At 37.1% G+C, this 53,017-nt stretch overlaps 1 protein-coding gene across 10 annotated transcripts; it reads right to left on the bottom strand.

Annotated features, from left to right (window-relative positions):
• Positions 1 to 12,826: 12,826 nt before the first annotated feature.
• On the bottom strand, positions 12,827 to 33,177 carry LOC106068725 (solute carrier family 52, riboflavin transporter, member 3-B-like). 10 transcript variants are annotated; one of them, XM_056035927.1, is made up of 6 exons: positions 33,005 to 33,177; positions 28,980 to 29,382; positions 21,038 to 21,164; positions 19,827 to 20,034; positions 17,340 to 18,482; positions 12,827 to 14,679 (listed from the first exon to the last, which is right to left on the bottom strand). In XM_056035927.1, the coding sequence occupies exons 3-6, from the start codon at positions 21,043 to 21,045 to the stop codon at positions 14,482 to 14,484; spliced, it is 1,557 nt and encodes a 518-aa protein (XP_055891902.1). In that variant the 5' UTR covers positions 21,046 to 21,164; positions 28,980 to 29,382; positions 33,005 to 33,177; the 3' UTR covers positions 12,827 to 14,481. The 10 variants fall into 10 exon arrangements, with proteins under 10 accessions (XP_055891902.1, XP_055891899.1, XP_055891907.1 ...); XM_056035924.1 differs by lacking the exon at positions 21,038 to 21,164; XM_056035932.1 differs by lacking the exon at positions 28,980 to 29,382 and having other exon boundaries at positions 19,827 to 20,131; positions 21,020 to 21,164.
• Positions 33,178 to 53,017: the final 19,840 nt, after the last annotated feature.

Genomic DNA, 53,017 nt, shown 5'->3' with positions numbered 1-53,017 from the left:
GGGTTCGGGCCGACACCCAAAAGCGTTTTCTTGCATTTTTCACTGCAGAAACGCATTATCCTGACATCTACAGCTCATTATTTATCAGTGGGGTTCGGGGCGAAGCCCCGACTCCAAAAGCGTTTTCTTGCATTTTTCTCGGCTGAAACGCATTCTCCTGACACCTACAGCTCATTACTAATTAGTGGGGTTCGAGGCGAAGCCGCGACGCCAAAAGCGTTTTCTTGCATTTTCACGGCTGAAACGCATTCTCCTGACATCTACAGCTCATGATTAATAAGTGGGGTTCTGGGCGAAGCCCCGACTCCAAAAGCGTTTTTTTTCATTATTCACTGCAAAAACGCATTCTCCTGACATCTACAGCTTATTATTTATCAGTGGGGTTCGGGGCGAAGCCCCGACGCCAAAAGCGTTTTCTTGCATTTTTCACGCTGAAACGCATTCTTCTGACATCTACAGCTCATTACTAATTAGTGGGGTTCGGGGCGAAGCCTCGACGCTAAAAGCGTTTTCTTGCATTCTTCACTGCAGTAACGCATTCTCCTGACCTACAGTTCATTATTTATTCTATTATAAAGGACCCTTTGAAAAATGTGGGAAAATATTCTAATATGAATTTATAGTCCCTTAATACATTGCAAATACAACAGATTTGTTCTTTGAAAAGATAAGATACCCCGCATATTTAGATTAAGGCTTTGAGGATCGCCGCCGAAAAAAAAAATTCGATTAATAATATTCAATAAAACTGAAGTATAAATTGTGGGTTATAGTCCTAAATTTATTTAACTAGAAAAATTTGAGATAGAGTAAAGGTTGGGAAAAGTCGACTAGGAAAAGATTATCTGGCTTTTGAACTCATCTCAACCGTGACTGTTATATTGAAAAATTTCGTTTGAATTTTAACTTTTCCAAAGCAAAGTCTTTCTTAAAATAGTTATGATAAATTCATGTGAAATTACACAAACTCTGTCTGGAAAGGGGAAGGGCGGTAAAATGAAAACGATTAATCCTCGCTCCTTTTTATAATTTCTGCTAATGATTGCATTTTGCATTAAAGAATAGGGGTTGGGCGACTCGATATAAGAATTTACTTTATAGCATATATAAATTATATTGGTACTTCATTTTTTTAAATTTTGTAATTTCTTACTATAATACAAAAAGAAAAAGTATTGGTTTGTCGGATGGGGGGAAGGGGATTGCATGTATCGCACTTCCACCTGTTTATATTATAAAGATATTCGACTAATTTTGTTCACATACTATGATTTCTCTATAAAAGTAGGACCGCCCCCCCCCACTCAAAGGGTTTAGATGGGAAGGGCAGTAGAGGTATTCGCTCCTCCCCTTCCAATCGGCCAACAGGTGAACGACATAATATAAAGACCGGTTAAAATACCCATAACAAGTTTTAATCATATATATATTTAATTGATTCTGTTAGCAAGCTGTGATTTCTACAAATAAATAGGACCGCCCCCCCCCCCACTCGAAAGTTTATGGTGGGGGGGGGGGCGGATTGATGCCATCACCCCTTCCCGACCATACCAAATCAGCCAAAATACTAGAAAGGGGGGGGGGCGAAATAATCTAAAAATAGGTTAAAATATAAATAATTACTATATATTATTAACATAAGTAATAAATTCGTATACAAATTGTGTGAATTCTTTACCTAAATTCGTCCGCGGCAGAGTGGGGGGGGGGGGGCGATCGCCCCTACCGCCACCCCCCCCCCCGATCCGCCAGTGTTTGTGAGACTGTTGCATGATAACTTATGACCAAAATGGATAGATACATTCTAAAAGATCTAGATCTATGTTTTTTCATAGATGTTTATTATTTAATATATTAATGTTATTTAATAGGCCTGAAGAAGAAAAAGTCCAGATTATTCTATCTATTTAAGTCTTTTCTAAACTTGAGAATGGGGAGTCTTTTTCCGCTCCTTACCAGGTAATGTCCATCTTGGAACTAAGCCCTAGTAAAACGGGAGACCAGTAATTAACTCTTATCTTTCTACAAGTGAAGTAAGTCAACAATTAATTAATGAAATCTGCTATTAATAAATTATTACAAGATATGTAGTCTCTGGATTTATTCACAATTTATTCGAGACTTTGCTGCCATCAAATGTTTTTTTTTCAACGCCAGTTGAAGGATAAAGGCAATTTTTGTAAATGTTCTTTCTTGTTACCTGATCGCATCTTTTCACTTTATGAAATCGATTAATTTGTTAACAAACACAAGAAAGAGAGAGAGAGAGAGGGAGAGAGAGAGAGAGAGAGAGAGTTGTTTAATCAAAGGTAGTTAACCAAGAAAAAAGTTTACAAAACAATACGTAACATTAACTCCCCTACAATGAATTAGGCCAACAATTTTTTACGGCCTTCGAAAGTGGAAAAGCCGTTATTAATTTTTAGATGTGACCACCTAGTATGCTCATGTAAAAATCTGGTGCAACGGCTACTTTTTTTGTGAAAACAAACCGATCAATTTTGAAAATTAAATATTGTGAATGGTCGTTGACTTGTAGCACCAAACTGCTAGTAGACAACTAAACCACTGTTGACGTATTATATCTTAACTTGTAAAACTTGAAAAAAATTTTTTTTTTAAACAGAACGAAATATCAATTTTATTGCAATATAGACATATTTTAATTTGAGATTAAATAAATAAATGTAGTAGACTAAGAAATAATATAGAAATCGTATTTTGAACAAAGTCTAACTCACTAAAAACACGTCTTTTCACTCTGGCAATCTGAAACAATTTACTGTACCTAAGACAGCTGATGACAATGCCATTTATATTGCATTATTCACACGGCATAGCTAACCTCTTCCCACCGTCACCATAGAAACACATACACACACTCCATAACGTATATGCAAGTAGTTTTTTTTTTGTTTCTTTTTAAATAAAAGACTTCAGGGGAGGTAAGTCTTAATAAAAGGTTACTCATCAAAAGAGCTCCATTTCGAATTGCAAAGTAAGCACAAATATTTCTATTATGTATTTTTTTAAAATTGCTTTTGTAAAGGCAACACTGAGACTTTCTCCAAGATACCCCCCCCCCGCCCCCACCTGTCCACACACACCATAGTGCAATGACTGAGCATGCTATAAGCATGAACGTTTTAAAAGAATGTAAATGTACCGAATTTTAAATTATGCAACTACATCTAGTACAGGGGTCTCAAACTCATTTCAGCATGTGGGCCATAGTGGAAAGTAACAACCATTTAGCGGGCCGCACCACAAAAAGAGAATGTTTTTTCATTAAATGCTAAAGTTTTTATAATTATTAATTACATTTAGTGTAGTTTATTACATGCACAGGCAGTTTAGTTTACTAAAATAAGTTGACGTTGTCTCTGTCACTTATTAAAAAGCAGAAACTGTAGTTCCCCCCCCCCCCCCAAAAAAAAAAATAATTTCTAGACCTACTGCAAAAGGCTCGTCACTCATGTTTCAGTCCACTCAGCTGAGAGCGTTTGGCAGAGACCTTACCATCGACGTTAGGCCTGAAGTCGCGTGTTGTGGCAAGCCGCAAGGTTGCTCTCAGATGCTTATCAGTCAGTCTTGATCGTAATGCTGTTTTGTTGATCATTCTGGAAAAAAAAAGTTCGCAAAAGTACGTACTCCCAAACATCGCTAGAATTCTTACAGCTGCGCAGAATAAGTTTGTAAACTTCTCTCTGGGAAGAAACTGGTAGAAATCTGGAACACCAACACCAGCGAATTTTTGCTTCAGAACAGTGTCACACTGCAGGTCCAGTAGTTCCATCTGGACTTCCTCTGGAACGTTTTTCACTTCAACTGCGAACGGAGTGGCAACAAGGAAAAACTGGCTAGAGAGCAGTGAATTGCTGAAAGCGGTGTTCAAAATCTTCCAGTAGTCCGGAGAGAATGTCTACGTAGTCTTTCAGGTGCTGTGGTTCAACCGTAATGCTCTGTAGAAAAGAGAAATGAGCCAGGTATCCATCTGTCAGCTGAGTGGCCCACAAAGTCAGCTTGCATCTGAATGATTTGATGCGGTCAAACATCACGGTAATAAGCTGCTTTGTGCCCTGTAGTAGTGAATTGAGTGCATTGAGATGTTGTGTGATGTCAGTAAGAAAAGCAAGATCCGACAAAACATTGGGTCACTGAGCTGAGGTATGTCTCCGTCTTTCATTGCCATGAACAAAGCTATTTCCCGTCTCAGTTCAAAAAATCTCTGTAGCACTTTTCCACGACTCAACCATCTGTCTTCCGTATGATAAAGCAACTCTCCGTATTCCGTTTCTAAATAAGCTAGAAATGACACAAACTGTCTGTGGTTGAGACACCGTGCACGTATGAAGTTCACCGTCTTCACGACAACATCCATCACGTTCTTCATTTGTAGACTTTTGCCACAGAGTGCTTTTTGGTGCAGAAAGCAGTGTATGGCTGCAAAAGATCCCAAGCTGAGCTGATACCGTTTCTCTACCATTAATCCAACAACACCAACCTTCTCTAAACACATTGCTGGTGCACCGTCCGTAGCCACTGAAACAAGTTTTTTTCCCACGGTAGCCCACACACCTGTCAATACAAGCTTCCAGTTCTTGAAACACGTCGCGTCCATTCGTCGTTCCTTTCATGGGTAGTAAGTCCAATAGCTCTTCAACAATGTTCAAGTTTTCGTCGACCCCACGAATGAATACGGCACAGTATGCGGTGTCTGTTACACCAGTAGACTCGTCCAGTGCAATGGACAATGCTACAAAGTTTTTTGCAGCGGCAATCAGTTGATGTTGAACATTTGTCGCTGACTCGGTGATCCTGCTTGCAGACAAACTTATGCCTTCGAAGAGTTTCTTTTTCTCTGGGCAGATAATTTCAAGTCACTGGTTTTCCTGGCTAGCTCAGGCAACCCATTCCATGCTCTAATAGCACTAGGGAAGAAGGAGTATTTGTACAAATTTGTCCTAGCATATGGGACGAGGAATGTGCCTTTATCTTTGTGTCTTTCAGAGTATTTTATTAAATTTTGTTTTTGTATTTGAAGATTATGGTTCAGTGTTTTATGTATGATTGCCAAGTCACTGGTTTTCCTGGCTAGCTCAGGCAACCCATTCCATGCTCTAATAGCACTAGGGAAGAAGGAGTATTTGTACAAATTTGTCCTAGCATATGGGACGAGGAATGTGCCTTTATCTTTGTGTCTTTCAGAGTATTTTATTAAATTTTGTTTTTGTATTTGAAGATTATGGTTCAGTGTTTTATGTATGATTGCTACTTTACTTTTGAGCCTTCTGTCCTGAAGGCTTTCTAAATTTAGTGATTTTACTAAAGGTGTTACTCTAGTCAAATGTGAATATTCGTTTGTTATGAATCTCACTGCTCTATTTTGTGTCTGTTCCAGTTTCTTAATGTTTTCTTGAGTTGAGGGGTCCCAAACGGAGGATGCATATTCTATTATTGGCCTAACCAAGGTTAAGTAACATTTTAGTTTTATGTTCTTATTTGATTTATAGAAATTTCTTTTAATAAATCCTAATGCTTTGTTTGATTTTTTTGTAGTTTCATCAATATGTGGATTCCATGATAGTTTTTCATTTATTATAACACCTAGGTATTTTGCGTTTTTAGTCTGTGATACTGGTTTGCCATGAATAAGATAAGTGGAATTAATTTGTTTTAGTTTTTTTGTTACTCTTAACAACTGACATTTTTCTGGGTGGAAAGACATGCTCCAATTTGATTCCCATTTCTGTAATTCATCTAATTCTCTTTGTAAAATATCTGTGTCTTGTGTTGTTTTTATTGTTCTATATATTATGCAATCGTCTGCAAATAATCTGACTTTTGTTCCTGAACTAATGCAATTTGGTAAATCATTTATGTAAATTAAAAATAGTAGTGGACCCAAGACTGTACCTTGAGGTACACCTGAGTTTACTGTTATCGGTGTTGATTTAGAGCCATTTATTATTACAGTTTGTTCTCTCCCTATCAGAAAGTCTTTAATCCACTGATGCAGTGGACCATTAATGCCCAAATATTTTAATTTTTTAAGCAAACTATGGTGGTGAACTTTGTCAAAAGCCTTAGAAAAATCTAGTAAGATAGCATCTATTTGTTCACTATTATCTAAACCTTTTGAAAAATCATCAATTAGTCCTATTAGTTGTGTTTCACATGATCTATATTTCCTAAAGCCATGTTGGTATGGTGTGAGGACATTATGTTTGTCTAAGTGGTTTATGATGTTGCTACATATTATGTGTTCTAGGATTTTACATGTGATGCTGGTAAGTGATACTGGTCTGTAGTTCCCTGGGTCAGATTTTTCTCCTTTTTTAAATAGGGGGGTGACATTAGCTTCTTTCCAGTCCTTTGGTACTCTGCCCTGGTTAAGTGAAGCCTGAAAGAGTATTTTGAACACTGGGGCTAGCTCATTACTTAGTTCTTTGAGTAATCTAGCTGGAATACCATCAGGTCCAGAAGCTTTATTTGGTTTGGTGTTGGCTAATAGTTTTTGAATTCCATTTTCTTGTACTACTATATCTTCTATGTTGTCTACTTGGTTCAAATTCAGTAATATGTCTTTGTCTCCTGGGGTTGAGAATGCTGATGCAAAGTATTTGTTTAGAATGTTTGCTTTAGTTTCATTATCATTATGTATTATGTTATGTTCATCTTTTAATGGCGCTATGCCTGTTGTTTCCATTTTCTTAGACTTAATGTATGACCATAGGTTTTTGTTTTTATCTTTAGATATTACATTGTTTATGTATTCACTCTGCAACTGTCTGCTTACTTTTTGGGTTAAGTGTTTAATTTTTATATACTTTTTGTAAACTCTTTCTGCATTAGTTTCTTTAAATTTTCTATAGAGGTTTTCCTTCTGTTTACAAAGCTTCTTTAGTCTATTATTAAACCAGCATTTATTTATTTTGTTTGATGTGTATTTAGTTGGTATATGATTTTCTATTATGCTTTTAAGATGGTTTTTAATGAAATTCCAGAGGTCATCGACTGGTTGGTTAATGTCTTTTTCTAATAAGAATGTTTGTTGAAAGTTTAGTGCAGCTTGGTGTAGTTGTGTTAGGTTACATTTATTCCAGAGTAAGATTTTTCTTTTGGGTTTTGTATTGGCTACTGCTTTTATCTGACTGTGTATTTTTATGATCTCATGGTCTGATAGACCAGGGATAATTTCATAATCAACTACTAATCCAGGTCTGTTGGTTAAGAAGAGATCTAATGTGTTGTTTAATCTAGTTGGCTTTTTAATGATTTGATCTAAACTTAGGTTGTGTAAAGTTTCTATGAAAAGCTCATTTATGTCCTTAAGGTTTTGGTGTTTATCTATGGTTAGTGTTTTCCAATTTATATCAGGTAGGTTGAAATCACCCATAATCCAAAAAACTGCATTTTTATTTGTCTCTTTAAGTGTAGTAATCTGATTACATAGTTCCTGCATGTATTCTAAACTAGAATTTGGTGGTCTGTAAATGCTGCCTATTATTAGGGATGTTGAGGTGGTATTAATTTTACAAAATGTTGATTCTACATTTTTTGAGTTAGGTAAGGTAATTTCTTCTGCTATAAGAGTGTTTTTTATTGCTAAAAGAACTCCTCCATGATTATCAGCCCTATCTTTTCTCGCTAACAACAAAGCTTGCCTTCACAGAATCTTCGCTTGCAGTGGGCGGACACCTCATTTACTGATTTGTGCAGTTGCAAATCATTTCACGGCTTATATGTGGTCATTGTAAATTTTATCTATTTTTTTTTTGAATTCGCGGACGTGGCCGCGGGCCACACAAAATTGTTTCGCGGGCCACATGGTCCACGTGTTTGAGACCCCTGATCTAGTAGAAGTGAAAAGATTTTTTAAATTGTATATTTCATAAGGTTCAGACTTCACTATACAATAGTTCGTCCAGTGGCGTGTCTTCCGTTTACACTTAGACTTAGGTCCTCCCGCGCCTTTCGGCGCATTGGGCGGCAAGCTGTCAATGTCTGAAGCCACCTCCCACCTGGTGTCCACTGTTCTGAGGTCCTCCATGAAGGTGTATCGCCAAGTAATACAAGGACGTCCCTGTTTACGCTTTCCTCGTTTTGGCTTCCATCTTATCGCAACTCTTGGTGTGCGTAATTCATTTTGTAGAACATGTCCCGCAAACCTCATGCGACGTTCAGTCACAACCTCACTAAGTGTTCGACTCCCTGTTCGGCATAGGATTTCCTTGTTTGAGACCCGATCTGTGTTTACACAGTCCCCAAAAAAGTCTCAAATAATCTGCATTTTTTGCCTCCCTGTTAAGACGAAAAGCAGACCAAACGTCCAAGAGGCTTCTTATCGATAATATGCCATGTGTTTTAAGTGAAAAACAATACCAAAATGATTCTTTGAAATTTTATTAGTCAACCAAAACATGGCTTGAATATTCCTTGTCCATGGGAGGATCAGGTGGGGGCCGCTTCTGAATTTGTGTGATAACACAAACTCTTAGTAATCTAGTCTTTTTTTTTATAATTACAGAGCTTGATATCGATGATAAAAGGATTTTTTAAATCTTACAAAGTTTTACACAAATTTCTTGTCATAAACTTTACGTTGGCTTGCAAGTATCTGTCATTAGAGAACCTGAGCTGATTAGTTGGATGTCTTAACAGAGAACCTGAGCTGATTAGTTGGATGTCTTAACAGAGAATCTGAGCTGATTAGTTGGATGTCTTAACAGAGAATCTGAGCTGATTAGTTGGATGTCTTTTAAAAAAAATAATGGTAGTCTTAAATTCTGAAGATTGAGAATTAGTGCAGTATTTCATATGACTTCATGAACCCCATTTCGAGCTGCTCATATTTGAACACACCTAGTGCAGACGTTGTCCGCCGGGCGGCTAGTTCAGTTTTCGTCTTTTTGCGCCTGTTTTCGACTAGGGCTTTTCTTTGAGCCTCAAGTGTGTCCCGCTACCTTTCGTGAAAGCTGTTCAACTGTGTCCCGCTACCTTTCGTGAAAGCTGTTCAACTGTGTCTTTCAAAGGCCAGCTGCTTTCCTCAACGCCAATAGCATAAATATAATATGTAGGTATAGTTGATAAAAAATTAGAACAAAGCTTAAGACTGGCGTACAAAACAGCACAGCGGGGTGTAAATGACTTTCTATTGTCCTGTGATACAGTTCTAACACAGACGATGTTGCTTATTTGTACAATTTCAATTCTAAAATGTAGTCTACATACCTACGAGTTTCTGTGTATGTGTGTGTGTTTGTAGTCTCATGCATCGGATGTATACATGTACGGCGGTACGTGACATCACATGTGTACGACCCCTGAGATTAGAGGCTAGTGCTGGACAGAAAAACGAAAGGATTCTTTACGCTCATTGCGAGGGTGACAATAAACCAATTAGAGACTATAAGACGTTCTATATTTGTTACACTCGACAATCTACAATGTAACGCTTTATCACACACGAAACAATCTTCAACATCTTTAGAGAAGCGGTTCTCAACTTTTTGTTCGATGAAAATGGTATTGTTTTTTATTGAACCTCCATCAAGACCGGGTTTAGAGGTGCGCAATGAGGTCACGGACTTGAGACTATAGGGGCCTCTTGATGTTCTGTATACACCAGTGTTCTTCTTCTGCCTGGAGAATGCAGCTCAAAATGAAAAAAAAAATGGGGGTTCTCTCTGTCTTGTAAATAACTTGGGGGGGTGGGGGAGATAAATCTAGTTGATTCAAAAGCTACATTATGAAAGTGGGAATACATAAAATGCCAAATCAATAAAAGATTGGTTTCGAGTGACATTGATTAAAAACATACGTTTCGGATGTATTATTTACAGAAACGGTAAAATACATTTTTAAAAAATCTCGTTTATATTTGGTGAACTAGTATATATTTTGAATCAATCATGTAATCATTTCAAATGACTTTAAATTTAACCATATACTTGCCATACCATAGGCCTACAGTTTGCTGTCAAAGAAATAAACCTTGTACTTTATTAGTGGACATTATCTTTGTAAGTGCTATCGGAGAGCACTATTAGAACTTTTCAAGTCAGTGTCTGTGGCATTTTACGTCTCGAGAGACGATCTTTTCCCTTTGCAACTTCTTGTGTAACTAAAGAGGCCAATCCTTGATACACAGCTTCGATCGCAGGTTGGGCATATATAATCACCAGGCGCCGTTGCATTTTCACCCTTCTTTCTGCTTCTGTTGTGTTTGACATCTGCCATCTGTGACCCTTCCTTTTTGCTCTCTCTCCATGTGGATCTGTCCAGTGCCACCTCTTCCCAGTTGCCAGTGTCGATTTTGAAGAGCTTCATATCGCGTTTGCATACATCCGTATAACGTAAAAGTGGGCGACCAGCGGCTCTCCTGCCTTCTATTAGATCGCCATACAGGATGTCCTGTGGAAGTCGACCTACTGGCATTCTACGAACGTGGCCAAGCCAGCCAAGGCGTCTGCTGCTGATAACAGAGCGGATGTCCTGGCACCCTGCTCTTTGTAGCACTTCCTCATTGGTTATCTTATCTTGCCACCTTATTTTAAAGATCCGCCTTAGGCATCGGAGGTGGAAGACATTCAGCTTTTTTTCCTGCCATGAGTAGGTTGACCATGTTTCACTTCCGTACAGCAAGGTGCTCAACACACAGGTCCGGTAGACTAGGGCTTTAGTACTGCTAGTCCCAGACTCTTTTCTGCAACCGTGACATGGTGGCCATTGCCTTGGCTATCCTGTTGTTTATGTCTTTATCCAGCAGAGTGTTGTTGGATATGATGGAGCCAAGGTAACAAAAGTGATCAACAATTTCTAGTGGTTGGCCATTAATGCTTACTTGAGGTGCAGTGTTTGTGTTTTGGACAAGTATCTTAGTCTTGCTTTGACTGATGTTTAAGCCGAACTTCTGGCAAGCAGCAGATAGTTTGTCAACCAGGGACTGTAGCTGAATATCAGAATCAGCCACAATAGCTGCATCATCAGCATACAGGAGTTCCCTGACGAGTAGCTTCCTAACCTTGGTTTTTGCCCGCAGCCTTGATACATTAAATAGTTTTCCAGAGGATCTTGTATGGAGAAACACACCTTCGTTTATGTCGTTGTACGCATAATGAAGTAGACAGGAGAAGAATATGCCAAACAGAGTAGGTGCGAGCACACATCCTTGCATGACACCACGTCAGTAGACAGGAGAAGAATATGCCAAACAGAGTAGGTGCGAGCACACATCCCTGCTTGACACCAAGTCAGTGTATGTATTTGTCATCTTATTGGTATTTTTGGTTGACCTTTATTTTGGATGGGACTTGTTGAGATACTGTACACTCTTGCGTAAGTTACTTTCCTGGTCTCGCGACTTGTATGCGCCTTCTATCTTGTGCGTTGACAGAATCCCATTCGAGCTTTGATAGATACGAGGTAAATGGATTGATTCGTGTGTTGTCAGCGTTAATGAAAATTTTCCAAAGTTCAACCTGACCCGAGAATGGAAAGTCGGAGACAGAACGAGTACATATTTTGATCAGACAGACAGACAGACAGAAAGACGGAGGGATTTGATATAAGCTCAATTACAAGAAAAACAGAAAAAAATACTTTAAAAAAAAAGCTTATACGAAGTGCAACTAGTTTGGATCAGCCATGTCATTAAATATGTAATAGATCTTGACCAACAACAATAAATCTGTGCGATTAGAAATATTTTTACCAATTGTTTTTGTTTAGCGCTATGTCATGCTTTTAGCTTTCTCACTACCCTAAGGTCCTATCACTTCTCTAGACCAGTTGGGAAAACGGGGTGAGGGGGGACGAAGGATGTCTAGGTGAATTTGACCGTAATCACTTTTGAAAAGCATTTATTAAAAACAGCGGGGGGGGGGGGGGGGTTCAAGTGTACGACCTGAATTCGAACTTATGGCTCGGTCCTCATCAAACCGACATACTAAACACTCTGCTAGTGAGGTGGTTAAGAAAACAAAAAATTGTATAGTTATCTATTGCTTTATTCAGACTTACTTTAAAGCGGTGACCTATAAAGAGGACTAATTCAGCTTATACCACTACTTCAGTCAAGTACAACTTCTTTCCCTTTTTCGAGATATCAAACAAAATAATTAATTATAAACAATAGTTTATTAAATAATTTGTTAATTTGTTTATTGATTCTTGTTTTGTCAGGTAAAAGAAATAATTGTGCGAAATTTCAGCTTGATCTGAAATTGGGTGTCGCAGAAATAACATCTATAAACTTTTTTTACCAGACAGACAGAGGGAGTTGATATAAGCTTTGTAAAAAAGAACCATAACTCGATTGTTCCCCATTATTGTCTTTATTTTTTTGTCTGAGGACTAAAGGGAGTTAATCTTGCTGAATAATTTCGATCTAAAAAAATGTTGGTAAAACCTGCAGAATAATTTACATCCTAACAAAGTTCTTGATCAAGTGAGCTGCTATTAATAACAAATTATTTGAAGAATCTTACTTGTTCCATTGATGGACAATAAATAGTGTTTGCGTGTATAAGTGGGGCGGGGGATATTAGAGGGGCAACCATCCCACTTTAAGACCTCGCCATTGTTTTGTCACCATCAGAGCATCATACACAAATGACTCAAACTACATTCGCCTATGGTTTAGCAATAAGAGGTATATTAAATAAGTTCGTTAATTTAATCCCGATTAGTTTTTCAGCATTTCAACTTCTTTTTAAATGCAGATATAATGACAAATTTCTGTGAGATTCTGTTAATAATGTATAACTAGCTAAGGCGTTACATCTAATAAAAAAAAAAAAGAAAAAGAGTCAACAAAAAAATGTAAATTGAACATATATTTATTTGACAATACCATCGCTTGTTAGATTTCCTTTCAGATGTCAACAACATAAATGCTTGAACTAGAGTAATTATGTGTTTACCTCAAACTTTTAGTTTGAATTAAATGTAGAAAAAAAAAGAATAAAACAACAGATCAATCACAAAAGGAAGAACAAAAAGACAAATACATAATCTTTGATAATGGAATTGAAGTGCTTACCACTACCGTCGTAAATGCGGACACTAACCACTACTGCCTCAATCCCTACCCCAGTCCAGTTCTTCAAGCGCCCAAACTTTTTAAACAAAAATGTCATATACATAATACACACACAGGGGCGTAGCTAGGAATTTTTCATCGTCTGGGGGGCCGGGGGCTTGACCTCTTTGAGGGCCCCTGCATTTTGCGTAATATTAAATTTTTTATTTAAAAAACACTCATTTGGGGGCCGCCCTCATTTGGGGGCCCGGGGGGATTTTCAAATTCTCCCCCCTTCTCCCCCATTCTAGCTACGTCAGTGTACACACAGAAAGCATGCTGACAGGGCGACCTTCAGAGATCCAAGTCAAGGAAGCTCTGAAGACAATGAAGAGCGTAGCAGTGCCAGGAGGATCAAAAAGTGGTGGTCTGCCCTTACACCTGTCTGCTGCAAATAGATCTTCCTCAACTGAGCAACGCAAAGTGTACAAGAAAAATGACTTTTTTTTCCTCCGCTAAAAAAAAATAATTTCCGATTCTTTCGCTTTATTTTCAATGTGAGTCCAGAGCTCATATTTATGTTCACATCCGCCAAAGTCAATCTTAACACGTGAGCAATTCATCTGCCTTACATACTACAGAAAATTAATTCTTCAGTTTTCTCAACAAAATGTTGATTTTTTTTTGAATGACGTCATAATGTATCCATTGCCACGGTGTGACCAAAAAGTGCGACCATAAATAAACGCCGGTACGTAGACAAATTAAGCAATCATCTTTCAGCGTGCGAACTTTTTTTCTATTGAATAAGAATCGTATTTATCTTTTTCTCTTGCTAAAGTTGCAATTAATCATACGTGAACCCGTGGGAGAATTTAATTCTCAAATACAAATGTCGTATACGCCTGATCAGTAATGCACAAATTCTGCCCACAGTGAAGCCTCGAAAAATCGGTTGGCAGTGATGTGGCCCGTTATACGCATGTCTGAGATTTCTGTGGACTCAACTGGCCTACATGTTAGATAAACAGATTACACTCTTAGAATTCAATAAGTGGTGTCAGAAGCATTGATCGTAATATTTGTACAAATTGTTTGATTCAAGTTTTCTACGTGACACTCAATGTAGACCTACACTGGACATTTTGATTATGTCGTAGTTTTATTTTATTTTATCTTGAAGGTTTTTATACTAAAATTTAAACAGGCACACGACAACTGCCACTTCATTTTGGCTTTTAGAATACAAATAAAGCCCCGTTTACATTCTCCTCCAGATTTGTAAATCGGCTTTAAGTGACATCAGCAAACAAATGGAACGACTGGAGTCGGGGAGGCGCCCACTGCTGCATCCTCTGATAACGTTTTATTTGACTGGCGGCTGATTTGCGTAATTTCTTTTCAATAAATAGTTCACAATATCTTCCTGGTAACAACAGACCAGAAGTGAACGTAGACTAGAGACATGGGTTTCCTACAGTCAAAATCTTGTATACATTCACGAGCAGAAAGGTGATGAAAGCCCCTGTCAGAGATCCTGCCTGGGAAGCTGCTCCGACCCACAACAGACCTCTTTTACCTTTGCTTCTTAGTACAGTTGCTATGGCAACTTTAGAATAAGTTAAAATAAATACCAGCAAGGTCCAGGAAAGAATCTGGAAAAAAGAAAAAGAAACATTTGTATTATATTTTATGTTAGAATATCATAGTGATGGTTAAAGGTGAGGGAATTAGCAATCGTAAATGACGGACTCAGTAATACACCCTTTAAATAATATTAATCATATTAAATGTCATAATCATTAGAGAAAGTTATGCAATGTATCTTTTTAAATTTTATTTTTTTTTTACATATATATATTTATATTTGTTTCATCATTTATTAGCTTGATCGAGAGGCTTAATACGCTTGAACTTGGCTTGGCTTGGCTACCTATGAAGGGGGCTCGAGGTTCGACACCCAACTCGAGCAGAGTTGTGTTTACTGAGCGCCTAAAGGCAGCACGGAAAACCTGCTCCCAGATACCCCCTCCCCCCACTGGTCCACAAATGAGATTGGACTATAGCGCTCTGAGCATGCTATAAGCATGAAAGTAGCGCTATATAAAAGCTATAATTTATTTATTGGAGATCTTCAGATAAACTAAACAATGTCAAGGACGATCAAATAAACGTCAATGTTGCCAACTAAATAATGAAGAGCTTCGAGACTTTGATTCTTCAGAGGTAAAAAGTGAAAACAAAAATTATTTCACTTTTAGCAAATCCTAAGCTTACCCACACCTTCTGTACTTGGTACACCAGAGACACCAACAAGATGGCTACTTATAGATTTGTCGTCATGTACGAATATTTCCAATAATAGTTGACACCTTAGACACACACACACACACATATTAAATATGTGGTTACATTGTTGACAGTTTGTTACACTGAAAACGTGCTTCTATGGCGTATAGGTATGATATACTATAACTTATCTGAAACAGTTGTGTTTCTAGTGTAAAGAGTAGAAGAAGTGTTCATCATTTATGTATTGCAAAAGGTAGATGATATTTGAGTGCACTCTCTAACAATGTCAACTTTAAAAGCTCTTTCACTTAGAGGGCTATAGTGATCTTTCAATATTACGTTTTTTCTTTAGGCCCCTACGTTATCCACCCTATATAAATATAATCGCCGCTCATTTCAACGCTACTGTAATATATTGCTTATATCATATTGTTACGAATGAACAGTGACAGTTAGAGGTCACTACGTGTGACCTCGGCGAGATGACACTGCAACAGGTGTTCTCTGGAATCGACATGTATAAACAGCGACAGGATGTGATGTTTCCTCCCATGTTGTTCCAGAGGATACTAGCAGTGTTTGTGCAACAATAGATAAGCGATTAGGGACTCTATTTAAACCAGAGAGTTGATGTGAAAAGAGTCAGTACAGTCGTCGATACTGTTGTCTACTGTGCGAGACAGTAGAAGAGAGTGGACTTGAGCCGTTACAGTCGATACAGTCGATGTAAGACGTATACGCTACATGTTACAGTGACGAATTGTTATAGTTATAATTCAATAAAGTTATATAAAGCTGAAAGTTGAGTCGTCAAGTTCTTTGCAGTGTTTCTTTTATTTGTGTGCCTAGTACATTTAGCCAGAAGATCAGAAATACGTAACAATATAAACCGGAGCATAACAATTTAATTTTTTCGTGTTTGAAAGTTAACAAATGATCGTGTCATCACGAAGACATTTAGATTGAAGTTTGGTGTCTGTCCGTTTAGTCGTTTTTCACAAAAGTTTTTGGTCTATATTTTACTTTTCCCTACTGTGTAAGTTTGAAACTTACAACTGAAATGAGGAGAAAAAATGGTGCATTAAACATATCAAGTAGCATATGGAGGCCTACTACAGCGATGCTTGTATATATTACATGATATGTTTCTTCTACCACACACGCAGAAATGGACAACTAAGCGCTTATCAGGTAAACACCTGCAAACCAATTCATGACGTCATTTGCTCAAGGTGTGTGCTTTGTTCAGTCTGAAGTTAGAAGCTTGTTTTCTCATACCAGGACCGGCCTTAGGCCAATTTGACCGACTGCTCCAAATTGGGCCCAGAGCCTGGCAGGGGAGCCGCAATTTACATTTAGCATATCACTATCAGTCATGGCTCTCGTCACAGGCTCTTAAAGATGTTGGACTTAAAGGGTTAACTTATTTAGTGTATCTTACGACTGACGTAACTTCCATTACTTTGGTATGGTCTATTGATTTTGAGCTGCTTCCTATGCATTTTGTATAATAATTGTTGAAATAATGATATTGTTAATAGTAATAGTTATTATTGTAAAAAAAGTCAGAAGAGGGGCCTCGCAAGCAGTGGCGTAACTAGGAATTGGCAAGCGTTTTGGGGCCCGGGGGATTGACCTCTTTGGTGCCCCTGCATTTTGCGTAATATTTAATATTAAATCTTTTAAAAACCCACTCATTTGGGGGCCCCCTTAACTGGGGATTTTTAAATTCTCCACCTCCCTCCCCCACCCTATCTACCCCTCTGCTCGCAAGGATCCATTAAATTGTACTCCGCAATTTGTAAGTAGGGCCCTGTCTCATACTTTATATATATATATATATATATATATATATATATATATATATATATATATATATATATATATATATATACACATATACATATCCTAACCTATTTACTTCTATGACAACAATGTGAGAGAAAAAGGAACTGTCACATTGCACTTATTTCAAATGAAGTAGTCCTACAATAGAGTTAAAGCACATTTGATTCTAACTTACACATATGATAGATCCTGAGAAATGGTCCACCAATGGAGGGGACGGGCTGGACACCGCAGTAAAGACAACGTAAGCAGATAGGACTGTGCCCAACACTGACGTCAAGATTGTTTTGGTCAATGAAGTCATTTCCAAGAAAATCAGAGCGATACAGGCCACGGGGTTAGCGATACTGGCCATGTTAATACTGAGGTGGTAGGCTTGGATACCGTACGGCAGACAAGCGTACGTCTGGATAGAAGGGAGGACTCCATTCGACAAGGCATTCAGCCAGACTGTAAGCAGTAGGAAGAGGGCGAATTTCGAACGAGTTATCTTCCCCTTTAGGGATTTTGAGTTTTTCAGAGCTTGCCTGGAATCACGTTTAGAAATGAGGTCTACTTGAGCTATATCATAATCATTGCTGTTAATAAATAAAGCGGTTTTAGACCTCAGTTCCACAGGTTTAGAGTCTTCTTCGAATACATGAATCTGTGAATCCTCAGTTTCTTCCTCGTCGTCACCTTGACCAACAGATTCTCTTTTACAGTACGACCAGTAGTTCAAAAGCACAAACGAAATAAGGCTGCAAATCATAAGTGTCATCAGAAACAAGAAAAATGCTCGCACTGAGAATCTCGCCTCTTCGTAGACTGGATATGTTGCAAAGGAAGATATCGTTGTCAAGTTTGTAAACTGATTTAATTTTGCAGTCGTGGTGCCTGTATGGTTTATTGAGTAGTTTGTAAAATAGAGGCTGGTATTCTCTTGTGTGACGGATGTGTTTCCACTCGGTGACGAGGGTACTTCAACACACTTCATGCTTCCTGCTCCTTGGCCTAATGCCACAAGACTGGGTATAAGTCCGCTAAATCCTTCGCCAATAAAATAGGCCGGCATGTACTGTGGCTTGAGCCTGGACATGAAGGGCAGGAAAGCCACGGACGACGTGCAGTCCACGAGCGCCAGACAGAACTGCAGAGCGAGAAGAGCCGTGCTATGCAGTTGTCCAGCTATGATGGACGTGGCGTCCCAGAGAAACGCCATCAGGAAACACGAAATGGCTCCCAGGGTGATGATCAGGTAGCTGACTGGCACTTCCAAGACACGATGCGGGTAGAGGGCGCTTGCTATGGTGTACACCAGTGGGGCGACATTTGCAATCTGTTAGACGTAAACATAAGAAGCGTATACTTAAAAGCAAACATTAGAAGAGCACTTGAAACATCTATTTAACACACAGTTTATTAAATATACACACAAGGACGACACATGATTTTGTGAACTTAGCAATAAATGACTTAGTGATCTATCCACCTTGAAGAGGGTAAACAGTAGCAGGTGACAGCAAGGGGGGATGTCAAGGGGAAAGAAATATGAGTTCAGGAAATCGGAAATATTGCAAATTATATTTTCCCTCACCCCTTCCCTTCCATAGAAAAAATGAAATCCTAATAATGACAACTTTTACTTTTTGATTGACTGGATACTTTCAAAGTGCCTATTTTGCATATTTCAACATTCTTTTACCATTCAAGATATGTATATCTATAACTATATATATATATATAGTTCGTCCATCGTGGTTCGATGATGACCACTTTTGTCATCCAGAGGGGCTAAGGGCTTTGCACTGGGGAGTTTGGTGCCTCCTCATGTGGCTGGTGAGACCTATGTGAGCCCGGAAAGTTCGGTTGCACACTGGGCAGGTTATTCCAGCTGGAGCTAGTGTCATTGGCCTTGCTTTTCTTCTCTGGCGCTTCACAAACGCAGGCGTTTTAGTAGATAAACAGATTAAAGAAACAAGTTTTAAGATAGTCCTATCTAGACTCATTATATCTAATTAAAAAATAAAAATTTATATTGGCTCTCTTTTGACTACTATTTAACCACTTTTCGTCGTATAAAACGTAATACTTCAATGCTATTCACTATTACAAAACAGAAACTAGAAATAGTTCTAGAATTATATATGTAATAGCTACAAAATTCATACGCAGGGGAAACACTTCGATCATCATAAAACACTGAACCAAATATTTACGAATATAAAAACAAAACCTAATAAACTACACAGAAAGACACAAAGATAAATTCACATTGCTTATTCCATGTGCTGAGACAGAAGCTCGTTCTTCCATGGTGCCGTTGGAACATGGAATGAATCAGCCAAAAAAAAAACAAAAGCGATTTAGAAGAGTTGAAGTCACTGACATGCATGACTAGATAATATTACAAATAAGTTCTTGTTTGCTCTCGTGTTCTGAACAATATTTAATTCTGAACAATATTTAATTCTAAACAATATTTAGTTCTAAACAATGTACGTATGAGTAAAAGAAAATAAAAGTTTACTGTCGCATGAATCTGAGACTTTCTTTTAAAGTGTGTCGTCAGTTACAAAAATCGAATCTTAATACTCTCAGAAACAGTTACGTGTTTCATGTGACGTGATTTTGTTTCTCTACTGAAACGCCTGCGTTTGTGAAGACTTTAAGAAATCCTTACCTGGATTATAACAGCCATATACGAGGGGAGGTCCCATCCCTCTGGCAAGTGTTGGACTAGTATCGGCAGCTCTACCCACAGTCCATTGATGTCCACCCAGGAGGAAACGCCGAAAAGTATCACAAGCAGGTAGACCAAAAGGCTGACATTACCACAGCGGCACAGATCCTGGCTCATCTTGATCAGTGTCCGAATCGCACCAGATAGTCTGCAAAGTTCAGGAACAGTTCATAGAGATGGTCAGAGATAGTGAATTTCGTGCGTCCGGTCAGTTTAGGTAATTAGCTTCACTTGGTTCGTTACAGCTGGCGTATTTGACAATTATTTACATTATGGCTAACTCGAATGTATAGATTATGAAAGATTGAGGCAGAGGAGAAGAAACAGAGAGAGAGAGACAGACAGACAGACAGAGAGAGAGAGAGAGAGAGAGAGAGAGAGAGAGAGAGAGAGAGAGAAGCATGTTTAATTATCTGTTGACAACTGTTTTGTTAATTGACAAGCTAAACAGTAAGTATGAAACGACACGCAGTAAGACTTCTGTTGACCACCTATACTCTCATTTTATGGACGTTTTGACAGATTCGAGTCAAGCTTTAAACTATGGCTAGGTGAAGGTCACCTCAAGAGTCACAGCCAGTTCACGTGACATCAAGATGTTTCTCAAGTGTACTTCTCAACTACAACAAGACAGACGTAGAATAAGGTCTTAGTGTCTTAGTGTTGTTTAATGCCAATGGACCTAAACCCAAAGTGTACTTCTCAACTACAACAAGACAGACGTAGAATAAGGTCTTAGTGTCTTAGTGTTGTTTAATGCCAATGGACCTAAACCCAAAGTGTACTTCTCAACTACAACAAGACAGACGTAGAATAAGGTCTTAGTCTCTTAGTGTTGTTTAATGCCAATGGACCTAAACCCAAAGTGTACTTCTCAACTACAACAAGACAGACGTAGAATAAGGTCTTAGTCTCTTAGTGTTGTTTAATGCCAATGGACCTAAACCCAAAGTGTACTTCTCAACTACAACAAGACAGACGTAGAATAAGGTCTTAGTCTCTTAGTGTTGTTTAATGCCAATGGACCTAAACCCAAAGTGTACTTCTCAACTACAACAAGACAGACGTAGAATAAGGTCTTAGTCTCTTAGTGTTGTTTAATGCCAATGGACCTAAACCCAAAGTGTACTCACTGACTACTGGATTGCTACCTGGTCATGCGGTGTGTTCGCTGGACTGTCGTTCGGTCGTCTCGATGGTCCCGGGTTCATACCCTGCCCGCTGCCATCCACGACGTCCTGCGGGAGTTTTGATCGAGGAAGTAGATTATCTTCAACTCTGAAAGAACATCCAAAACATGCAAAAATTTTACAAACAAACATTTAAAAACAAACAATCTAATAGCATTTGTATAATTTTCTAGGCAGTGCTTCCTGATTTTGAATGTCTTCAGACCTAAGAGCGAAATTTAAAAGATAAAAAGATTGTGGTACCTCTAAGTGTACAGGCGTTTGGGAATACATTATACATTACTTTTATCGCTGTTAAGTATTGTTTTAAGAATAACGGCTTAAGAGCGAAGGCCAAGTGAGGATGTCACGTGGCCAGGAAAAAGACCAGTTGGGTCCTGTAAAAAAAACCAAAGTTCAAAATCCCAATCTTTACCGGAATTCGAGACCCCTCGGTTTGGAAGACAGACTTCCTGCTCGTGAGGTTTGCTCGCTGGACTCGTTCGTACTTGTCGATGGTCCCGGAATCATACCCTGCCCGCTGCCGCCCCTTTCCCCGTCGTCCTGCAGGAGGTTTGGACTAGGAAGTAAATTACTTCAATCATGAAGGTACACCCGAAACATGGAAAACAGCAAACCAAAACAACATGTACTTGATCACTCCACCACTACGCCACCGCATTGTCTTCTACTAGATCACAAAAACTAAGTCTGAATTTGAGCAACTTTGATTCTGAACGTAATAACGAGGAAAGTAATGTACATAGTCTACTATCAAACTTCTGCACATTTAGAGGTCTCGCTGAAGCAATACCGCAAACTTCTTGTCTTTTTAGCGGCCCCCGTAAGGGGAAAAAGCCGCTATTAGGTTTGTGCAAAATGTCCGTCTGTCCGTCTGTCCGTCTGTCACACTCAGATCTCGAAAACTAGAAGAGATGAAAAATATTATTTCATCATTAAATGCGGCTTGAAAAGTTTAGGTGCAACGGCTACTTTTGGTTTTCTAAAAGCAAACCGTTTAATTTATAAAATTAATTATGCAAGCGATTTTTTCATAAAAATACACCAACTCTAAAACAATTACGTAAATGTAAGGGAGGCAATGTTAAAAAATATGCTAACAAAGATGGACAATTTTTGTGTATTTTCAGTATCACTAAGTCAAATATATTTTAAAAATGTACAGGAAATGTTTACAACAAATATAAATAATAGTTAAAGACGTTTTTTCTGGTCAACTAGCTGCTAAAATTAAAAGAAAACATTTCTGTTTGTTTATAAAGGCTAATAATGCACTTTGTATGTAAATATCACGCACATTTTTTTAAATGGACTTTTTATGCAGCGATTTTCGTGCAGTTGCGTAACGTCGCAACATGACCAGGTGCTAAACCAATTCCTTAAACTTTTTTTAAAAATCAGATTTTATTTATTTTTTGTTTAGTGCCCCCATCCGAATAAAAGAAGCTTATTTTTGTGCGTTTTGTCTGTTCGTCGGTCTGTCCGTCACGATTAGATTTAAAAAACTAGAACTCTAAAAGCTATTGAAAATCTGATTTACCCTTTAATGTTTCTCCCATAACATCTCCATAGTTTTAAGTATCTAAAATTGATTGTTCCGGATTTTTTTGTGCAAAACTAATCAACGCCAACAAATGTTTGTTTGCTCTTCTAACTTATATTACATTCAATTTCCATGCTTAAACGTTGCAAAAACACATTATCAATAATATGTTGTTCCGTTTTTTATGTAAATAGCATATTAATGCTAAATCAAAATCTCTATACTGACTTATATTTCATTAAGTGTAAAAATGTTCCGGATATTGTTTTATAAAACATGAATTATGCCTAATGATTGTTTGAAATCGCATAAGGCTTTTAAAAAAGGTAATTTACTAGAATTGATTACTGAAAATTACTTTTTAGACATTTAATTTTCTTGTAAAACATAACATAGAAGTTTTGTAATCGATAAAGAAAGTTCCGGATTTTGTTTCTTACAAATCGTCGCCAGAAATTTCCGAATTTATTTAAAAATCTACTAACGCCAAATAATTGTTTGAACTCCCTCTTCTAATTAATAAACAAATAATCTTCTCATTTACGAAATAATGTTTTTACGGATTTTTATGAAAAATATTTTAACTCACTACTCTCTTACAGTACATTTAACTTTCTACCTAAAACATAAAAAAATCTAATTATCGTTAATATTATGTTCCGATTTTTAAGGAAAACAGAATCCAAACACCAAAGTAAGGTATGAAAATCTCTCCACGTGGCTGTAGTACATCTAATTTTTATACGAGACCATCCAAAAAATTTAATTAACGGTATTACATTTATCTGAAATTCTCTTTTTCTTTTACTATTTATACAAACATCCGGAACAATCTATTTTATAAACTTTTCAATTGTGTTCATACCTAAAAATTATTGCGATGTTTTGAAACGTAAAATAAAGCTTAATCAATTTTTAATAACTTTTAGTTGTTTTTTTTATATCAAGATGACGGACAGACCGACTGACAGACAAAACGCAAAAACAATGCGGCTTTGATCCTCTTTAAATAAATTCTATTAGAACTCAGTGCACCAATGTCTATGAACCCTCGTTAAATATCTCGTGTAAATAAAGACATTTTTTTTTATGGTACCGGTACTAGCCTATTGTGAGGTAATGGAATTTTTTTTCTTTGACGTCATATGAATGGACTCTTTAAATGTAATGTTAAAAGAACGCACTCGGTGCACCAATGTCTATTAACCCTCGAAAAAATTGCTTGTATTAATGAAAACATATTTTAGTCTAACTAAGCCGTGTGACGTAGTGTTTTTTTTTTCCTTTGACGTCACATGGAATGAATTCTTTAAATGAAATGCTAAAAGAACGCACTCGGTGCACCAATGTCTATGAACACTCGAGAAATGGCTCGTGTTGATGAAGGTGATTTTTAGTCTAGCTAGGCCTTGTGACGTAGTATTTTTTTTTTCCTTTGACGTCATATGGAATGAATTCTTTAAAAGAAATGCTAAAAGAACGCACTCGGTGCACCAATGTCTATGAACACTCGATAAAAGGCTCGTAATGATGAAGGCGATTTTTATTCTAGCTAGGCCGTGTAACGCAGTGTTTTTTTTTCCTTTGACGTCATATGGAATGAATTCTTTAAATGAAATGCTTAAAGAACGCACTCGGTGCACCAAAGTATATGAACACTCGATAAATGGCTCTTATAGATGAAGGCGATTTTTAGTCTAGCTAGGCCGTGTGACGTAGTGTTTTTTTTTCCCTCTGACGTTATATGGAATAAATTCTTCAAACGAAATGAAAAAAGAACTCGGCATAGTAATGTTTATTAAGCCTCGTTATGTGACTCGCGTTTAAAAAAGGAATGATATCTTGATTTAGATCTAATCTAGATTTTTTAAACTAGATCTAGATTTTTATTACAGTATATCTAGATCTGGATTTATATTCTAATTAAAATTATTTTAGAGTCTAGATCTAGAATTTCTAGATCTAGTTTAGACTAAAATAGACTAGATTATGATGTAGAATTTCAATTTCTAAACTTAAAGTGTAAAAAAAAGTGTAGATTTTCATTTCCAAACGTTTTGATCAATATTGTAATGTTTTAATATACTAAAACTAATCTACTATTTTTTATTAAATTTAAATTTAAATTTACGGCAAATGAATCTTTGAAACATTATTACTTTTGACCATCGGATGGCTGCCTGGTCGTGCGGTTTGCGCGCTGGACTGTCGTTCAGATTTATGGATGGCCCAGGGTTCAAACCCTGCCCGCTCCCATCCCCCGTCGTCCTGCGGGAGGTTTGGACTAGGAAGTAATTATCTTCAACTCTGAAGGAACATCCGAAACGTGTAAAACATTTTACATCAAAATTAAATCACCTCTTGAATATTATTTGCGAATATGCAGATCCGACAGGGATCCGACTTCGACGGGGGCCGCCTCTGAGTTTGTGTAACACAAACTCTCTTTGTAATCTTGTTTATTTTAAGGTCTGGCAGCCTGGCAGATTGAATGATCATTCGGTTGCGTAGCTACGATATATTCTGTTTAGTGCACTCTTGTCAGTGCTGCCCATAATGTAATTTTTAAATGATTTCAAAGGTACTGTTGTTTTGGTCCAATACATTATACTTACTATAATATATATAAAAGGTACTGTTGTTTTGGGCCAATACATTATACTTACTATAATATATAAAAGGTACTGTTGTTTTGGTCCAATAAATTATACTTACTATAATATATATAAAAGGTACTGTTGTTTTGGTCCAATAAATTATACTTACTATAATATATATAAAAGGTACTGTTGTTTTGGGCCAATAAATTATACTTACTATAATATATATATATATATATATATATATATATATATATATATATATAACATTCAAGTTGATGAATTCCCTGGGAAAAACTTTCACTCAGTGTACACTCATTAAAAGCAGACAACAAATGTTTCGACCTTCAACTATGCACTTATTTACTGAGGCTGCAGTACTAGAGGAGAATCACTATAAATAAAAAAGGTATAAATCGACTGAAGAACTAGAAAAAATTGGCACAGCGTTACAAAAGTGCAAACTATCACCTGTACTACATGTCATCTACAGCAGACGATATCATTCCCATAATATAAACTTCATAACCGTTGCTGGCGTCATTCCACTTTATTCACGGTGTATTACAGATGAACCATAACACGTCCACATGTGGTGAATGAACAGCTTTCTACTTTTGAATGTCCAGAACATGTGAGAAAGAATGGATTGTGTGCAGGGCTAAGAATCAGCAATACTTCGTATATATGAGAAGAGAATGACATGACACTTACTCAATAGTTAAATTGAAATGACATGACATTTAGTAAATGTTGCAACATTTCGACGATCAGCAACGTTGTTTCTTTATACACTTTTGTTTGTTGACCGACACTACTTTATATCTTATGGTAGGCCACACTGTCGTGATTAAGACCGCTAGTAGCAGTGTTTCTCAAACTTTAGCAGGTGGTGCATTCTAAACGATAACAATTTCGTTCGCTTCCCTCCCCCTTAGTTAGCTTGTGACCTTTTAGGCTTTCGAAGAAACTTGAAGACAGAATTATAACAGAATTTTCCAGTATTGTTTTGCATAAATAGGCTATATATTTACACAATGTTTAGAATCCAAATGTACATATTAAATATTCTTTAAAGATAATTTATTTTAGTCAGAAATTCATGGAGGAACCTGTTTGAATGGAACTTGCGAAAAACCTGGACATGGATCCAAAAACGGTTCTAACGATTTCTTAGAAATTTAACAGTTGATGTATATATGTGAGAAAAGAATTACTAGTTCGTTGGCCACACTGAGAAAACTCTAGTTTGACCTTTATAATTTTTTAAAGTATAAAAAAGTAAATTAAAATTTGGCTAGAGAATTAGGTTGAGATCTAGATCCAACATCGATCTTGAAGGGACTTTCGCTTTTTTGAAAGGGCTATCGAGTTCGAGAATTTATTAATGTAAGACCATAGACATATATATATATATAGACTGGACGATAAAGAACAAATTATTATCGGAAATATTTGGGAAAAGATAAGTTTGTAGATCCACATCACAAACCTATATATATTTGCCTATGTCTATGATTATGAAACAAAGACAAAATATTGGGAATATGGCAGTTTTGTACTTTTCAAAACTAAAGATCAAAGGTATATATTGGCTGAAATGTTAGTCCTAGAATTTATTGCTCAATCGCCGCCATTTTTTTTTTCACATAGATATAGTACATAAAACATATTGACTCCCCCCAAATAAAAATAACTTCCTACTGCCAGTCTATATTTATTTATGTCTATGTGTAAGACATTATTGATTCAAGAGTTTAATTAATTACATAATCATTGTACACGCCGTCTGCTAATAAATAATTTTGATGAGGCAATAAACTTCTTTTCCAAAGTAATCTACATCTAGGTAAACATATCAACAAGCAGGGGGGGGGGACTGGATATCAAAATCGGCCCGGGCATTACGATATAAACCGGCCCACAAATGGCATGTCATATATTTTCGGTGGGGGTGGTATTTTCACCCCACTCCGCAATTTAAACATATATATATATATTAGTGTGTGTGTATACGTAATTAATCTTCATTACTTTCTGATCTTTCATTCTTTCAAACGTTTTTTCTACCCTACAATACTCTCTTCCTATAATTAGTGGAAAGACAGTACACACTGCCAAGGGACAGGTAGGGAGTCCGGGGAAGCGCTGTGAGCAGCCCCCAAGAATAATTTCCGTCATTTTAAGATTTAAAAAATGCATATTCTGAGGTATATACAGTGCAATTAGCCTGCTACTCTTCCGCTAAATTTGCTATTCACTGGAGTTCAGCGACTGAGTAGAAAATGGTAAAATGCTTTAGTTTTTGTATTGGAACGGAGAGGATAACCACAAAACCCCTTTTGGCTACGCTCATGAAATTTGGTGACTGTAATTTGCTTAAGACAATGAGGTCTGAGGCAAGTGATGGTTTGAATCCCTCCCCTCCCGACTACGCCCATGTGTTAAATTATAGGTTTAAGACTAATTCTCTACAAAATATATGAAGTTTGATAACGCATCGAAAACTGGATGGATGCATTCGTAGGATTACATAATGTATTCTATTTATACATGTATGTAGTCTGGAAACTATAACCAATACAATAGCAGACTAATGGGTTTGAAGCTTTTTGGTATTACTTATAGATTACAGACGTTTCTTAAAAAATAAGGTAGTTACGCCCTACGCATTTCATGTGTCAATCTAGTCGTGTATATTGATCTGTGCCTTAAAATATGCTAAATCATTTGTTCCTGGCTGACTCAGGCAACCAATTCCATTAAAAGATAAGAGAAAGCAGAACGGTTAAAGAGGTACTTACTTAATGTGAAAAGCTCTTGCTTCCTCCTAGTACATTCTCAAAAATGCGAATTGTATATATGTGAATATACCATGACCCATTATTTACAATATAAATTAAATCTCCTTTCATTAAATATCGGATGTGACAGCGCTATATAAGTTATTGTAATTATTGTAATAATTTTCATCATTAATGACGTCATACTAAGCATAAGTTTGCCATTAATTATAATAGTATACAAATGTATTTAGATCTAGATTTATTTTTTAATCAACTAATTTTTTTAAAGTCTCAAGTGTAGTATCTTTAGATCTATGTTTTTAAAAATAAACAAAAAGAAACTTACTATTTCTTTTCAAATCGCAGAAAGTAGAACTTTATACCCATATTGAGCTGTGAAAAAGTTGCGCGGTTTGCAATTTCACGGCTGTGTGTATGTGTTCAAGTTAATTTCTATTAAGTATTGTTAAAGAGCTAATTGTAGCGCCTATTTTTTTTTTTTTTTGCTGCGTTATATCAATGTTTTCTAACGTAACCTCTATCATCCCTCTTTTTGGTCCATGCCGACCAGCAAAATGATTAGGCGAAACACAGCCTCGAAGACATAAAGCAGTCTATGCCGCTCGTGCATAGCAGAAAGTACGATCTAACGTTTTGCAAATGATAATACGTACAGTGTATAGTGCATTTTTCTTGATATTCTTGTTTAATTTCAAACAAAATTAATTCGTGTTCGGGCCTTTGTGTCTTGCTGCTGTCACTTTTTTTTAAAGTTGTCTGCATTGAATTTTTTTTTTTCGCGACCAGACCGGCCCATTTGGTACCGCCCACCGGGCATTTGCCCGTTTGCCCATATAGCCAGTCCGCCCCTGTCAACTAGTGCTTTCTAGATTCAACAGAGTTTCCTTTGAGTTTCTTTTATTAGCACAAATAAGGTAAGCTTGAAAAATGTAAAATACTAGACTAGTTCTTACCTATAGTAATAGCTGATGGCAAACATATCAATAGCTGAGGCTGAACCAATTAAGCAAGAAAAAAAAATCGATATAGAGTAGTAGATCAAAGGTCATAGTGAATGAGAACAGGTGCTTGCTCTTTTAGCTGCCAAGTTGGTAATCCTTTCGACCGACCGAAAGTTTTGATGACGCAATAAAGCTCTTTTCCAATCTCATGTCAACATAGTTTCTGATTGACTCCATTATTACCTAAATGAATAGTTTTTTGACGTTCTGTTCTATAAGACGACCTTGTCTTCGGACTAGAAGACAAGCCTTATTGGAAGGTGTATACAAAACGGTGTATTTTTAGCGGCCCCCGAAAGATGCTATTAGTTTTGTGTGGCCTGTCTGTCCGTCCGTCCCGTTTAGATCTCAGAAACTAGAAGAGAAAATGAAAATCGAACATCGTGATATTTTAGATCATTCAAAGTTCTGATGCAACGGCTACTTTCTTTTCTGAAAGCGAAAAATCTAATTTTCTAATTCCCTTATGCAAGCAGTTTTTTCATAAAAATACACCACTTTTGTAACTATTCACTATTAATAGTAACAAACACGGGGTGCTCTTTAGTAGGGGAGATATTTATGCAAATGGTTTTACATTCTTTTGTCAAAAATTTTTTTTTTACATTTGTATTGCTAAGTTAAGTAAGTTCTGTTATACATACTACTACATTTATACATAAATTTTTTTTTTATTATTTTTTGAAAGAGAAAAAATCTATTTAGTATACATATAAGTTGGACAGAATTTAAAACAGGCATGTCAAACTCGTTAAGGTGTATGGGTCGCAAATAAAGCTGCTACGGTCAGAGAGGCCGCAGCCAAAAATCAGTTGCAAAACATCTTACTAGTTGTATGTAAATTAGAAACAATACAATAGAATACAATAATTAATGGCATACCTGTCCCTTAGTTAGCTTAATTTGTAGTACACTTTGGTCGTTAAAAATTACAATGATTGCGCATTTTATTCTTTGTTCTGATGCTTGACATCTTTCTGGGATACAAGTTTATTAATATCGGGTGAAAGTTTGTTTGCCACTGACACTATCATCACTGACAACAAATTTTGATCAGATAATCTCGAACGGTGAGGTGATTTTGTAGCTTTCATTATAGAAAAGAACTGCTCACAGAGATCAGTGCTTGCAATTGAACGTACCTTTTAGGTAAATAACTAAATTTTGGCACAGCCACTTCTATATACTTCGATTTCAACAAAGAATCTAACTGCTATTCTGTCAGCTCTAGTTGCACATTACCTGCAGCATTTTCAGAAACAAATGAAAATGAAGATAAAAACAACGAAAATTCTTGCTCGTATGAAACGAAGTCATGAAAAAGGCCAGTGGAAACATCTACTAACGATTCCAGGTGTAGGACATATTTACCAAATGTTGTAGCCGTATTTCATCTTTTTGTTCCTGACACGTTGAGAAGTAAACAAGATTGTCTCTTCATATTTGGTTTATCCACAGTCGTAATTTTGCTTGAGAGCACTTCACATGATCACACGCAGTTGTGACAATTTTTTCTTTACTTTGAAGTTTCAAATTCAAGTCTTGCAGGTGACCAGTGAGATCAATTGCAAATGTCGAATCCTGAACCCATTCGTCAGTATGGAAATGTTCAACAGGTTCACGTTTCATGTTCAGAAACAATACAATTTCTTCATGCAGTACAACAAATCTCTTCAATTTTTTATGACAGGAGAGCCAGCAAACTTCGTGTCCAATGTCATTCAGAAACATTGAAAATTGGCGATGATAAGAATAAAATTGATAGTGACTGAAACCAGTCTTATGACATGTTGGAATTGTAATTGCTTTGTGCGTTATGTTTCTTGGTGAATGATGCATTAAAAATGAGCTAATTTAAAATTAGCATTAGTATCTCTTATTTTTGCAAGTAGCTTTGCATCAAAACCATTTCATAATGGTTAGTGCGCCATCCGTTGTTAGACTAGCTAGCTTTACCAAAGGTAAATTGTACTGCAATATCACCTGTTATTTCTCAAAAACATCCTCGCTTGATATGGCGTTATGCATAGAACATGTAGCTCCTGATGTATCTAAAAAATTCTCTCACAGGCCCTTATGAATATAGCCAACTGTGCTACACCCGTTACATCAGTTGACTCATCGAGAGCCAATGAAAATAATTTAAAATCTTTTTTTTTTTTTTAACTGTTCACGCGAGCTGATTGACATGTCATTTATTCTATCTGCCACAGTTTTCCTAGTTAACGCTTTTACTTTAAATGCTTTCACCTTTTCTGGACAAATTACTTCGGCATCTTTAACGATACACTCCTTCATAAAATTCCTTTCACTAAATGATTTGCTATGGCTTGCAATTAAGTTTGATAAAATGTAGCTGGCTTCACTGCAGACTCACTCTCATTGTTCAGTTAACAAATACTATTTTTTAATTCAAGTAGCTTGTCATCTCTTATTTTCCAGCGTAATAGTTTATCATTATTTTGATAATTTTTGAGGTGGCCAGGCGGGCCGCATGCAAGGTGGTTGCGGGCCGCATGCGGCCCCCGAACGCCGTGTTAGACATGCCTGAATTAAAACAACAATTAATAAGTAGTTTTTCATATTATCGCGTCAACTGCGGGGTACTTCCATCACCACGGGACACATAACTAAAAGAATTATTTTTTTTAAGGAATTGTTTTTTTCTTGAGGCTTTGAATAAGAGATTGACCCTTTACAAAACAATTTGATAATCATTATATGACATCAGTTAGGCCGGGTTCATATCCAACTTCACATTCACTTTAACCTATGCCTTGGTCTACTGAACTGTTGGTGTACCACACAAGATCTGTCAACCTTCTTTCTCCATTCTTATCATTTGCTTTTGATAGAATTTCATTCTGATAATCTTTCTAAAAATATTGAAACCTGCCTTTTTACCTGATTGGGTTGACTACTTCGGGGGCCGATTTTGAATTTGTGTTTCCACACAAACTGTCTTTGTAACCTTGTTTTTTAAATAAGTTATTTTTTACGCTTTTCTTGTTGAAAATAATTTTTTGTAGCGTTTTTTATAAATACTAGAAACGTTTTTTTCTGGACTTTAAATTGGAGACGTAACAAGCAGGACCTGAATTAGAATAATAGCCTTAGTTAGTTGAGATATGTGGCCCCTTGCAATCAACATAACGGGTTTTTTTTCTTTGGTCTTTCATCAAAATAACTGAAAATCATTTTTAGGGTGTCAAAAGGTGCCACAAGCTATAATTTATCTTGCCTATTGGTAAATTCAGCACTAGCAGCAGGTTCTCCCACCACCCATCGCCAAATGTTTTCCTGCGTTCTGTCCTTCAGAAATTATTTATCCTGGTCTCTACAAAGCTTTTATTTCCTCTTAGAAAGAATAGCGCAAGTCAAAAAAAGTTTAAAAGTTATACAGTAAAATATGTATATAAAACATTTTTTTAAAGAATATATATATATATATATAATTTAATATTAACAAATATTCTATTTCTTTCTTCTAAAATACAAAATTATAGATAAGTATTATTTCTAAAAAGTGAGTTTTTATTAAAGCTTTTGAAAAAAAGTGTAGGGGCCACCACAGAAATTCTTCCTAGGGGCCTAAGTCCGACGTTGTCTGGCTTCTATCACTTTTTTTTTTAAAGTTGTAAGTTTTGCAAAAGTTCAATATTTTTTTATTTGGGTGTCACCTGGTGCGTCCCGCACTACCCGCACCCACCCAGTGACGCCTCCACACCCTACTCAAACAAGTACATTTTGAACTACACATGGTATAGGAAAGTACTTACCCAACGAATAAAACAGTAAAATTGAACATCTTATATAGAATTGTACATGTAACAACAGTAAGAAGGTATAAGTTCCGTTCAGATAATTTCGCTAAGTCATGATCTACAACAGTGGCCCAACACATCTGCTAAATATCTAGTGACAGCATGTTAATACATTACACTACACAAAAACAAATTGCATGTGAAGAAACTTACCTTTGTATTCATAACAACTGACAATGGAGACATCAATAACCCCACCGCTTAACATTTAAAACCAAACATTATAAAATCAAATGGATTTACAGACTAAAACAAAGTCTGTCTAAAGAGTTCCTTTTATATTGTATGTGTATCCGTCAAGCTTTGAAATGTATTAACTGAACAGATTCATGTGTAGCATAAATAGGCCAAAGGTCGTAGTTTCATCATCAGTGTGTTATGTTTGTCTTCATTTCAGTGCTGCCAACCTAACGAATTTATGCTAAAAAAAACACTTCAAACTAATTCCTTACAAAATGTTAAATAATCAGATTTTATTTATTTTTCGTTTAGTGCCTCCATCAGGATGAAAGCCGCTTATTTTTGTGCGTTTTGTCTGTTGGTCGGTCTGTCCGTCACGTTTATATATCAAAAAAACAACAACACTAAACGCTATTGAAAATCTGATTTGACCTATAATGTTCCTTCCAAAACATTGCAATAGTTGTAAGTATTATTCCGGATGTCTTGTGAAAACAAATCAATGCCAACGAATGTTTGTTTGCTTTTTTAACTTAGATTACATGTCATGTCCGTGCTATGAACTATGAAGAACTTTGAAGTTGTTCCGGATATTGTTTTATAAAAAAAAATATGTCAAACAATTATTTGAAATAGCATCATTGACTTACATTACCCTCGGATTCTTTGAAAATACTTTATTCTTTAACAATACTTAGTAGAAATTAACTTATACACAGCCGTTAAATTGCAAACCACATAACTCATTCACATCTCAATATGGGTATAGAGCTTGTCTTTCTGCGATTTGTAAACAAAACGTAAGCGTTCTTTTTTTGTTTATTTTAAATAACATTTAAAATCTAAAGATGCTACACGTAAGGCTTACAACAACAACAACAAAATGTTTATTGTATGTTTAAAAAAAAAAATCTGATCAAAATTAGATAAAAATAATAGTAAACTTATGCTTAGCATGATGCTATTAACGACGGAAATATTTATAATAATGATCTGATTTTCTATAGCTCTGCCACATCAGATATTTAATGAAAGGAGATATATATTTATATTTGAAATAATGGGTCATGGTATATTTATATACAATTCTGTTTTTTTGAGAATGTACTAGAATGTAGCAAGAGCTGTTCCCATTAAGTGGGTGCCTCTCTAAACCTTCTGCATTCTTCTGTGTAGCCAAAAGGGGTAGCAGAAGAGTAGCAGGATAATGCAATGCAAAGATACCTCAGAATATACATTTTTTAGATTTAAATACCGGAAATAATGTTTGGATTTGGGCCTCCATGACCCCCGCTAGGTGAGCTCACAGTGCTCCCCCAGACCCCTAGCTGTCAAGGGCGGGTGTCTACTGTCTTTCCACTAAATAAAGGGAGAGACTATTCTAGGGTACAAAACAAAAATAAACAGCCGAAATATGAAAGGTCAGCATGTAATGAAGATTAATTACGTACACACACACACACACACTCATATAAATATATATGTGCGGAGGAGAGGAGGAAAAAAAAGCTGGCTATGACATGCCATTTGTGGGCCGGTTTATATGGTAATGCCCGGGCGATTTTGATACACAGTCCGCCCCTGGAGCTGAAAGATTATCTAAAATCGCTCGTTTGACATATTGTATATATCCGGTATCTGTCATGCCGAAATGTGTAATATATCTCTTTATCAATAATAGACCATTAGTTTGTAACCAGTTTATTAAGTTTAGAGCAATGCCTGGTCTTGCGGTTAGCGTGCTGAACTGATTATCTCGACGGTCCAGGGTTGTTTGTTTGTTTGACATATTTCAGATGTTGCTTCAGAGTTGAAGATAATTTACTTACTAGTCCAAACCTCCAGCAGGACGACGGGGGATGAAACATTATTTCTTTTGACCATCAAAATTAAATCACGTCTTGAATATTCTTTGCGAATAGGCGGATTCGACACCGACAGGGATCCGACTCCGACGGGGGCCGCCTCTGATATAAAATCGTGTTGATGCTAGACTGTTAGACTAAGAGAAACCAAACGGAATATTTTAAAAAATAAATTATAAAAATGTTTACACTTATTTCGATTTATTTATTATCGTTTTAAATGCAGGAACTTTGACATTAATATCCGCTATATGAGTTTTCCAGACGGATTGTGGGCCTAAACATTAAGTTGTTACTCCAGGTTCGTATGAAGTAAACTGAGACGTGTCCTGGTCTCTATGCCTGTTTTTTTTTTAGAAACCTTTTTAAGAAACAAAGAAATCCTACTGTGCAAAAACAAATCATTCTTGAGATTGGGCAGATTTCTTCTAGTTGCACTAAAAACAAATCACCAGTTTATATTTTGAGATGAAAATAATCCATGTGTGCTTACGAAGTAGTGCTATTATGTACATATAGTAGTTTACTGACATGACTTTTCCTGGCGTATCCTGACGTCATTTAATGAGCGTATGTTATGTGACAGGCTACTTGAATACTTTATGCTACTTATAATACTAGGAATGTTTTTAAACATTCAATAAGCGTATGTGACAGGTTACTTGAATATCTGTATAATACTTGTAATACTAGGGATAATTTTTTATACTACCTTTCGCGTTACTCAGTGCGCTTTTGTTTTTCTTGTAGTGGAAGGGGATATCTGGGAGATGTTGTCAATTCTGCTCAGCAAACACTGGGATTCGCTAGACCGCGAAATTATGATGGCCAGGTTCTCTGCCACTTTTGGTTTAACAGGAATCGTCCTAAAATGGCTTGGATCCTACCTGACTGAACGCACCCAAAGTGTCGTTGTTAACGGAACAGAATCATCAAGCTTACTCTTGAAGTACGGAGTACCCCAGGGATCAGTTCTAGGCCCAGTACTGTTCACTATGTATACATATCCACTCAGCGGTGTCATACGGCCAACCGGCATCCTATACCATTTCTTTGCCGATGACTCACAGTTATACGATTCCTCAGTACCATCAGAGGTGTCGCATCTGGCAGAGAAAATCAGTAGTACCGTTGCAAGGGTGAGCAATTGGATGGTTGAAAATAAGCTCAAGATGAACGAAGATAAGACAGAAATAATTAAGATTGGCACTCGGAACAACGTCTCGAAAGTTGAAAGCACAGATTCTCTTTTTATTACGAACTGTCAGCTTCCTTATGTCCATGTAGTGCGGAATCTTGGAGTTTTCTTCGACTCAACACTATCTTTCGACCCACACATAAGTCAGCTCTGCAAGGGTCTTTATCTACAGCTGCGTAGATTAGGCCAGATCCGACCATATTTAACAACGGAGTCAACAAAAACGCTAGCTGTGGCATTCATACTCTCCCGCCTTGACTACTGTAACGCCGTGCTAGCAGGTATACCTGATGACAAAATAGCCAAACTGCAACGTATACAGAACAACGCCGCACGAATAGTACTTAGAAAAACAAGACAAGATTCTGCTACTACGCTCTTGCGCATGCTCCATTGGCTTCCCGTGAAAGCGAGAATCGATTACAAGGTCGCCACACTTTGTCATCAGTGTATATATAACAATGAGATGCCCCTGTACCTTAGAGAACTGATTACTCCAGCGATGCCCAAAGTACGGCCCGCGGGCCAGAACCGGCCCGTGACGTGGTTCCATCCGGCCCGCTGAAACGTCGGCACAAAAAGTAGAAAATCCTCCCCCCCCCCTCTTTTTTTTTTCAAAAAAGTTGAAAATGTATCTTTTTCTTCTTTAGGGCCCTCACATTTTCTTTGATGGATTGGTACCATGACCTTTAATGATTGCGCGTTTAAGAGTTTATGAAATGGAGCTCTGAATGTAGAATCTACCAGGAAAAGTGAATGGATCTTTTTTGTGGAACATGATAATAAGTCAACATATTTTGTTTGTAAAGAAAGTCTGTCTGTTTCAAAAACAACAACATATACAGCGGCATTAGTAAACAAAAATATGAAGGTCTTCTTGGTGAGTGCCACGTAGGCCTATAAAAGATTGGTTAAACTACGCCCAAGAGATTGGAGGATCGATGGCAATATTTACCAAAAAGAGACAAGAAAAAAAGTTGATGATAAATGTTGCTCACATTTTAAGTAGAGACATGAAGCCATTTTTAGACGCGTAAAAAAAGACAGACTTTGGATATCTCATTAACTAATGTAAGTACTAGATCCAATTGTTTCAACTAGTTTCAGGAGAATTTTGATTTCGCTTTTTGTACCTTTTTGTTGATGTGGCCCGCAACACGCATGTCTAAAGTTAAAATGGCCCGCAGGTCGAATTAGGTTGAGCAACACTGGATTACTCCATATGTCCCCCAGAGAGCCCTACGATCAATGGACTCAACGCTTTTAGTGGTGCCACGTTTCTCCCTCAAAAGCTACGGTCTGCGGGCTTTTTCAGTGCACGGACCAAAGGTTTGGAACTCACTCCCCATTGATCTCAGACAGACAACATGCTATACCACTTTTAAGAAGAACATTAAGACCTACTTGTTTAAATCTTTTTTAGATTAGTTTTTGATTTGAATTGTCGTGTTTGTGTTTGTAATGATATTACAGCGCCTTGAGCCTACATTTTGTTTGTTAACAGCGCTTTATAAATAAAATTATTATTATTATTATTAGTATTATTCAAATTCGAGCCCCTACTTACTATTATCACACACAAGCACCCCGAAATATAAATTTTTTATGGTTTGTTCTCCAGACGGGTAATGAATTTTAAATGTTAATATTGAATTTTATATTTCATTTTAATTCTTACAATAAAACTGCTTTTTTTATGTGTCTGAATTTTCTCATAACAAAGTTTGTATGTTAATTGTTATGTTCAGCTTGTGACTTATTAGAAATGTAGGCCTACGTCATACACATCTACGATTTGATCTTTATCTATTTTCTCAATTCTCCACATAGATTAAGTCTACAGTTTGTAGTGAACCATTTTCTACTATCACTTCTTTCTTTTGTTTTTAATCTATGCAGGCCCTACGCAATCTAATAATATTTTTCTAAAAATATTTCACATACACATACCTCCAGTGAAATCTACATTGTATCAATTAAAGAAGCTATCCAGGAACTTGATAAAATGAGTGACTATCCAGGAACAGGATAAATGAGTGGCTATCCAGGTATAGGATAAGATGAGTGGCTATCCAGGTATAGGATAAGGTGAGTGACTATCCAGGTATAGGATAAGGTGAGTGACTATCCAGGTATAGGATAAGGTGAGTGACTATCCAGGTATAGGATAAGGTGAGTGACTATCCAGGTATAGGATAAGGTGAGTGACTATCCAGGTATAGGATACGAAGAATTGCTATCCAGGTATAGCATATGTTTTATTACATAACCCAAACAGATAACTATTAGCAGAGCTTTGCGGGTCGATAGGCTATTTAATTAAGCAAACAACCTGTTACAGACATACGGTCAATGTGTCCAGGTAATGAACACATCTTTTTTCTCTTCATTGGAAAAAAACATTGAACATTCTTTAGTGTTATTTTCAGCGAATAGTTATCTGTCGAAATTGAAAAAGACTAAATGTGGCTCAACAAAGATGGCTAAGACGGATTTTAGAAGTCAGTTATAGAGATCGGGTCTCAATCAAGGAAATCCTATGTCGAACTGGGAGTCGACCCCTTATTAAGGTTGTGACAGAGCGTCGCATGAGGTTTGCGGGATATGTTCTCCGACAAAATGAATTACGCATAATAAGAGTTGCGATAACATGGAGGCCATTACAAGGAAAGCACAAACAGGGACATCCTAGTACAACTTGGCGCCACACTTTTATGGAGGTCCTCAGAGCAGATGGGAAGAGAATTCAGACATTGCCAGTGATAGATTTTTGTGGAAGCAGCTTGCCGCCCAATGCCCCGAACGACGCAGGAGAATCTAAGTAAGTAAGAATACAACTTTTTAATAGCAGGATAATGCACTGTAGATACCTCAGAATATGCATTTTGTTGGCTTTCAATACCGGAAATAGCGCTTCCCCCAGACCCCCTGGCTGGCGATGGCGGGGAGTCTACAATTTTTCCACGAACTCTAGGAAAAACCTATCCTACAATAAACGTCTTTCGAAAGAATGAGGGTCAGAATGTAATAAAGATTAATTATGTACACACACCCTTTTTTTTCCCTTCTCCGGGGAGGGGGGGGGAACAAATCCCCTCCTACCCCCCCCCCCGAAAGAAAATCCTGGCCACGCCCATGAGAGGAGATAGTTGATGTCAGGTTTAGGAATTAATTGCGTTTTTAACTAGCCGTATACTGTTAAGGTCCCGGGGTTCAACCTGACAAGAACATCACTCACACACAGTCGTACATACAGTAAACAACTAGGTGAATAGTTTAAATAACAACAAAAATAAATGAATTTAATTGTATGAAACGTATATGTGTATGTACAATGAGGATGACAAATAGACAGTATATATATTAGATATATATATATATATAATAGGTATATATAAAGATATTATACAATAATTAATTTAAGCACCTTTGCTACGGCTATTAACTTGTCACCCTGGCTTTATGGTCCACCAGACTCTGACCGACTGGCGTCACAACACTGCCAACCTCGGTAATAGTAAAGTTTGACAATGACAATGAAAAAAACTGCAATATGTATTTCTGAGACGGCAAGCGACGCCCACAACTCCAACACTGGCACCCTATAAACGAAATAAACACAATACTCTCAACTTCTACACTAAAAATAGAAATAGTGACAACCTCATACAACATACAATAATAGATATCACAAACGAATAACTCACCCTAAACAAGGGTCCCAAGAATCCAACTGAATAATAAGTCTGAGAAACTGGTACAGACAAATAACGTTTTACGGGCCAACACACCGTCCGTTACAATCAAATTCAGAGGGTGAACTGCCTCATGACAAAGAATGACCGATAGATGTCACCGGACTTTGTGACGTAGCAAAACAATTCAAAACAAAAAAAAATACAAGACACTCTCGCCCCGTACACGTACTACCAGTAGAGGAAATAAAAAAAACAGAGATAGGAGAAAGAAGTAGACACTTGTCTATACTACGCGACAGTTGATATATGCCTAAATCAGTGTTACAGGAATGAACAAACTTAGGCCCGCGGATCACATACGCTGAATTCAGTTCTTTAACACTTCTACCCACAGTTCCATTGAAATCGCGGTCCGTGACACGCGTTTAAATGTCTGAATCTGACTTCTGTAGAACAAGACCAACCAATCATAAGAACTAATGGGGGACACGGATAGACGTTACTTTCGCAGTTATGTCCATTAAGGAAGAAAGGGGGATGGGCGGAGATACGGAGATGAAACAACTAGTAGTGTATCCTGTATCAGAACGTCAATAGCCTTCTTGGACTTACTCCGCCATTTTGTTGTCAATATATGAAGTAGCGGGAGAGATATCAACACTAGAATGTGTGACGAGATACACTTGAAACTTAGAGGTGTATAGATAGTTGTAACATCTCTAGACTCTCAAGCTATCTTCATCTCGGGTTAATAAATGGGCATCTTTTTCTTTTATCTTTCTTAACCTAAGGTTTGGTAATTGTTAAATCGTGAAAAGCTAAAAGCGTATAAATACATTCGACGTACACTTTATCAAGTGTTTCTCAAACTTTTACTAATGGTACCCCTGAATAAAAAGATACATTCTCGTCCCCCCCCCCTCACTTTTAAGCCAGTTAGGGTTCTAGTTTGGCACGGGAAGGAACCCCAGCGCCATGAGTTTTCCTGCATTCTGATATTTAGAAATGCATTCTCCTTGCGTCTACAACGCACTATTTCTCCTAGGGAAAGAGCGCAGCTTAACTTAAATGAAGTAAAGTGAAATTAAGAAGGGATGAGACTCTGAGAGACATTCTAGGCAGTAGAACATATTTGAAATGGGCTTGATCGTCTTAGGATCATTCTCGTGTTCAGTAGCGGGAATGTTTTGTTTAGGCAGAACATGTCAACAGAACCATGGAACCTCATTAGAAAGAAAGTACACCGTTCTGGTACAAGAAAGACGGTTAGACTCTAATAGAGTCGCTTTGGCGAAGAAATATTGAAATGTCTTATAGAATGTAACATTCTACTTAGAAGATGAAATGACGTCAATTAGTTTTGATTATTTCATTTATTAAACATTGGTACAACGTCTTTTCTTTTTAAATTTTATTTTTACTCAGATATGGAATTATAACTACAAAATACTAAAATACAAATTCAACTGATTTTTTGTCCTTAAAAAAAATAGAAACGACCTCGGGCTTTTAAGTCACTACGTCAGGTAATGGACATCACCGTTTGAGAAACACTGGAGTACATTAACTTGGGTTATTTTTTTTTTTTTACATTACTTTAATACTTTGATAAAATTTATCAGCTGTGTAATTGTAATTATCTAAGACAAAGATACTTCAAAATTAAAGATACTTCAAATATGTTACTTTAATGTCTCAAATATAGTTTTATTGATTTCTATTTAAGCAGAAATATACAGAATAAAATTATTCAAATATTTGAATCGTTTATTCGTTTAGACGACAGAGCTTTTACTTTTTATTCTTAGAAGTACAAGAAGAATATGACTTCCTATAGGTCTGTGAAATATGATACTTACTGGAGTAGTGGTGGCCGAGTGGTATAGAGGAAGAAGAGAGCAGTCTCGAGTTCCAATCCCGATGTGGGAAGCGTGGTCGAGAGTCTAAGTACACTTGAACTTGGCTTGGCTTGGCCCCCTATGTAGGGGGTAGAGCAGAGTTGTGTTTACTTAGCGCCTAAAGCAGATGTCTCAAACTCATATCAGCATGTGGGCCTCAGTGGAAAGTAACAATCAGTCAGCGGGCCACACCACAAAAAGAGAATGTTTTTTTCATTAAATTTTACGAACACTACTGTCACTGCAGTTAAATGCTATAATAAAGTTTTTATAATTATTAATTACATTTAGTGTTGTTTATTACATGCACAGGCAGTTTAGTTTACTAAAATAAGTTGACATTGTCTCTGTTACTTATTAAAAAGCAGAAACTGTACTTCCCAAAAAAAAAAAACAAAAAAAAACTATAATTATTAGGCCTACTGCAGAAAGCTCGTCCCTCATATTTCTGTCCACTCAGCTGAGAGCGTTTGGCAGAGACCAGACCATCGACGTTAGGCCCGAAGTCGCGTGTAGTGGCCAGCGGCAAGGTTGCTCTCAGATGCTCACCAGTCAGTCTTGATCGTAATGCTGTCTTGTTGATCTTCATTCTGGAGAAAACGTACGTACTCCCAAACATCGATAGAATTCTAGCATCAGCGCCGAATAAATCTGGAAACTTCTCTCTGGGAAGAAACTGGTAGAAATCTGGAACGCCAACATCAGCGTATTTTTGCTTCAGAACAGTGTCGCACTGCAGGTCCAGTATTTCCATCTGGATTTCCTCTGGAACGTTTTTCACATCAACTGCGAACGGAGTGGCAACAAGGAAAAACTTTGCCCTGTAGTTGTGAATTGAGTGCATTGAGATTTTGCGTGATGTCAGTAATAAAAGCAAGATCCGACAAAAACATTGGGTCACTGAGCCGAGGTATGTCTCTGTCTTTCATTGCCATGAACATTGCTATTTTCCGTCTCAGTTCAAAAAATCTCAGCAGCACTTTTCCAGGACTCAACCATCTGACTTCCGTATGATACAGCAATTCTCCGTATTCCGTTTCTAAATCAGCTAGAAATGACACAAACTGTCTGTGGTTGAGACCCCGTGCACGTATGAAGTTCAGTCTTCACAACATCCATCACGTTCTTCAATTGTAGACTTTTGCCACAGTGTGCTTCTTGGTGCAGAATGCAGTGTATGGTATAAAAGAGTTGGATTTTTGTTATCGTTATGCTGGTCACATGACACCCTTATTAACCATAGGCTACAGAAACAGATGAGCTTTACATCATCTGCCCCATAGATAAGTCTGAAAGGGGACATTACATTTAAAAAAAAAACAAGCTAAAGAAAAAAAATGATCTTTTAAAAACATAGCTTTTTTAAATGGAAAGAACCGCTAATTACTACCATTAATTTCAAGTTGGCAGGGTTTAGCTTCCCTTCTGCTCTATAAAACAATATTAATTAATTACTACTAATTGATCATTAGAGGTGCGGTGGCTGAGCGGTAAAGCGCTTGGATTCTGAACCGGGCGTCCCAGGTGAAGACTAGGAATTTTTTATTTCGGGATCTTTGGGCGCCTCTGAGTCCACCCAGCTCTAATGGGTACCTGACATTAGTTGAGGAAAAGTAAAGGCGGTTGGTCATTGTGCTGCCCACATGAAACAGATGACCTTTTCATCATCTGCCCTAGAGAACACAAAAAAGGGGAAAGGGGAACTTTTTTTTTTTACTTTTAATTGATCATTTAATTGATATGTATATTCGTATTGATTCGTATATTGTCGTCGAATAATTTCAACTTAATCTGAGAATTGTAAGTGGGAGAAAAAGGTGAAAAAACGTAATAGGGGGGATAAATACATATAGGCATCCACACCTCTCATTTAGTATGACTTATTCCCCTTATTTTGATCTCTAACCAAATATGTAATCTATTGTTTTAGTTGATTTAAGATTTATGTACAACGAAAAATTGTGCAAAGTTTAAACTTGATCCGAGAATGAGAAGTGGGAAAGAACTCATGTTCAGACCTTTTACCAGAGATACAGAGTGAGTTGATATAAGCTTCGTAGAAATATTAAAGTAGTTTTACTACCCTTGACCTATTTCATCGAAGAACCTTGTATAAGTTGTAATGTTTGTCTTCCCTTTTCAAAGTTAATATCAAATCACTCTGTCTGTCTCTCTGTCTTGTGAAATTTTGAACAACAATTATTCATTGGCATAAACGAGGCATGAATGAATTTTAAAAATTAACCAATTAGTCAGTCAACTGATTATTTTAATTAATTATTCTGTTTGATACCAACAAAGGAAATTAACCCTTCAGTATTCAGTATTGGGGTTTTATCCCCTTAAGTAATTGTACAAGTTATTTGTTCCACAGTCATTCTCCGATCATGTTGAAACTTTAAAAAATTACTTATTGTACTTAACAAAACATGAATAAAAAAAAAATTAACCAATTAGTGAATTAATTTATCTCCGCCGTATGCCGGTCCCAAGCCCGGGTGAGAAAGGAGGAGGGTTTGGCGTGGGGCTAGCGACCCCACCCTGTAAAACCACTATTGCTACAGAAACGGCAAACTCGGAGTCGAACACTTAGTGAGGTTGTGACTGAGCGTCGCATGAGGTTTGCGGGACATGTTCTACGTCAAAATGAATTACGCACACCAAGAGTTGCGATAACATGGAAGCCAAAACGAGGAAAGCGCAAACAGGGACGTCCTCGTATTACCTGGCGACACACCTTCATGGAGGACCTCAGAACAGTGGACACCAGATGGGAAGAGGCTTCAGACATTGCCAGTGACAGATCATTATGGAGACAGCTTGCCGCCCAATGCGCCGAACGGCGCGGGAGGACCTAAGTCTAAGTAAGTAAGAATTAATTTGTAATTAATTATTTTGCTTGATATCGAATACGGGAAATTTCTTCTACATTGCTAAGAGATATAGTTGTAAGTGCAGAGTTCCTTCCCTATTTATTTATTGAACTATCTCATTTGAGGTTTGCGGGACATGTTCTCCGACAAAATGAATTATGCCTAATAAGAGTTGCGATGACATGGAGGCCGTTACGAGAAAAGCGCAAACAGGGACACCCTAGTACAACTTGGCGCCACACTTTCATGAAGGTCCTCAGAGAAGGTTGGAAGAGGCTTAAGACATTGCCAGTGACATATTTTGTGGAAGCAGCTTGCCGGTGAGGGAGGATCCAAGTCAGTAACAATAGCACATTAGGTTTTTGAAATAAAACTTTTTAATAGCAGGATAATGAACTGTAGATTCCCCAGAAAATGCATTTTGTCGGGCCGATTATTAGTTTGTGTTTCCACAACTGTCCAACTGTCTTTGTAACCTTGTTAAATTTAATTTCCATGTGAGTTTAAATCTTAATCCCAAATCTTTAAGCTATTTTGAGATAAAGTGAATCACATTAATCTACCAAATGATAAAATTGTGCTTTCTAAAATCTGGTTAATATCTGATTAATATCTTATCATATCTTATCTTATCTTATATAATACAGATGTTATTTCAAAAAAGAAGATGGTTACGTCCTACGCGTCATGCATATTAACCAATGACCTAAATTCTGCTAAGTGACTGGTTTTCCTGACTAGCTCAGGCAATCCATTCCACGCTCTAATGGCGCTAGAGAAGAAGGAGTATTTGTACAAATTTGTACTAGCATATGGAACAAATAACATATCATTACCTTTGTGTCTTTCTGAGTATTTTATTAAATTTTGTTTTGGTATTTGAAGAATATGGTTCAGTGTTTATGTATAATTGCTACTTTACTTTAGAGTCTTCTATCCTGAAGGCTTTCTAAATTTAGTGATTTTACTAAAGGTGTTACTCTAGTCCAGTGATGCCCAACATAATTCGACCTGCGGGCCATTTTCATTTCCAACACACGTGTCGCGGGCCACATGACCGAAAAGTTTCAAAAACGAAATGAAATCGACCTGAAACTATTTGATTAGGAACTTACAATAATTAATGAGACATTGGAAGTTTATCTTTTTATTACGCTTCGGATAGTGGTTTCATTTCTCTATTTAAAATGTGAGAAACATTGTAGCTAGCTTTTTTGTAAATATTCTCATCAATCCTCCAATCTCTAGGCGTAGTTTAATACTTTTTTATTCGCGGCTCAAATAAAAAAAATGCCGTCATATTTGTTTTCTAAGGCCTTTATATATGTTTTTTTTAAACAACCACACTTTGTTTACAAATTAAATATGTTGGCTAATTATCATGTTCCACAAAAAAGTAAAGATTCGTCCACTCCCCTGGTAGATTCTACATTCAGGTCCCATTTCAGAAACGCAAATGTGTTAAAGATTAATAGTGAGGGCCCTAAAGTAGGAAAAGATGCATTTTCAACTCCTTTTTAATGAACGTTGTTCTGAAGTTTCTGCGGGCTGGATAGAACCACGTCGCGGGCCGGATGTGGCCCGCGGGCCGTAATTTGGGCATCACTGCTCTAGTCAAATGTGAATATTCGTTTGTTATGAATCTCACTGCTCTATTTTATGTCTGTTCCAGTTTCTTAATGTTTTCTTAAGCTGAGGGGTCCCAAACACAGGATGCATATTCTATTATTGGCCTAACCAAGTTCAAATAGAATTTTAGTTTTATGTTCTTATTTGATTTATAGAAATTTCTTTAATAAACCCTAATGCTTTGTTTGATTTTTTTTGATAGTTTCATCAATATGGGGATTCCATGACAGTTTTTCATTTATTATAACACCTAGGGATTTTGCGTTTTTTAGTCTGTGTTACTGGTTTACCATGAATGAATAAGATCTCCAAAAGCAATGTAACATATTGATATATGTACATTTGCACACTAGCGCGTCAGTGCGACACCACTTGTGTTTACGTAATAAATAGTGCTGAAATAGAGCCTGACATGACATGTCAGAACAACTAGAACCACAAGATCTAGATGTAGAGCCGCCACTACACACTGCTTCTTCTAACACCTCTAGACCACATGAACCTTACGTGACACGCTCAGGCAGAATAGTTAACAAACCCAAGAGACTTGATTTGTGATGAACTGAATATGTCTTCTCTCTTAAACACTAGTTTGTTATTTTTGTAACACAAATATTCTACACACTAACTCTGATTTGACAATATCTGTTTCAGAAGAGAAAAGAAATAAAACAGATTCTAGAACCAACATTTTAGACACATGCAGATCTAGGTATTGTAAAAGACTGAATCATTTATTTCAAAATAAAATGCTGCACATATCTGAATGTCTGGTTGTTGAGCGTCTCGATAATGACACATTACTCTTGGTTTTGATTCCCATACTAAACAATTTTTGTCAAAGACAAATGACATATAGATGTTTAATGTTTTCTTGGGGGTTCAGCGAGTGCCGATTTAAATTATTCTGACAGCGGATTCAAGCGGTGGTTGATTTTGAAACCAATACGACGCAATGCCCACTCATTCACATCGTATGACCTCAAAACCATCCATTCGATTTGTTTGTTTGTTTGTTTTTTCTTTTCTAGTGGTGGTTGATTTTGAAACAAATACGATGCAATGGCCACTCATTCACATCGTATGACCTCAAAACCATACATTCGAAGTTTTTATGTTTGAAAGTCTAACCTACAAGATTACAAAAGAGAGTTTGTGTTTTCTGTCAAGTAGACTACTTGATACCAGCTCTTGATGGCTAGAGTGGTTCTCACTACTTCGACTAATATAATGTATAAAGATTATATCAGAGGTGACGATAACGTACAGAACACAATAGTCGATAATTATATTAATTATCATCTCCTACTGCGGACACAAATGTGTATTTGAAATCGATATATTGATCTAGAACTAGGCGTTAACCACCAACATTGAAACTATTGAAAAAGAAGTAAGTGGATGTTTATGACTACATCAAGTTAGCAACACATTTCATACCACAGTAGGGACTATAATATGTAAGAAAATAGTAATAATAATATTATAAAATGTTTTCTTTAACCTATTTTAACTCTGTTAAGAAGTTGTAAAATTATTGACTTTAAAGACACTATTACTTATATGGAGTCTTAACTGAATCAAACGTTATGACATAATTACTTATTTAAAAAAAGGTACGATCTTTACATTGGAATGTCTTTACATTTAAATTACTCATTTTTTTGTTGTGACACTATATTTGTCTTATTGGCTGGAGGGGGGCCCACCGAGATGTTCTTGAACCCGGGCCCACGGGTACCTTGCTACGCCACTGATCTGAATAAACCAAAAAAAAAATCTTTAAAAAAATGAGTTGTAAGCTAGAAGAGTATGCTCACTTCTTTCAAGTAGCCATTTATTGAGATATCTTCTCAACTCTTATGTACATTTATTTTATACACAAATATATTTCTACGTATTTTTGTTTTTAATTATAGTATAGATCCATGGGCGCCTGCAGGAATTTTTTAAGGGGGGTGCAAGTTGCTACCTATGGCTCAAAGTCGTAGCTTCAACTTTGTTATTACAGAGAATATTAAAGCAGAGAACTGGTGCACCTCACCACCATATCTATACGAAATTAAGTTGACTGTAAATACTTGTTACATAAAATAAAAATAATAGCAAGGTTACAACAACAGTTTGTGTGGAGACACAAACTCAAAATCGGCCCCCGAAGTGGTTCACCCAAGCAGGTAAAAAGGCAGGTTTCAATATTTTCAGAAAGAACATCAAAATGAAATTCTATCAAAGACAAATGACAGAGAAGAATAGAGAAAGAAGGTTGACGGATCTTGTGTGGTGCCCCAGTGGTCCACAGACCAAAGGATATGTGAATGTGAAGCTAGATGTGAACATGGCCTAACTAATGTCTTATAATGAATGTATAATTGCTCTAATTGTTTTATAAAGGGACAATCTCTTATTCCTCAAGAAAAAACATTTACATAAAAAAAAATTCCTTTAGTGCAGTGGAAAGTATGCTACTGTGCGGTAGTGCACGCGATAATATGAAAAACTATTTAATAATTGTTGTTTTAAATATGTCCTACTCAGTGGCGTAGCTACCAATGTGCGGGTGGTGCGGGCCGCACAGGGCACCAAGTGGAGAGGGGCACCAAAATTCCCCCAGTGTGTATTAATTTTCTATTTCCCTGAGGGCACGAACAAACATAAACTACTGTATTTTAAACATGAACTAACGATTTATAAACTAGTCATGTCGCTATTTTGTTTCATCTCCTTAACTATTTCTTCCATACAATGTAAGCTATAGAACAGTTTGAATTTAATTTACTAGATTTATTTCGGACACACGGTACATGTTGTTACAACACTGATCAATGCTCTGTAATATAAAGAAGAAGAAGAAGATATGCCAACCTTTTTTTACTTCATTGTGAACGAAATAAAAAAGAACAGACTACGTTGGGCAGGTCACCTTGAAAGAATGTCAGACAACAGAGTGGCGAAAATCATATACAGGCAAAAACCAAAAGGCAGGCGACCCAAAGGCAGACCCCGAATGCGATGGATAGATGACGTGGAATCAGATCTGAAGCAGCTTGGGGTTAGGGCGTGGAGACGAAGGGCCCAGGAGAGATCTGAATGGAAGGATGTGTTAAAGCAGGCCAGAGCCCTCCATGGGCTGTAGCGCCACTGGGATGGATGGATGGATGTTTAGTCCTTGGTTTAATCTAGATATTGAGTTTACAAATATATTTCTAAACTCTAGCTCTAAACAATTGTCTTAGTTTATTCAAATCTTTATGATTTTTTATAGTTTAATTTTGGAAATAATTCTATTGTAATGTCAATATTTTTAAATAAGCTAACCTTTGTTTTCTACGAGGTTTTTTTTAACTAACTAATTAATTGTAATACTGTAACGTAAACAAAATGATGAACAATGCTCGAGACTGACTAGTCTGGCTGGCGCCTCAAAACCCTTTTAAAGCTCAGACGGAGAAATCGGCTTCTCTGGTTCTGTCCGGTCTGGGTAGACTATAAGGGCCCCATACCCCGATCTATCGGGGTCCCTTATTACCGACCCATCGGTATAACAGAAAATGGCATCTGATGGGTAGGACTTTAGTGTAGCTGATGCCAAGTTTTGGAGTATGGCAGGTGTTAATCGACTCTTTGTGGCTCCCTCTTGCCCTATAAGGGACATGTTTATTTGTGGGGCCGGAAATCTCCTCCAAGGAGGGCAAGTACTAATTCTTCTAATAGAAATTCTGTCAGTGGAGAGTCCAGCTGATTTTGACAAATTGGCCGCAATTTGGAGGAACGATCGCATTTTATGCGGTTCCTCTCTCCACTGTCGCACTAATATTGAGGTGGGTAGCCTAGAGTCGCCCCTTTTATAGCGCTCATAGGCTGTAAGTACCGCCCTCTCCCTCCTTAAATATAAAGGGGCCATGTTTGTTAAGATTTCAGCAGCGTTTGTTGGGCTTGTCCAAAAGGTGCCACAAATGAACCTTAGTGCCTGTGATTGTACTCGGTCGAGTGATTCGAGGGCAGTTTTACTTGCATATACTTGAGCTGTACTCAATTTGTGATCTGACTGCCCCTAAGTACAATGTGCGTAGCATGTAAGCTTTGGCACCCCACTTTGTGCTGGCCAACTTTCTTAGTAACGCTAACTTCTCCGAGGCTTTTCCTGGACGTGCTGTAGCATTGACAACTTTCTATCCAGGGTTACCCCTAGATATTTGGCGTGTTTTCACGTTGGAGTCGCAGCCCACCGAGTTGAAGCTCGAATAGAGCCTTAAGAATGTCGATCCCTAGGCTGAACAGGGAACATGTCGTTTTGGCAACGTTTATCTGAATCTGTCATTTGTCGCAATACGAGGAGATGGTTTGGAGGTCTGCTTGTAATGCCCCCTGTATTTGGTCGGCTTTCTTGCCGGTTGACCAGAGGACAATGTCATCCGCATAAAGCAGTTTCTTTGACCGCAGTGAGGTGCGTTTCTTAAATTTTTAAGTCTAAAGAAGCATCGAGACAATTTCAAGTCACATCATTGCCAGAGTCCACCGACTATATGCGAGCTGTTATTGGGTATGAATTAACTGAACAATTAAAAGCAATAAAGCAAGATGAGACGGTTATCATTGAATCCAGAAAAAAATGATGAGGCCGACATCGTGAAAAGAAGAAAATACTTCAATACCGCAGGTTCTAGACACTAAAGGACAGCACACAAGCATGTCCTCAAAAATTCATACTGAAGAAGCTGAACCATCAGACAGTGTAAACAATACAGAAAGCAGGATAATAAACTCTTGACTGAACGACATTGGAGATTAGCCTGATGTCATCACATATAATATTCGCATACACCTTCTCACTCAATGATCTGAAACAGTTCAGCGTATGGACAGTCAATTCAGAGAGGCGTATAGACATCAAGAATCAGCAAAAGGAAAGGCTAGAAAGCTTTCAAAGGCTTAGTTTTTCCGGCAAATGTCAAACGGCGAGAAAGTTCTCAGAAAGTGGATGTGTTATTCGCCAAAAAAAAATATCCTTATTTTGCTTCCCCTGCACACTCTTCTCAACAAGATCAAGTACCAAATCTTCATGTAAATCCAAAGATGGATTCAATGAGTGGTGGAGGTTATCCCCGAAAATAGAAAAACATGAGACCAGCAGAGCTCACATTCAGTTATCGCTTGCTTGGAGGGAACTTGAAGTTTGCCTGCGAGTAGGGAACAAAATTGACAACAAGGCCCAAGATTTGATTATACAAGAGACGAAAACCTGGAGAGTTAGTAAAATTACTATCATAGTACGATCCACTCTTGAGGGGGCATGTGCTTCGAACTAAGCTTTGTTCCAGACCGAATACATACATGTCTCCACAAATACAAAATGAATTTATTACAATATTGGGGGATCAAGCTAAAAAACAAATCATACAGCAAGTAAAACAAGTCAAATATTTCTCTATTATTTTTGACAGTACACCTGACATCTCAAAGCTGGATCAAATTTCCCAAATTTTACGGTATGTTGTCCTGGAGAATGACGGTGTGCAGGTTCGTGAGTCTTTTGTTGACTTCATCGACACAAAGGACACGCATGCTGTTGGAATCGCTGAGATGATTCTAGAGAAATTGCGTTTGGATGGCTTAGACATAATGGACTGCAGGGGTCAAGGCTATGATAATGCTGCGGTCATGAAAGGTCATTAAGGTCATGAAAGAATTAACAATATTTGATTAATGAATACATATTATTTTGAAAAAAAAAGAAAGGTTTTGCAATGTTATTAATTAGTTAGTTAGTTGTTTTTTTTTTTGGGTGGGGGCATCAAGATGAGGTACCGCACCAGGCATCATATACTCTAGCTACGCCACTGGTCCTACTTATATGCATATTAAATAGAAATTTTCTCTTAAAAAAAAGTAAATTGTGTGTGTGTGTGTGTGTGTGTAAATGTAGTAGTTAATTTAACAGAACTTATTTAACTTAGCAATACAAATGTAAACAAAAATATTTTTGACAAAAAATCTAAAACCGTTTGCATAAATGTGTTAAAGATATGGTAAATGGTTATCTCCCCTACTAAGGAGACTCCCGTGTTTGTTACTGTTAATAGTGAATAGTTGTAAAAGTGGTGTATTTTTATGGAAAAACTGCTTGCTTTCAGAAAAGAAAAATGTAGCCATTGCATCAGAACTTTGAATGGTCTAAAATATTGTAATAACTGAAGGGAGGCAAACTCAACAAGACATAGATGTTTATTTACAGGACATTACAAATACATGTAGAACAACATGTCTTGAGCACAGCATCTTTACATCCGCTCTCAACTTAGGCGGAAATCGTTCTCTCTCTCTAATGTCAACATCTGACTTAGTCTTGTAACTAATAGTGCGAACCTTCTTTCTGCACTAGCCTGGATTGCGGTGCGCATGGCAGAGTTATAACAATATTATGATGTCTGATTTTCACTAACTTTTCTAGTTTATGAGATCTAAACGGGACAGACATTCCACACATATTTTAAAACTAATAGCGTCTTTTCCCCTCTCGGGGGTCGCTAAAAAAAAAAAAACTAACACGTTGTTATGTTTATCTGTGCGGCCCGTGCATCTCAAAGGCCCATCAAACAAACAATGCCAACGTTGCCAAAACTGTCAATAACTTGACTACTGAATTGCTTCTGTCCCTCGCGATAGACAAGCCGGCGATTAACGCTTATCTGGCAATTCTGATATTCTTCTTTACGTTGCAGCTCTTGCATCGTTTTAGGATGTAAACAAAACAGGTTGAACTAAGCATTATTATTGTTTGAAAAGCGGAACGTTAATGAAGAAACTAACGAATCAAGCTTTGGA

The sequence above is a fragment of the Biomphalaria glabrata genome, chromosome 7, assembly GCF_947242115.1.
Source record: "Biomphalaria glabrata chromosome 7, xgBioGlab47.1, whole genome shotgun sequence".
NCBI lineage: Eukaryota > Metazoa > Mollusca > Gastropoda > Planorbidae > Biomphalaria > Biomphalaria glabrata.
The sequence above is the reverse complement of the archived record's forward strand: the minus strand, read 5'-3'. Positions and strand labels throughout refer to the sequence as shown.

Coding starts and splice junctions, on each gene's coding strand:
- LOC106068725 (XM_056035923.1), bottom strand. CDS start 32,931: ATGTGTTGGGCCACTGTTGTAGATCATGACTTAGCGAAATTATCTGAA. Junction 20,035..32,806: donor TTTACTGTTTTATTCGTTGG/GTAAGTACTTTC, acceptor TGAACTTTGCAG/ACTATCTGGTGCGATTCGGA. Junction 14,680..17,339: donor TCTCAGGATCTATCATATGT/GTAAGTTAGAAT, acceptor TCTTTTTTCCAG/ATTCTTTCCTGGACCTTGCT.